Here is a 72089-nt window from a genome sequence, read left to right on the forward strand (position 1 = left end):
CTGTTCTGTAAGAAATGACCAACAGGATGATTTCAGAAAGGCCTGGAGAGACTTACACGAACTGATGCTGAGTGAAATGAGCAGGACCAGGAGATCATTATATACTTCAACAACAATACTAGATGATGACCAGTTCTGATGGATCAGGCCATCCTCAGCAACGAGATCAACCAAATCATTTTCTAATGGAGCAGTAATGAACTGAACTAGCTATGCCCAGAAAAAGAACTCTGGGAGATGACTAAAAACCATTACATTGAATTCCCAATCCCTATATTTATGCACACCTGCATTTTTGATTTCCTTCACAAGCTAATTGTACAATAATTCAGAGTCTGATTCTTTTTGTACAGTAAAATAATGTTTTGGTCATGTATACTTATTGTGTATCTAAGTTATATTTTAATATATTTAACATCTACTGGTCATCCTGCCATCTAGGGGAGGGGGTGGGGGGGTAAGAGGTGAAAAATTGGAACAAGAGGTTTGGCAATTGTTAATCCTGTAAAGTTAGCCATGTATATATCCTGTAAATAAAAGGCTATTAAATAAAAAAAAAAAAGAGAAATTACATTTTAAGAAATGTCATATGATAACTTATTTAATAATATACACTATAGAAAATATGTATATGTATATTAGGTTTTGAAAAATGATGACCATAATCCACAGAAGTTTTTTTGGCTCATTTCTTAATCCAGCTCAAGAATCATTACTCCCTCCCCACCCCAGTACTAAAAGTCCTACTCTTCTTTCCACTTATTACAGTCCCTTCTCTTCCACAACCATAGACAATTTGGTCATTTTTTGTTAGTGTCATTTACAGATACTCCCCTAGATGTCAAGATTTTAACAACAACCTCTTCATCCCAAAGTTAATGTAATCCTAGATTGTATTAATACAAGCAAAGCACCAGGATGGTGAAAGTAATGTTTTCTCTGGTTCCTTTGATATTGTCAGACCACATTTAGAGTATTGCGTTCAGTTTTGAACATCACATAGAAGGAGAGACATTTTTTTTCCAAACTGTTTTTGGTATTATTTCAAATATTCAGAAAATAGACAATTTTTCAACTTCAGCTACTTCCCTATTAGTTGGCATTATAGTAATTATTTTATTGCTGGTAGGGTGTTTTATCATTAGATTGTAATATCCTGGGAGATCAGTGCTATCTTCTTTTTTTTTTAATAATTATAACTTTTTATTGACAGAACTATGCCTGGGTAATTTTTTACATTATCCTTTGCACTCACTTCTGTTCTGACTTTTCTTCTCCTTCCCTCTACCCCTTCCCCCAGATAACAAGCAGTCCTATACTTGTTAAATATGGCACAGTACATCCTAGATACAATATATATGTGCAGAACCAAACAGTTCTCTTGTTGCACAGGAAGAATTGGATTCAGAAGGTAAAAATAATCCAGGAAGAAAAACAAAAATGCAAACAGTTTGCACTCATTTTCCAGTGTTCTTTCTTTGGGTGTAGCTGCTTCTGTATATCATTGATCAATTGGAACTGAATTAGATCTTCTCTTGAAGAAATCTGCTTCCATCAGAATACATCCTCAAACAGTATCATTGTTGAAGCATATAATGATCTCCTGGTTCTGCTCATTTCACTTAGCATCAATTCATGTCAGTCTCTCCAAACCTCTCTGTATTCATCTTGCTGGTCATTTCTTACAGAACAATAATATTCCATAACATTCATATACCACAATTTACCCAACCATTCTCCAATTGATGGGCATCCATTCATTTTCCAGTTTCTAGACACTTACAAACAGGGCTGCTCAAACATTTTGGCATATACAGGTCCCTTTCCCTTCTTTAGTATCTCTTTGGGGTATAAGCCCAGTAGTAGCACTGCTGGATCAAAGGGTATGCACAGTTTGATAACTTTTTGGGCATAATTCCAGATTGCTCTCCAGAATGATTGGATTCGTTCACAACTCCACCAACAATGCATCAGTGTCCCAGTTTTCCCGCATCCCCTGAAGGAGGGACATTGTTAAAAAGTATCATTTTCCAGAGAGGCGTAACTGGAGTTGTGAAGGACATAGGAATTCATGTCCTTACAGTATAAATTGAAGGAACTGGGTATGTACAGTTCAGAAAAGAGAAGACAGGAGGGATGCAGTTGCTTTCTTCAAGTATTTGAAAGCTGTCATTTTGCCAAAGTATTGGACATATTTTGCTTGACCCCAGAGAATAGAACTAGAAACACTGGGCAGATGTTTCATAGAGACAAATTTTGGTTCAGAACATAGAAGAAAATCGCCAGCATTTTGAATGATCCAAAAATGCTGCCTCAGGAGGTAGTGAATTCCCTCAAATAACATTTTTTTAGAGGAAGACTAAATGGTGACTTTTCTTCCAAGGAGAATACAAGATGCTGGAAGACAAGAATAGTTTCATTTTTGTCCCTGTCATAAGTACCTAGCACAATTCCTTGTACAGAGTAAGTATTTTATAAATGTTTTTTAAGCTGAAATTGTGGAGGAGAGATTCCTCTTCAGAGTTAGATAAGACAAGCTAGCCTATAAGGTCTTGTTCAACTCTCGTGTCATAAGTACATGGGAGGTTCCTTAAGACTAAGGTAATGTGCTTTTCCTTCACTGGAAGTGTTTAAGCAGATGATGAATATATATTTAGTGTTACTGGTGATATAAAAGTTGGATTATATAACATCTAAATTCTCTTTCTATTCTAAGATCCTATGATTCTAGATTTGGGAAATTAATGGGATCAAGGAGATTCACTTTAATTTGCAATGCTCTAGAAATTGGGGTTTCCACTTTAGGATTGTTCTAAAGGCAGAATCAATATGATAACGATGGTGGATAGTGAATTATAGCCCAAGGCTGGTGGGCGATATGTATTAATTAACCATAATTTGAACACTTTACTGAGTTTCTTTCAATTCAAATAATATACTCAGAAATCATCTCAACTCAATAACAAGCACTTATTAAACACTTTATATACTGTGTACTTAGCACTACTCTTAATAAAAAAAACAAATAAATCTTCTGTTCTTGACAGACATATAATTATGACATGTCTAAATCTAAAGATGGTAGGAGTCTGAGAGTTAGCAGTGGTTGGATTTGACATGAACAATAGGTAGCTTTTCTCTTCTATCTTCATTTTTTTAGGTCCTGCATAGGAAGAGTTATTGAAATGAGTTTTGGGGGTGGATGAATACCCTTGAGGTGCTGTGGCCCATTACTTCCTTTTAGACCATTTGCCTTTAACTCTCACTTGAGCTACTGTTCAGCAAAGTTAATAGCTACAAACTCTTTAGGGAAGGTTTGTTAAATCATGTCCAAGAAAATAAATATAATGAATGAACAATCTCTGGAGAAAGTCTTGACATTTAAAAAAAATGTAAATGAGTCTCATAAGTATCAGCTATGAAATAGGCAAAGTGCATTAGTACAAATGAGATATTTTTGCAGTGATTATAGGATCCATCTCCAGGGAACCACACCTGAACTCTTGAAAGCTTAACCAAAAACCAGTTGTGTATCCAGGAATCTAATATGACTTATTTGAATGTGTTCCACTAATAACTTTCCTCACACTGGGCTTACATTGCTTCGCATGCTTCCTCTTGTTGCTCAGTGGGCTTTGATAGAAGGATGCTGGAGCACGGCTTTGAACTCCTCTGAACCCAATTATAAGCAGCCATTTGGAAGTGCCATGGTGGGATGATGGTAGAACGGTGCTCTCTGAACTAGCACACAGAGAGTTCAAGACAGAGTTGACTGCAGTGGGCCTGGCAGCCCATTCATACACTGTGCAGCGTTGGCAGCGGCACTGCTGTCTGCTAGCCTAAAATTAGGATGGGGAATATGAAAGGGAAATTCAATTAGCCAACCAAAAATGTGCACAAGGGAAGTGGAGGGGCAGCCTTTAGCAGCTTCTGTTCTTTGATTTGCAGGAGAACCTCTCACTACAAAATGTACCTTTTGCAGCAGGTGAGCATTTTAAATGAAAACTCTTCCCTGGAGTAAAGAAAAGACCTTTTCCCCTCCTCCAAAGTATCTTCTCAGCTTCATATTATGGAGGTAAGTTCTCCAGGTGAGAAAGTATATTGGGAATCCCAGCCTTTTTTCTCTCAAAATCAGCCTGGGACCAATTAAGATGACCCTGATATAAAGGGGAAGAGACAAGCTATTGCTATTGTTCCCAGTTGGCGGTGGTTTGACACACTTTGCTTTGAGACAAAGAGCTTGGCCCCAAAGAGTGTGGTGAGCAGGGTAGAAAGAGGGCTTTTGTGACCAACCACTGTGAGGAGTTGTTTTTATTTATGTCATAAATCTGGTTTGTTTTATGGTGTGACTATAAAAGCCTAAAAAGGCATTTTAAATCTGGAATTTCTTACATGGGGATGTTTTATTGGGTAGAGGCAGACTGTGCCTGCTTGCCATTAATATCATGGATGAAGTATTTACATTTGCTTTCATCAAGGTTTCTTTCTGTCTCTGTTTCTCTCCCTGCTTCTTGACTTTGCTATCTCTGACTTTGTTTCTCTGTCACTTTGTGTCTCTTTCTATTTTTCTTTATCTTTCCATCTCTCATTTTCTCTGTCTTGCTATCTTATTCTTCTCTGTGTGTGTCTGACAGTATCTGTCAATTTCTTGTCTTTAAAAAAATAGTGAGAACTAACACTTATATCATACCTACTATGTGTCTTTGTCTCTCTGTCTCTGTCTCAATCAGTCAGCCTCCATTTCTCTTTCTCTACTTCTCTTTCAAAAAACTATAAACACAAAGCAAAAGAAGCAGATAGTAAAACTCCCAAATGTTCCTAGAAATCAAAATCCCCAGGTCTTTTGAAAGTAACAGTTTCCTGATGTTGAACTTGCTTGTTAGTAGACAGCTGGCAAATAAAATGTTTTTTTTTTTTTTTTTTTTAGCACTGGACCAAAGTGGCTTTCCCCAGTTTGAAAACAAATAAGATAAAAAGCTTGATCATCTCTTGGTTAAATGATAAAATTGCTTCTATACTGAGGCACTTTGCTACTTTGATATATGCATGAGTCTATTGGTTTGGGTACTTCTAGCAATACATATCACAAGCTTTCATATGCTCCAAATCAGGCAAGACTAAATAAGGATGGACAAATGTTTAATTGCTTTGGACTTGAAAGGAAATTAATGTGGTAGCACAAATTCTATGTGAGGCCTGTCATGAGAAAATTTAGATGAAAATTCAGGAGATATGGGCTCAGATTTTTAACACTCGAGACAACTGACAAAGGGCACCATCCCCTGGATGACAAATGCTTCTTACATGAATTGGTCACTTTCCTCATGCCTCATGCTTTTTTTTTTTTTTTTTTTTTTTTTTTTTTACCAGCCTATACATTCACGTGGTAAAATTGCAATAAACTTCCATTGTTGTGGTGACCTTCTTGTGTGTCTGTCTATCTTCTCCACATCCCAATACCTGAAGGAATGAGGGTCAGACTGCTCCCTCTTTTAGCATGAGTTCATCCAAGGTCAAATTGTCTTCTCCCCTGTCCTTTGCTTAGGGGTGTGTAGGAGCCAACTCTAGCTAACTGAAAAGCCTATTGTTAAATTTTCCATGTGATCAATTAAACCTTGCTTTATTTATTTTTTGTATACATCCTCTATTTGTTTATTTGTGAATGCATTATATCTCAGAAGGTAAGCTTCATGAAGACTTGACTGTGACATATGGTAGGCTCTTAATAACTGTTGACTGATCGAACCACTTTTGACTCCATGTGTATTTATATATTTATACAGATAGACATATATAAATGTCATATACATGTGCACAAATGCAAATATACATGCAACTATATAGGCATGTGTATATTCATAGGTAGACAGATATATGTAGAGATATTTGTCCTGTATTTCCCAAAAGTCTTAGGACAATTTTAAACTAAAGTTTATGTGAAGATTGACAGAGGAAGGGGGTACAAATGAAAATAGAGACAAAGCCCTAAATGCAAAAACATGAAGGGACACTTCTGCTCAAAATGTATGTCTCCACTGCAGATAAGAGGCCCCTGTATTTCCTTTTTAAGGATGATTGAGTGCAAATGTCAAAATATTCATTGGAATCTGAATGAAAATTGACATTGCTTAAGAAAAGAAAGTGTTCAAAGAAATGAAAATTTTAACAGGTAGCAAGAAATAGTACATTAATGGAAGAATAAAATAATGCCTTCTAGAGACTACTTCCAAATATTTTGAAGCATCATTTAGATTTCATATCATGAGTACCCCAAATACATAGAATCCCTTGACTGAGTAGATGGTCTCCAGTTAATATTTCCTTTTCAGAACTGATTAAACACACATACTGTGGGCATGCTTCATCCACTGGAAGCATTTTCCTTCATCCATGCAAACGAGGTCAAGCCCTAAACTTTCAGGAGTAAAGTAAGGAAATCAAGGACTAAAGTAAGGAAATCTTGAAAAAGAGAAGAGAAAAGGCTACTTAGTAGTGGGAAATCCTCTGAGATGATTTCCCCAAGAACAAGTGAAAATAACTAGGGATCATATTCCCAGTTCTCTTCTTACATAAGAAGATGGTAAAAATCATTGAAGCAGATTATGTCCACACCTTGCTCTTGCAGCTGCTAGAGGGACAGTGTTGATGTTGCTACAGCAACAGCACATTTTTCCTTGAATTCTCCAACTCACCGCAGATGTGGGAACTGGCTTAAAAGTTTTTTCAAGGGTTTCAAAGATTTATGATGCTTCCATGATTTCTGCAGTTTGCCTGACCAGTTGCTTGTGGTTGATAACAAATTTGAAGTACATAAAAAATCCTAAAACTTGACGGGTGAGGTAGCTGTCCATTATTTGGAAGAATAAAGATTTTAAGTATTGAGCACTATGATATTTATATAGAAATGTGTTCTAAAGCTTAAATGACATCTTTAATGATAATGATGTACTAAGTAGAATGTGAGTGTTCATGTATCATAATGGATAAAGACCCAGACTTAGGAGTCAAAAAGATCTAGATTCACAACCTATCTTTGACATATTCTGGCTAGATGACCCTGAGCAGTTCAATTCACTTCTGAGCATTTAAGATAATACTGTAAGTCTCTAGGTGGATGAGTTGATGATCTGCATTGATAGAAGTAGTTTTTTTTTTTTCACTTGGAGTTAATTCTCTACACTGGTGAAATCACAGGCCCAGTTTTACCCAAGAAAAAAAAAAGGCACCATTGCATATTGCATTCTGGACTAGTAAAGGGGAGATTTAAATAGAATAGTAAATGTCTTACTTAGCTTATTGGTGAAATTAGACAAGCCATTTAGTTGGATCATGCCTCAGTTAACTTCTTTTGCAATCAAATTCTATAACATTTGTGTATCTATTACCACAGGATTATTACCAAAGAGTTTACCATAAATAGATGATTCTCCTTTGGCCACAAGAATTCATGTTGTTAACTAAGAAATTATCATCTCTTAAGGCTCAAAGGTTTGGAACTAAGTTAATAGAACACAAGAGGAGCTGAGTTCAAGTCCAACTTTAGAAACTTATTACTTGTGTGATTCTTGCAAAATCACTCAATCCTGTTTGCCTCAGTTTCCTCATTTGTAAAATGAGGTGGAGAAGAAAATTGTAAACTGTTCTACTATCTTTCTGAGAAAACCCCAAACTGGGTCATGAATTCAGACATGACTGAAAATGACTTAACAGCAATAAAGCATGCATAAAGGGGTTGCAATTTCTATCCTGAGAGTAGATTCACATTGATGAAGTTGGTATCCATATGTAGAATGAAAAGAATAGGCAAAATCTAAGAAATAAACAAATCAGTGGAATAGAGTAGACATACAATTTACAATAGTAGATAAATATAGTAACCTTGTATTGTGTAAAGATCTAAGTTTGAGGGATAAGAATTCATTATTTGGTTAAAAACAACAACAACAACAACAACAATAACAACAAAACTAGAAAGCAGTAGAAGGAATTGAAAATAGATCAATATCTTATACCATCTACTAAGATAAAGCCAAAATGGATATATGAACTAGATACAGAGATTACAAGAAAATTTGAAGAATATGGAATATATACCTATCAGACTTATGGATAAACAAGAGACAAAGAGTAGTATGAAGTGTAAAATGGATAATTTAAACAAATAAAACAAATGTAGCCAAAATCAGAAGGAAAACAGAAAATTGGGGAAGTTTTTATAGACAGATTCTCAGATACCTTTTTAGTTGTGCTTCTTTCTTACTATAGATCATATATTCAATGAAAACAGGAACCACATCTTATATACCTTTTCATCACCCATAACATTCACCATGTTGCCTAACTTGAAATAGGATTTTAGTAAATAATAGTTGATTGACTGAGAGGCAGCAAGGCACAGCGGATAAAAAGCTGACTTTGAAGCCAGGAAGATGTGTTAAAGTCCAGACTCTGACATATACCTGCTATGTGATCCTGGGCAGGATATTTAACCTCTTAGTGTCACAGGCTATTCTCTTAGATTATAATTGCAAAAAAAAAGCCAACTAGCATTTGATACAGGAAAATTTTCCCCCACCTTGGAGGTCCTTGTATCAGTGAAATCCCAGTTCTAATACTTGTCCAAGCTCAATTGAATGTCCATCAGTAAATAACAAAATTTGAAATACCATAATGTTATTCAATCAAACTAATTTTGCTACTCGAAAAATGTATTATTATTCATACAGTGACATGAGCTTAACAAAATGAATACAAAGAAATAGGAGATGGAGATTTTGGAAAGGGAGAGGAAAGAAGGAGGTAGAGTTAGAGGGATAATAGAAGAGACAAGGGGAAGCAGAACATCCAAAGACGAAAGCAAAAGTTCTGTATTGTGAGGCCTTACACTATGGAGCTGCCCTAAGCTCCCTCAGAATTGATCACCAAGGGTTAAACTGACATCATACAATCAGCAGGAACACTTCCAACAGGGCCTGAGCAGACCCTCAAGTAGTAATTAATTCTTGCTGCTTTCCGCTCTCCAGCTTTCATCATTCTTAATGTTATCTAATTGTAAAATTATTCTTCAAATCTTCCCAGTATAAAAGGAAAAAATGCCCAGATCCAGCTTCTACCTTTCTTGGGGGCATGGATGCCTTGGAACCTTGGTAGAATAACCCAAGATGCTGCTAATTAAGTGCCTCTGAACACTTGAAAGCTCTTGATCCCATACTATTTTTTTTAACAACTGAACTATTTTGAGATCCTGTTTTTTTTTTTTTAAACTCTGACAAAATCCTAGTTATCTGCAACTAAATAGCTGACCATTACATCTAAAACATGGTACATTCTCCATAAATGACATGTCCCCCAAAACCTCACAATAACTACAATAGACACAATAATGCCTGCCTAGGCTTTAGAGAGTGGCAAAGAAAACAAGAAAAGGAAATAAGAACATTATAATTTTTCAAAATATATTAGGTATCAATATGAGAGCACTGCACTCATAATAGTAAATGCAACCTCCTTTTTAAAAGCTTTGCTGCATTAAAGTAAAGTGTGTGTTTGTTCTTTTGATTTATTTGTACTTTCTGTTAGTAAAATATCTTCTTTTTTTGAATATACCTTTCCCTGTCTCTTCCAAAGTAAATCTTTCAACAATAGCATTTCAACCCTGCTTTCAGAGCATATTCAACTTATTCCTTCCCCCCCAAACTCTGTAGCACAGCTTATTCATTCTAATTCAAAGTTCTTTATTTCATTTCATCTTATTCTCCATTTATATTGATATTTTCATTATCATTTCATTTAAATAGTTCTATTTATGTTGCAATTGTGACTGTTTTCCTTATTCTGCTTTTTAAACTCTGCATCAGTTCATGTACCATCCCACATTTCTCTGAATTTTTCACATTTGTTATTTCTTATAATAAAATATTCCATTACATTGATGTACCACAGTTTTCTTAATTCTTCCATAAATGAGGAATATTGCTTGGTTTCCAATTATTTATAACCATAAAAGTTACTATAATTAGATATATTCAGGCTCTTACTTTTATCTTTTGTTTCTTTGTGATATATACCTAGCAGTAAAATGTCTGGTCACAGGTTATGGATGTTTTAGTCATTTGGGGGAAGGGGTACAGTATTTTCCAGAATATCTAGACCATTTATAAGTCCACCAACAATTTTATTGATATCTTTATCTTCCTGTAGCTTTTCAAAAATAGACTGTTTCCTCCTTTTGTTATCTTTGCCAAATTCCTGGGCATAAGGTAAAGCCTAAATTACTTTTATTTACATTTTTTCTTAGTGATCTGGAATAGTCCTTCATATTTCCAATATTTAGAAATTCTTTTATAAGTATTTTTTAAATCTTTGAACCATTTTTCTTTTGAGAATTGGATCTTGGTCTTATATTTATATTTTTTCATGTATATATGAATATATGTTTATACATGTTTTCCTTCTTATTGATTTTTCTCATGCAAAAGTTTTTCAATTTCCTCTAATCAAAATTGTCTATTTTATCTTTTGTAATCTCCATCAGCCCTTGTTTGGCTAAGAATTCTCAAGAGAACTATTTTTAAAAGATCCACCCTGTACATCTTTCTTTATTAAGACTGGAGATATTTCCTCTTTTAAAAAAATCTGTACCTAAAAGAGACCAATTTGTGACCTGAAGCCTTTTTTGTGTGTGATTAAAACTTCAGTGGCCTTTTTTGAATTTGAGATTTGTATGTGACCATGGCATTGAAAATTCAAGATATGTGGGGATAATGACCATTATCCTCGCCTCAGCTAAAGAACAGAAAGCCCACTCTACTATCATTATAAGATAGCTTAGGATGGGGATGAGGAAATAACTCATTTGTTTTTAGTGGGATATAGAAAACTGAATTCCGACCATTCATATTCATGATAGATCTTTACTTTCTTACTGAAATAAAGCAGAAGTGATATTGATTAACACATTAAACAATTAATCTTTTTGTTTATGGTCTTGAATAACATTGAGTTCAGCTGTTAAGAAAGCAGGTGAAGAGTAACTATAGAACTCCCCATTGATTCCTTCCATTGGGTAAATGATAGTCATTCTTGGTACATAGTCTGCTGGGGGCTTTTGAGATCCTTCTGGTGGAAAGTTGCCTGCAGGAAGCATGAGTTATTATTTAGTTAAGCCTCAAAAACTATATGTTGCTCTTAGACAATTGTCCTTTAATAAATTCAGGTTAAAGCTTCCAACAAACAATTATCAGAAGACTGAGAAGGAAGATTGCCTGAGGTTTGCTATTTTGTTCAATAACCATATGGTTGCGTAATTTTTTTGGACTTGCCAAGAGTGAGATGCTTTGTGTGCTGCTGACTATTTATCAGAAACATTTAAGACTCCCTGTGGTGTTCACAGTTGGTACTTTTTAGTCAATGGCTTTGTGTTGGACTGTTCTTCTGAATGGCTATGAACTGTGAAAAGCAAATCCTGGGGATTGAGCCAAAGTCAGGCACCCTTCAGGTAACTTTTATTGGCACTTGCCTGAATTCTAGAGCAAAAAAAAATCAATGAAGATATTTTTAAAGTTGAGGTGATCGTATTTTGAGAGTATTCAAAATTTTGATAAAAACAAAAAAAAAATATGCCAAATGAGTAATCGTTAAATATTTTTTACAGTTTACAGAACTTCAAGGAAAGGGCTTATATTTAGATATCAAGATTATTCACATTATAACAAGCATTAGATATTAAAATTATTCAGATGATAACTAAAACTTAATACATATAATTACAACGACTATTTAAATATAAAGTTTATTTAAGCCTATGTGAACCTTATATTTAAGGTGTCATGATTACATGTACAAGTATCTCCATAGAGTAATTTTGGTGAAAAAAATGACATATATTGACAGATTTTTAGGTCTTTCCTTATCTTCATGCTTATCTCAGACTTTATATGCTCTACACAACAGTGGTCTCTGCCCCTCTGATTAGAAGGCTATAAGACAGAGTCAAAAAGTATTCCCCAAATCTACATATAAAGAAGGTTCAAAAACCCAAGGAACTCTTCATTTCTCATCAATTGTACACTTTAGATTCCATTCCACTATTATCATGCCATTCCCAGGAAAAACTCATCACTAAGAATCTCAACAACTTGTAAATTGCTTCTTCTATGGTACTTACACTTTATCAGAATTTTCAGTAGCCTGTGCCCTCTGATTGGACAGCTAGAAGGAGGAGCAAAAAATGTCTCCCAAACTTCTATTTAAAGAGGTCCCAGAGGAAAGGGACCTGTATGTACACGAATGTTTGTGGCAGCCCTCTTTGTAGTGGCTAGAAACTGGAAACTGAGTGGATGCCCATCAGTTGGAGAATGGCTGAATAAATTGTGGTACATGAATATTATAGAATATTATTGTTCTGTAAGAAATGACCAACAGGATGATTTCAGAAAGGCCTGGAGAGACTTACACGAACTGATGCTGAGTGAAATGAGCAGGACCAGGAGATCATTATATACTTCAACAACAATACTATATGATGACCAGTTCTGATGGACTTGGCCATCCTCAGCAATGAGATCAACCAAATCATTTCCAATGGAGCAGTAATGAACTGAACCAGCTACGCCCAGAGAAAGAACTCTGGGTGATGACTAAAAACCATTACATTGAATTCCCAATCCCTATATTTATGCACACCTGCATTTTTGATTTCCTTCACAAGCTAATTGTACAATATTTCAGAGTCTGATTCTTTTTGTACAGCAAAATAACGGTTTGGTCATGTATACTTATTGTGTATCTAATTTATATTTTAATATATTTAACATCTACTGGTCATCCTGCCATCTGGGGGAGGGGGTGGGGGGTAAGAGGTGAAAAATTGGAACAAGAGGTTTGGCAATTGTTAATGCTGTAAAGTTACCCATACATATAATCTGTAAATAAAAGGCTATTTAAAAAAAAGGAGGTCCCAGAGGTGTAGCAAGTGCAGTTTCATCTATCATTATCCCTATTCCCCTATCCTCTAGCCACTTGCTACATACTTGTTCTCTTCTCTTGCTTTTTGGCTTCTTTTGTGTGTGTGTGTGTGTGTGTGTGTGTGTATGTGTGTGTATTCCCCTATTAGATGGTAAGCTCCCTTAGGCCAGGGATTGTCTTTCCTTTTATTCATATCTTCAGCACTTAGAACAGTGCCTGGAAAATAATATAAATGTTCAGAAATATTTATTGTATTGTATTGCAACAGGCATTTGTTAAGTGCTAGGCAATGTGCTTGTCTCTGGGGGATACAAATACAAAAAAAAAATCACATCAATTCCTGTCTTCAAGAAGGTCACGTTCTTCTGGAGGAAAATGTCTTCAAGTAAGAGGTTGTATTGATCCTTAATATGAGTTCCATGAGGTGAAAGTAAGAGTGGAGAGTATTCCAAACATAGGATAGTAATAAAGGATTCAAATAAGATGACTACTTTACTGTGATAATACAGGAAGCATTGTTTTATTGCTGACTGTTTTTAGCATACGGTGTGAATTAATAGAATCTGATGTTGAAATTCATCTCACTGTGTCAGAGAAATCCCTCATTTCTCTTTCCTGCCTACAATCAGCTACCAGCAAAGGAAAAAAAGTAAATAAAATAATGACTTGTTCATCAACTTTAGATCAATCTAAAGATACTAATCTAAATTTTTGCATGGAAGACATATATTTTATATTCAGGCATTCAAAATTAAAATTGTCTTGAGCTATACCTTCAAGTGGACCATTATTTTATGAGCTCCCTGAAGACAAGAACTGTTTTTGCCTTTCTCCATATTTTTAGCATTTAGGACAGTACCTAACAGATTTGTTGTGCAGTTATTTAAGTAGTGTCCAATTCTTCAAAAGCCCATTTGGGATTTTCATGACAAAGATACTTATTTGTCATTCTCTTCTCTAGCTCATTTAATAGATGAGGAAACGGAGGCAAACGGGGTTAAATGATTTCACAGTATCTGTGTCTAGATTTGAACTATGAAAGATGAATTTTCTAACTTTAAGCCCAACACTCTATCTAATGTGCCATCTAGCTGTACCTGGAACATAGAAGGTGCTTAATAAATGCTTGTTAACTTGTTGAATACTTAGATGAAAAATCTCAGAGTTCAATAATGTCTCTGAAAGTAAAATGATTTTTTTCAGAGTGCCTAGTATTAGGGTGCTATCAATACTGTCTATATTCAAATACTATCACTATATATTTCTTTATTTTTTACAAGAACATTGTGCATGTTGCCATTTAGTCCATATTCTCTGTCATTCTCATCATTCTTGTCTGAAGCAAATATTACTTTTCTTGACTACTTCATTTATTTCAATTTGTGCCATATTGGACACAAAATAGGTCTGTTATTCCTATATTCTACAGTTCAGTTTCAATTTGTGGAATCCCCAAACCTTTCAAAGATTGAACCTTGGTCATCTCTGAATGAAAATAAAAATAACTTCCTTCAAGAAAAAGACTTTGCTCAAGCTATGAACTATTATGGGGATTTGAAAATTTGCTTGACAAAAATGGATTCAATTTAAACATTTAATAGCATTTATTATTTAGGGCAAATAGGTGGCATACTGGATAGAGTGTCAGGCCTGGAGTTCAAATACATCCTCAGATATTTACTAGCTGTGACCTTGGACAATTCACTTAAACCTGTTTGCTTCAGTTTCTTCATCTGTCAAATGAGCTGGTGAAGGAAATGGCAAACTCTCTCAAAACTTTTGCCAAGAAAACACCAAACAGGGTCCTGAAGAGTTCAGACATCATTGAAAAACTAAACAGCAGTGTTTATTACTTAAGAAAATAGAATCTTACCAATAAGGAATGGCTGAAGAACTTATGAGTATATCCATTTAATGGAATATTATTGTTCTATAAGAAATGATAAGCAGGCTGATTTCAGAAAAGCCTGGTAAGACTTATATGAACTGATGCTGAGTAAAGTGGGCAGAATCAGGAGAACATTGTATACAGTAACAGCAAGATTATGTGATAATCAAGTCTATTAGACACCTCTTCTCAGCAATACAGTGATCCAACATAATTCCAATAGACTTGGGATGGAAAATATCACCACTCTCCAGAGGAAGAACTATGAAGGCTGAATGTGTATCAAAGCATACTATTTTCACTTTTTATTTGCTTTTTATGTCTCATGTTTTTTCCCTTTTTTCTGATTTTTCTTTCACAATATGATAATTATAGAAATATGTATAAAATGATTGTACATGTATAACCTATATCAGATTGTTTGCTGTCTTGGCAGGGGGAGGTAAAGGAAGGAAAGAGAAAAAAATTGGAACACAAAAGTTTACAAAAATCGATATTGAAAATTATCTTTATATGTAATTGAAAAAAATAAAATACTATTGAGGAAAGAAAAGAACATTACTATAAGCATAGTGTGCAGTGGCTTAGAATCAGAAGGCATGAATTCACATTCTCACTCTAATTATTCCCACTTATGTCATCTTGGCAAGTCATATGAACCTTGATTTCCTCATCTGCAATATGATTATTGTATTTCTTGTGATATCTCAAAGAACTGAACTGAATTTCATATGAGAATACTTTGCAACTATAAAGCCTAATGTAGATGTGATTTGTTATCTTCTGACCCTTGAAACTTTTAATACCTTAAAATTAATAGTAATGCCTTGATGTTTATAAGGAATTGTAAAGTTTGCTAAGCAATTTATGTTGATTACCTCATTTGAGTTTCAGAACAATGCTGTGAAATAGTTACGTGAGATGTTATTATTCCCATTTTACAGATGATAAAGCAGAGGTTGAAAGGTAAGGGCAATTTGCTTATGGCTACACTAGTAATGACTATTAAATGCAGGGTTTAAAACCAGTTCTTCCTGACTCCCAGTTTACCACTTTCTAGAAAGTATGCAGTAGCTCACTATCTTTCAGTCTTTTTAAAATGGAAGTCATTTAGTGGAGAAATTGGATTTCAACAATGTATTTGTTTGGTTGTCAATTTCCCAGTGATATATATTATACAGTGACACTGTAAGAATTGAGGACACCTGACTATTTAGTCATTTTATCAAGAATGGTTGAATAATACAGATTCTCATACCAGCTTCAACTATGAGTCTTTTCATTTTTCTTACTTGATTTTGAGTACCAAAACATCAATCTTGCTCTATCTCTATCTATCGATCTATCATCTATTTATCTATCTATCTACCTATTATCATCTATGTTTCTACCTACTCTTATGTACATATCTACCTTTCTATCTATCATCTCTGTCTCTCTCTTTCTATTTATCTATCTAAATGTACTTACAGATGACTTTCTTGCCAACTACAAGGGGACCCTTCCCCACCTTGTAACAAATATATACAAATAGAGTTTGTTTGTTTGTTTTTCTTTGAAAAGTTATCTCTGAATCTCTGACATATGCATCTACAACTGCCTGAATAATGCAGATTATATTTTGTGACAAGGAACTATTGAATTCCTGATGGGAGATGAGACTTTTGGACTAGAGTCAAAATTGCTTGACTTCAACAAAGATTCAAACTTCGGAAGCCGTGCTCATTCTTTCTGCTAACTGAGCCAGATGGGGATCAGGAATAGCTGGACCACCAGTGACTATAGTAGCCCTAGAATCCTAGAAGTAGAAGGGTCTGAAAGGTCATCTAATCCAATCTCCCTCTCACAAAGTTGCTGACAATTTGCCACTTATGGACAGCTTCTTTTTCCCCCTTAAATGTCCTCTTTATTTTTCATTCATTTTTTATTTTAATTTTTTAAAGCTTTTTATTTTCAAAACACATGAATAGTCTTCAACGAAATTTACCCTTGTAAAACCTTGTATTCCAATTTTTTCCCTCCCTTCCCCCAATGAGTGCCCTAGACAACAAGTAATCCAATATATGTTAAACATGTGCAATTCTTATATACATATTTCCACAATTACATGCTGCACCAGAAAAGTCAGATCAAAAAGGAAAAAAAAAGAGAAGAAAAACAAAATGCAAGCAAGCAAACAAAAAAGAAAATATTGGTTGTGGTTCATACTCAGTCCCCATAGTCTCTCTCTGAGTACATATGTCTCTCTCCATCACAAGACTTGAATCATCTCACTGTTGAAAAGAGCCATGATGAACAGCTCTTTTAGAAAATTTTTATGTACAGTCTGAAATTTCTTATGTGTAGTCTAAAATTTGCTCTCCTCATTCCCCTAAGTTCTACTCATTTGTTTTAGTTCTGCTTTTTGAACAACACATAATAAATTTAATACCTTTTCCACATGACTACTCTTAAGCTATTGGAAGACAATTATCATATCTCCATTATCTTCTCTTTCTCAAGAAAAAAAAAGGAGTTTCTTCAACTCTTTCTCATATGACCCTGTGACATTATTTTCAGATCACTTATCTTAGTTTCTCTTTTCTGAAACTTCTTTAGTTTTTCAGTGATCCTTTTAAAATATGGCACCCAGAGGTGGATACAAAATTGCAAATATAGTATAACCGGTGCAGGATATAATAGCCTTGCTATTTCCCTTGATACGGACACTACATTATTAACACAGTCTTGAATTACATTCCTTTAATACTAATTTTGTTTTAATTTCTGTGTATGTGTGTATGTGTTGTATTTATAGGAGTTCTGCACTCTATTGGTTCATTTTAAGCTTAAGATCAATGAGAACCTCCTTGTCTTTTAATTTTTTTTTCTCCCATGAACTGCTGTCAAGATATATAAATGAACCAACTGAATTAATAATTGGGAGGAGCTAACAGGAAACCTTTGTAACTTAAAATGTATTCAAGGGCCAAGTATTATCCAGTTTTAGCAGTTTCAATGGAATGCATTTGGATCTGCTCTCTCATTAAAACCTCATGCTCACCTGCACTAAAGCACCAGTGATTGCAAACCTGGGAGGCAGAACAATGCCGATGTGATTATTTATCTTATAATTCCACTAAATGTGGGATTCAAGGATTGCTACAAATTCTGCCCACCTGCCCATAAAAGCAGGTGTTCTTGACTCTTTTTGTGTTTTGGATTCCTCTGGCAGTGTGGTAAAACTTGTGGAGGGTCCTCAGAATAATGTTTTTAAATGCATAAAATAAGATACAGAGGATTACAAAGGAAATCAATTATATTGAATAGTCATCACAATTTTTTTTAAGGTTTATGGAGCCTAGGTTCATGGATCCTGCCACAGAGCAGGTAGGTGAATGAGGCATTGATTTTTATGAAATTTTTTGAATGTCTGCAAGATGGTTGAGGTCCTTAAGTGTTTGGAACCCTGTTATTTACATCACTCCACAGCAGGCTAGTGTTTTGCCCATCAGGAAGAGTGGGACTAAGAATATACGAAAACAATACTTCCTTGGAGGACCTGAAATTTAAAAGCTGCCAGGTTCATGGCTGAGGATTAGTTGCAAAAGACCATAGTTTACCTTTTGATCCAAGAAGAGTAGGTTATAAGGTATCTTTTTTCAACGACCTTGGAAATATGCTGGGTATGTAATACTCCAAGGTGAAAGGATTTGAGGAATACTTCTATGCTCTCATATTTGTTGGAGAGGATGAAAAACTTCCCTGCTCTGGATTAAAAAAAAAATCCAGAAAGGAAAATCAAGGAAGAGATTGTGAGGATTAGTGATTCATTGTAGATAGGGAGGCTCTGTTCATGGAGATTGAGCTGGGATCTTCTGAAGAAACAAAAGTCCATAGTTAATGGGATATTAAGGCAGATCCATGGGCACTGACAAATGAAAAGAACTCTGCTATCACCCTCAGGGAGGAAGAAGCCCATGGTTAGAGTTGGAAACTCCCCACTGAGAGGTACAGAGGCAGCAATGTGTAGACCCGACATAGCTAACCAGGAGGTTTGCTGTTTTCTTGGAGCATGCATCTGAGATCTGACAGAGCCAATCAATAGAAATCCTAAAAAATTTAAGGGGCAGCACATAAGGGAGAACCACTGAGCCTATTTTAGAATTCACACAGAGAGCTTGTTGGATTAAATAAACATAACAAGTTTTTGATGAGCAATCAGAGGGAGAACTAATAGCTTTTATAGCCCCATGTATTGATTTTAAACACAGTTGCCTTCATTATTGTGAAAATAGAAGCAAAATGTAAAATTATGCATTTGGTAACATATAAGCATCTCCTTCCTTTCCATTGTGCATCACTGACTAAGTGATTGTGTATATATTCCCCAGTGATCTCACCTCTCTGCATCCCTGAGTAGAACCTGGCCCAGAGGGGCAATGTGTTCCTGGAAAAAGTGGATTTGCATGAATGCATTGGAGTGAGATTAATGCTGATGATTCCTTCAAGCCCTTTGGTTTACTTTGGATCTTGAACTAGATAGGCTACTGAGACACCTGAATTGTCAAGAGCTACAGCTACAGAATTTTATCCTTCTAATGTAGGAAAACAAAATGGAGGCCTCTCTTTTGACCAGCTGTTCTATAGCAAGAATACAGTTATTGTTGATTTCACTGGGCGTGTTTCTCTAGTGCCCTCCATATTGCTGGAAATACAGGTGCATAACAAATGTTCTTGGAGAGGCTGTTGATGTGGGGAGTAAAATAGGATCAGATCTCTCTTCTTGAAGAAGCAACATTTCAATACCATAGCATTTTGGGAGGGGAGGGGGGCGCAAAAGGATTTTGACTTCATCAATGTCACCTTGAAGTGGCATTTTCTCCTTGAAGAAGTTGGGATGGAATGTGGTTTTATTTTTGATTTCTCATTGCTCAAAGCACTCAAAGATGTTAGTTGCTTTGACTGAAGCTAATTAAAATTATGATTACAAATTCCCCATGTCTGTATTTCTTCATTGTTCTATTACATAGAACATAGATATATTTATACATGTAATTCATATGTATGTATAAATTGTAGTTATTATTCTGGCATTTTACTGGATTATCAAATTGATTGCAAATTCTTCAAATGCCTCACTCTTATGGAGGAACTTTTAGTATCATGATTTTCTTGGTATTATTCTTTTCTTCTTAAGCAGTTAAGGCCTACGATACAAATCTCTTCAAAGAAATGGAAAACAAAGGATTTTTTTTTTTTAAATAACAGATCCTCTTTATTAAGGATTAGAATAAATATTAATTATGCATATTCTAAATAAATCTTACAAAATAACATTTCAATTTAGAATAAGATCTTGAAGAAATCATAGATGTTTTTGAGCCAAACAAATATTTTTCACTATTTCCTGGATAAATGGCTTTCTGCCTTTATCTAGGACCAAACTTAACTGCTGCTTGCATCTAGAGGCATTCAGAGCTGTTCTGAGAATACAACATGTATACAAAATTTCTTTTTGTTCTTGTCATGTTGTTGGATTTTTCTTGTTGGTCTAATTAGGCCTATGGACTCTTCAAAATAATGATTTCAAAGATAGAAAATAAAATAGTTGGATTAAAAGGAAAGTCAATTATGTTGAAATTCAGTTGTCAAAATATTTAAAAAACAAACAAACAATTCATGGAACTTGGTTAATAACCTTTAGTGTTTTGGAATGCACAATAATAGACTTGAGTGTCAAGAGAAATCTGGATTAGAATTTCACCTCTGACATTTGCGTGACTAATCGGTGATTACAGTTTCTTATTCACAGTTTTCTCATTTGTATAATGGAGAAAATAATACCTGTGATACTTCATCCACAAGGAATTATGTGAAGCATGATATTTACTTTAAAACCTTATATAAATAATAGCTATCATATCATATCACAGTCATCATCTTGAACAGTATTCTTACTCTGACATGGCCTTGGTTGTTTACTTATTGGTTCTTATGTGATTTGTGAGCCTGAAGCATAAGAAACAAATGTGAAACTAGTTAGAAGTTGACCTTTCAATTACTCATTTTATCTAAATTGTCTCTTTTTCAACTGAAATGCAAAGAGAACTGAATTAATAGTTAGTTTTCTGACGCCTCCATTATATTATTGTATTTTCCTCTACCCAAAAGGACCAACAGAGAAATGTGGTACACTATAATCCCCATAACACACTTCCTCTAGGTCTCCTTTTTTTTTTTTTTTTTTTTTTTTTTTTTTTTTTTTTTTGGTTTCTACCTATTAAGTAGATGACAGATACCACATTAACTGTCTTCATTTTTTTTCAGCATAGGTCAATTTAATATAGAGTGGGATTTATATTTTTGTGCTTTTGCTGGAGAGCCTTTGCTATTAGTCATGATTGTCACTAGCTTAAGGTTTTTTTTTTAATATATTAAAATTCCTCCTTGATACATTCAAATATATTTATAATAGAACTCAAGTTTTCAAACAATTGCGTACAATGAGAAAATTTTCTGAAACCATTCATCCACCTCTCCATAATGCAATTAGAATTATACATGCCAAACATGTGGTTTAAAAATGTTGATTTTCTAAATATATGGTGATATGAATATATCAACAAGATGTCTAATTTTTATTTTTTGTTTTTTAATCTTAAATTAAATCTTAATAGAAATCCTTAAATTAAAGATCCTGTGTCTGCTGCTTGCTTTGGTGACATTAGATGGCAATTTTATAGTCATAAAATGGTTAGCTTAGGCTAGCATCATCACAAAATGTTAGAGCCAGAAGAGACTTTAGAGATACCTGGACCAATTCCTTAATTGTGCAGTTATAAGATCTATTGTTCTTGAGTTATGTTTTAGTCGTGTCCAACTTTTCATGGCAGTATTTGGGATTTTCTTGACAAAGATGGTTTGACATTTCCTTTCCAGCCCATTTTACAAATGAGAAAACTGAGGCAAACAGAATGAAGTGGTGGACCAGGATCACATAGCTAGTAAGTGTCTGAGGCTAGAATTTTTCAAGATGAGTCTTCCTGACTCCAAGTCTAACAGTCTATCCACTGAAGTCCTGTGAAATAAAAAGAATTAATTGGTTTATGTCAGCCCAGACTTGTAGGTAGAAAAAGTAGGACTAATAACTCCAAGTCTTATGCTTTCTTAGCCACACTTCAACAGTATCAATTGAAGAACAAGGATTGGAAATTAAGTTAGACCAGCTGGGTATGCTGGGTAGAACATAAAATATTACTTCCCTTTAATAATAATAATTAATAACAATATGTAGTAATGTATTAGTTTAACATTATATTAATGTAATATATCAACATATTTAATACAATGTTATAAAATATATTATTGTGTATTATTATTTTTTTTTTCATTGCTTTCCTTGTTACACTCTATCCTACATTTAAATTATTCTTGTCTCTATTTCTCATCCTCTATCACCTACCTCCCTGCATTTGAATTGACCTTCTTGTACATTTAGACTACACTTTCTTTATTTTCACTTAAGGGTGTGTGCTGGTAAATGTTTAACAATAGGGCTCCCCCTGGGGGAAAAAGTATGCATGCACTTTTAAGCTTAATCTGCCTTATTGACACTTTCTTTAAGTCTAGACAATCAGAAAAATAATAAATCAAGCCCTGATTTGTAATGATTGCTGATTTCTGAGTTGCAAATGCACACACTGAAAATTTAGCAATGACTCTCTGAAATTTATTAGTTAGCTCCAGCATATCCTTGCCTTCACCTCATAGACTTCACGATGTAACTAAAAACACCACCTTCCACACCTTGCCTTTTCTGATTCCCGTTATCTACCATCTGCCTATCCTATCTGCTAATTAATTATCTGTCATCCCTATTGATTTTATATTTAACTATTTTGGATTTATCTTGGATTTATTCCATATGTGCTTTTGGGTGTATATGTTATTTCTCATTTTAAAATGTTAGCTATTTGAAAGTTAGGGTTGTTTAATATACACACATATTTTTATCTTAAGCACATGTTTATTACATCCTTGTAAATTTACTGCTACAGGTAAGAAGTCACTCAAAAATTTTTCATTCCTTAACATGTATAGGGTCATAGACCCTTTTGTTAATATGAAGAATGCCATGAATCCTTTCTCAATTTGATGTTTTTAAAGAAAAAAAATACAGAGAATATCAAAGGAAAGCAATTATATTAATATATGCAGCTAGTTGTGCAGACAATAGAATACTGGATCTGAACTCAGGGAGACCAGAGACCAGATCTGGCCTCAAATATTAGCTTTTTGAACTTGAACAAGCCACTTAATCTCTATCTGCTTCAGTTTCTTCAGCTGTAACATGGGGATGATAATAACCTCTACCTTAGAGGATGATTGTGAGAATACAATAAGATAAAATTATCTGGTTCTTAGTAGGTACTTAATAAATACTTAATCCCTTGTTCTCCTCTCTTCCCTATCAAAATGATTGTCAAGAATTTTTTAAATTAAAAAATAGTTATAGATTTCAGACTAAGAACCTCTGGTTTAGACTGAGGGAGCATTTATGTAATAAAGCAGGAGTCGTGTGTGACTGGACAAACTAGAAGGTAAAAGGAAAAGGGAGAACTGGTGACACTGACTCAAGAACTATTTTGGGCAGAAAGGCAGGGCAATAAATGTGGCCTGACTATATGGGGATGGTATGATCAGTAAGATCATAAAAAAAAAAATATATTAGGATGTTGTACAGGTGGGTGAGTTTACATGGGAATACAACTGGAGCTGATGCTTGATCATCTGACAAGAGCATGTTGGATCTTAAAGCCCGGATGGTTTAAGCATCCTTTTGGGGTGTGGGTGGCTAAAGATTGGCAGGTGTGTACAGTTTCCTGGAACAAGACAGGGCTCTGCAGGTGCTTGTGGTTGACAATTGCAGCACAGACTGAGGGCTAGATCTTTTGTTGTGTTCTATCAGTTATAACAAATAGGAACAATTAGCTTTTTGCCTAAACAGCTGGTGCGGTCCCAGCCTTGTTAAAAAACAGCATTCTATTTCTCAGCCCAAAGCAATGTGAAAGTCCCAGTGATGTTAGTGCAACATAACCTTTTAGAGATCTTGGATTTCAACACTTTGGGACTTTGATGATAGGATGTCCCAAGCAGTTTGAACTTTTAGAAACTTATAAAGTATCAGGACATCTGTATTTCACCTTGAAAAGTTAGGTTACCTTAGCACCCTACCCAAAGTTCTTACTTAGAGTTTTTTTTCTCTTATTGCCCCTATTTTTTTGTCCTTGATTTCTTCTTATCCAACTTTTCTTTTTCAAAGTCAAAAGTCAAAACAGAAAAGAAATGGCATTTTTGTATTCCTGACTCTGAGTACATTATTGAGTCCTTCAGAGAAAGGTTCATAGATATTTAAAAGGCACTGAATAGGGATACTTTAATTATAAAATCACAAATTCAAGCATAGGTTTTGTTGTTTTTCAGTTGAAGTCATATGTAACTCTTTGTGACTCCATAGACCATAGCATGCCAGGCTCTTCTTTTTTTCACTATTTCCTGAAGTTCCTCTAAGCTCATGTTTGTTGCTTCTGTGACCATCCATCCCTCTCATTCTCTGCTGTCCCTTCTCCTTTTGCATTCAATCTTTCCCAACATCAAGGTCTTTTCCAATGAATCCTATCTCCTCATTATGTAACCAGTGTATTTAAGCCTCAGCTTCACTCTTTATCTTTCCTATGAATAGTCCAAATTTATTTTTTAAGAATTGATTAAGGGACTCTTAAAAATCCTCTCCAGCACCCCAATTCTAAAGCATCAATTTTGTAGCACTCAGCTTTCTGTACAGTCAAACATTCACACCCATACATTACTACTGGCAAAACCATAGCTTTGACTCTACACATCTTTGTTGGCAAAGTGGTATCTTTGCTTTTTAATAGACAGTCCAAATTTGCCATAGATTTCCTTCTTGGGAGTCAAAAAACACCTTGAGGATCATCTGCTACAATCTCTTCATTTGAGAAAATGGGAAAATGAGACCCAGAGAGGATAAGTGATGTTTTACTAAGGTTTGATAAGACAGTAAAATTAGGATTTGAACCCAATCCTCTGACTAAAAATCTAATGCTCATTCTGGTAGAAAGCTCTTTTGATGAGATCAGTGACTGATTTCTTTATTTGTCTACTCAGTGCTTAGTGCAATATGGGCATAGCAAACATTTAATAAATATTGACTTGAATTCCATTTCCACTGGTCACATGCTTTAATTTAATTACTGCATCTCTTATTTTGTCAATATATAACAGCCAGAATAATATAAGTCTGAGGATAAACAACGAAATGTGTCTTGACATGAATGAATTATCCATTTCAACTGAAGACTATGGGATGGGTATAAAGATAAACTGTGAATTTGGTCAAGACTGAAATGCAATTCAACAAACATTTATCAAGCGTATATAGTGTTCAAAGCCCTGTGTAAGCACGAGAGATGCAAAGGTTAAAAAAATGACAGTATTCTTGTCCTCAAAGAGATTGTATTCTAATGAATAGATGACACAAATGCAAATAATAACTGTATCCCTTTTGTTAGATGCAGTCATATAATCTGAAGAGTCTGGGTAAACTTTGAGGTCTTTTCAATTTTTGGTTCCCAGATGATCTGGGAAGTTCATGATGTAACATTGCAAGTATGCAGAACATGACTTATAAAAGAGGCGGGGAAAGGACAAAGAAGCTAAATGCACTTCTCAACAGAGTTCATGTAAAATATCAGTATCTAGTCATGGGCAATATTCTTTCTAAGACTGTATAGGTCAATCTCTCCCAAGGATCTACTGGGAAGAGCTTCTACCAGACATTGCTGTTCAACTAAGTATCTTTTACAGAAGCATTTTGCAACCCAAGAAAGACAATGCTTTCTCTTCATGTTTCCTATAAGGCATTCTGAAGTGTGCACCTCTTTGCCTATAACAAACTCTTGCCTGATCCTAGCACATGGCAATACTTGATTTTCCCTGTTGCCATTTCTTCCAACTTATGCTGTGTTATACTGCCTTCATCCTAAAATTGAGTTGGGAATGTGGAAGGAATAATTCTGAACTCTCTGGTCTTGTCTGGAAATACTTGGCATCCCTATGTCCATTTCCAATATGTAATGGAATAAGGAATTTTTTTTCTGATTTTCTTCCTTGGTCCTACCAATCTCTATATTCAAGGAAGTTTTTTTCAAGGAAGAAGATTACCACCCCTTTCATCTTCCAAGTGTGTTGTGACAGAACAAGCTTCACAGACAGATATCCTCCCTACCTCACTGCCTGGGCAGTGTGCTTCTTGCCTGCATCAGCAATTTTCTTGGGTCTAGAAGCTCAGCACAATTCCTTTAAAGCTCAATGGGGTCAACTGGGAAAATGTATTAAATTACTTTGAATTACTTCCTGTGATGTCTGGAGTATGAGACATTTGGAAGAATCTTAACTACAAATTCATAAGTTACATAACTGAAACATACATACACACACACACATTTTCAAACTCTTTGCTATCTGTTGAGTATATATATATATATATATATATATATATATATTCTTATTAAAGTTGGTCGAGTTTGGAAGAAAAGAGCAGCTTCATGAGCCTGTGGAAGTGGGATGATTTGGATATTCCTTCAAGCCATTTAAAGTAGAGTTTCTTTCACCCAGAGGAAAGATAGTTCCCCAAGGAGATGAGATGCTGCTTGCACATTTGTGCCTTAGAGTGGAATATAGCTTTCTCTGTCCCTGATCCAGCCTCATCCCTGAATTGCTGATCATCAAGATTGGGCTCTTTAGTATTTATCTACTTGTTAATTGAATGGCTAGCTCTGGATAATGGATAATTCTAATTTTCTATATTTAGAAAGTGTATAAATATCTAAATTAGATTTAGGCAATGCAAGCGGCAGTATTTGATTTGCAGAGGATATAATTAGGTTGCTCCTTTACCTTCACAGTCACAACCAGTTTTTAACTCATTAATCTGTAAAGGGTTTTGATAAACCTTTGAACTGAATAAGCTGTGTCAGCCACAACACAGTTGTATTCTCTTATTCAGAATACTAAATCTCACTGTTAAAGTTGATCTGTCTATAACCTCATTCAAGATCAGCAGAAGGTGTGAACCAATGACTTCAAGTCCTTAAAATATGCTACAAATGGGGGAGTAGACTGATTCTTTTCAGACAGAGTAGAAATTTCCAATGTCCACTTCTCTGAATGCTTTTATGCATCTCCAGATAAAAGAATACATTGCAAAACATAACACTACAGGTGTGCTTAATAACAACCAGACTTCTATTAATCACTGTTCTGTGTCAAGCTTCCACTGATAATAAAATGTTTACAGAAGGATAAACTGGAACTGAAGGAAATGAAAGTTAAGTCCTGAGAAAGTAGATGTGGGCCCATAATTTTTGTCCTTAAATTGCAGTCTTTCTTGTTTTTATCATTTCCAAAGACCTAGTTTATCTCTTATAGATTTGAACACAAATTCCTTTTGTGAACAAGGGGGTTTGCAATGCATTCCTATTCTCTGGAATGGCTGGGGTAGTAATATTACTAATATAACAATCAGATTTTTGGTCCTAAGACTTCTTGTGACCTTTTGCCAGGTTCAGCATGTGTGTGTATGTGTGTATCTATGTATGTGTGTATATACATGCATGTGTTTTATTGGGTGATTAATTATGTAAAAAGTAATCCAAATTGTCATTAATACAATATTCTCTAGTACCAGACCATAAAAAAAATCTTTGATCCAACAGCAAAAATAATTTTAGACATAAGACAACATGAGAGGGAATCTTTCTTTGCCCCCATACACAAATAGGTCCAACACCCTTACAGGTTTTAGAGAGATTGTAAACTAAACTCACTTTGTAAACTAAAATTAGGGGAATTGTAGACTAAACTCATTTCAAGGAGCTTTAAAGGAGAGTTTCTTGGGGGTATGCTAGAGATCTATGAAGAATCTTGCCTTGTCTCTGATGATGTCAATCTCCTTTCAAGATCTTGGACTCAAGGATGGCTTGGCTATTTTCTTTTATGATCTCAGCTCACACTGCAGCATGAAGCTTAAATCCTGTCTTTCTCCTCCAGTTGGCAGCTTTTCTTTATAATAATAATGATAATAAAAATAACAATGAAAATGATGGTGATAATGGCTTGAATTTACATAGTGTTTTAAGGTTTGCAAGATCATATTTCCTTATCTTTCCTAGGGGGAAATACAGGGGTTCCCTCCTACTCTGATTGGCATGAAACCTTTGACCTGTTCCATTTCCTTTTTAAAAAATATTTTTGATTTGCTTTAATCATCTGAGATCTTCTTCTGACCTTCCCAGCCCAAATTGCTACTCCCAATTGAAAACACAAAGGATAAAACCCATTCCAAACATGTATAGCCAATCAAAGCAAATTTCCACATTGCCTATGTCCAGAAAGTATTTGTCTCATTCTGCATTTTGAATTTTTACATCCTTCACAGCAGGAAGTAGGCAACTTGATTCTTAAATTTCTTACATTTTTATCTCCTTAATCTGTTTTTAAAGTCAGTTTTTTTTTTTTTTTTTTTTTTTTTGCTATGAGATAGTTTATATTTTTTTCCATTTTTCAGCCCTTTGGTTTTATTTTAATATTTTCTTTTATTAACTTCTATTTATATCCATTCTATTTTTTCAGGGGGCTTTGTTGCTTGGACAAAGTTTTGTATCTTTTAAACAGAGTTATTTATTATCTTTCCAAATTTTTCTTCTACAGCTCTCACTGCTTTTCCAGTTTTTTTTTCTTCAAGAGCTGTCATTTCACTTATAAAAAACATTTTAAATTTAGAAAGTCAAACTAATTTTATGTCTTCCAGGAATTCTAGTTAAATTTGAGATCAAGTTTCATTTTTCTCAGAGACAGTGCTTGTAGATGTTTTTGGAGTCATTGCCCTCTTCTGCTTTTTGTGTTGGGTTTCCCTGCTACCATAATAGTTAGATATAGTGGGGTGTTCTTTTTAATTGTACATGCTTTTTGCCTACTTCTTGACTTTGGATTTGATGTTAAGTCTGGATTCTGCCATATTTTTGTAAGGAAGGTCAGAACTAGTCTTATTGCTACTCTCTTGGTGTATTTCCAAAATATCAGAATCCTATAAGCTTTTAGTATTGTCACAGTGAGCTGTTCAAGGCAAATCGCTGCCCCCCACTCAACACCCAAGGTCTAAGCTCTGAATGTTTCTGATGTGGGTTTGAGGCTGAGAAGAGTAGCCAGTTGCTGGATTCAGCCCGTATCAGTCTGCTGGAAAATTCTGTTAGTTCAGAAGGACAGAACAGTCAGTTTCATTTTGATTGGATTCCTCTGCAGAATGGACTGAAAATCAGACCCTGTTCTGAGCTTAGGGTCTGAATCACACCATTGCTGCTACTGCCTTCTGAACTTCCCATACTCAGCCCAAAGACTCCTTTCTCTGGGATACCATTCTTTTCTGCTCTTCCTCTTTTTTTTACCCTAGGTTTGTGACCTGGAACTGGTAAGTTGATGACAAAGCTGCTATTTGATACCTGTTTCTCTTGCAGAGCCCTAAGAGGGATCTGAGATATTCTGTTGCCCTGGGTCACAGCTTTTCTGTGGGAACTGTAGAACCTCCAGAGTGGTGTGCTCCTGACCTGAACTAATTCAGTTTTCATAGACCTCTGTCTGTGTCTCCCTGTCTATTCCAAGCTTGATTGGACAAGTGACTTAGTGTGACTCTTTTTTAGATTTCTCCATTAAAATTCTAGTGCGTTTTCTAGATTTGTTTTGTGGATGGGAACTCGGTTGCACTTATTCCTGACAATCTGCCATCTTGGTACCATGAACCTGTTCCATTTCCAATCAGAAATTATATGACAGCTCATCAGTACATGTATAATGAGTACATATACATTGATTTTAGAAAGTTGAGATTTTATATGGTCAATAATTTAGGGGCATTTATAGAAATATTTCAGCCTTGGCTCTCTTAAAACCTCTACCCATCTCTCCCACTCCCACTCTTCACAATCCCACCACTGAGCAAAATCTATGCACCAGTTTGTAAGCAATTACATTTTTTTTTTTCCTCAGCCAGCATACACTGCTACACAAAAGAGCAAATCAATCTATGCTATGTTCATAGCATCATGTTCACTACTGTGGGAGACTGAGAAACTATATATCTAGGTACATATATATGTATATATATATGTATACATACATATGTGTACACATACATATATAGATATATGTATATATATAGGTATATATGTACAATTTATTATATATGTATGTGTGTATATAAACATGTATATATACATACCTACCCACATATGTGTATATGTGTGTGTACAGCACTATCCAACCCTCAAGGACTTTAAAGTCTAATTGACTAGGAAAGATACCTACTCACATGAGAAGATATTCTTAGAAAACAACATTATTGTATTGTATTAATTGCTTTTTCTCTTTGAAAATGTACTTGTATTTTTTAAAGAGGAGAAATTCTCTTTGAAAATATTAAAGAATTTTAAAATTATCTTAGGTGCCAAGGAAAATTAGAAAAAAAAAGCATATTTCATAATGACTAATAATATATAATACTATTGCCATATTTATAATATATAACACTATTAAAACAAAATACTGAATTAAATTTTAAGTGTAAAATTTAAATTGTACAGTTATATATTTGACTCAAGCTGACTACTAATTCAACTTGTTGATGATTAGAAGGAATTGATGATGAAAATACATGGGAGACATTGTAACAAGGCCATGTTAAGGTAAATCAGTGTCTAAACATGTCTTCCTTCAAATTTAAGCATTACTTTTAGTCTCAAGGACAAAATACCAGGAAGCATGACTTTTATCAAGTTTGCCAGTATGATTAATTAATTTTTTCTTTTGTGGATCAATTGCAAAGTGGCTAGAAAAAAATTGTTATTACTTATAAACTGACTGTACATATTTTTGCTTTATAGTAGGATTAGGGTGTTGGGGTAGGAGACATGGTCAAAGGTTTTTAAAAAACTGAGGTTGAAATGGTTTTGCAAATAACCTTAAATGATTGACTGCACAAATTCTGGGTATTTTAAAATCAAATCAATTCAATTTAACAATTCAATTTAATCTAGGAAGACAAAGATAGCCCCTATACCCAAGGAGCTTATATTTCACTGGATACAAACTGGATGCACACAAACAGATAAATACAGAATATATGTCAAATGAGGACAAAGTATTTTCCTAAAGGGGTATATGAGGATTGAAGAAGCACTTAGAGTAAAGGGAGCAAGAAATTTTCCTTGAAGAAAGTATTCTAAGAGGCAAAGGTGAGAAGGGATGAGTTCAAAGGAAGAGATAAATTGCCATGCATAAAGATATGAAAGTAGGACAGTTTCATTGAAATATGGTATATATATCCAATTGATATGAATTGTACCCCATTCCAAACCCCTTCATCAGGATAAATAATTATCCAATCTTCTTATTTTCTCTGAAACTATTGTTGACATACTTCCATAAACCCTCCATAAAGAATCTGATTTACCTGTCAATGCTTTACTACAGACTGTTCTCTTGGACTTTTAATATTTTGTAAAGATCAGTATGACCAAATACCTTTCATGTGATTCCTTGTTCTTTCCTTCACTTTATGCCATCCTCAGAGTATCATCAAATAAAGTTATTCAGCTATGATGGACTTTTCTACAATCCTAACATATGCATAAAAGAATTTCTGTGGTCAAAAAGCATTTTAAATTCTTTCTTAACCATACTGAGTGAAGTACCTTTTTGTCACCAAGAAATAATATACTGCATGCTCATGTTTTCTATGCATTCATTTCAATTCAATAAACATGTATTAAGTGGTTTATTAAATTGTTTGTACCAGAGACTATGCTAGCAGCTGGTGACAACAAAAATATACAAAGCTCTCTAGGAGCTTACATGCTATTGTGTGCTATAATTTCCCTATTACTATCAAGGACATCACCATCTTTCAGGTCACCTAGGCTTACAACCTCAGTATTTTTCTCTATTCTAAAATTGTATTCACCACATATATCCAATTTGCTGTCAAATTCTGTCATTTTAACCTTTATAACATCTTTCATTTATGTCTTCTTTGTACAGTCTCCACCTTTTACAAATCTTCATCGCCACTTGCCTGGATTATTGCAATGGTCTTCTAATTGGTCTGGTTGCCTCATCTCTCTCCACTCCAATTCATGCTCCCTTCAGTGTCAAGATGAAAATTTCCTAAAGAAAAGTTTGCCCAAGTAAATCCTCTTTCCTCAATATAATCCAACAACTCCAGAATAAAATATAAAATGTGTTATCATTTAGAAGCTTTCAGAAGGATGTATCTTTGGGCAGTTGGTGGAACAGCAGAATCAAAAAATCCAAATTCATATCTAACTTCAAGCATTTGACACTGACTAGCTGTGTGACCCTGATCTTGTCACTTAACCACAATTGCCTCACCACAGAAAAAGTAGTCCCTTCCTTCTTTTTCTAGTCTGTTATACTTTTTTCCCTTTCACAAATTCTCTGATCAGTATCTACAAGACAACTTGCCGTTCCTCACATAGGAATTGCTATGGAATGCTCTGCATCCTCAAATTTGACATATACTTTCCCGGGATTCTTTTGAACATCAATTCAAATCCCATTTTCTGTGGGAGCCCTTCCCAATCCCTTATGCTTCTGGTTCCGTCCTGCTAAAATTATCCCCCATTTATACCATATATAGTACATAGTTATTGCCTATTTCTATTTTTATTTGAATATGAGCTCTTTGAGGTCAGTGAAAATGTTTTTGCCTTTCTTTGAATTCCAGAGTTTACCACAGTGCCTGACCCATGTTAAGAGGACAAAAGTCTATTTGACTGTTGTTGACTAACTGAGCAATAAGTAAATATTTCAAGAGGAGGAGAATGCTAATAGCTCAGATTAAAAGGGGGAAATTAAGAATAATTTCATGTTAGAGTTGACCCTGAAACTTTGGAGGAAAATGGAGATTCTATGAGTAGATAGAAAGAGGAAATTAGTGGAGGGACTATTTTCCCAAAGGAAGAATAACAATAACAGAAGCCCCAGGTTTGTTTCTGAAAAAAAATCTGGCAGAAGTGAATACTAGGATGAAATTACTGTAGATGGATGGTCAAAATGTAGTTATGAGCAATAGACTCTTTCTAGTTCCTTGTGATGCTACTGCTGGATCCCCAGCCATTATGAAGCTTGGGATGTCATTTTCTTCTTACAAAAATCTCCCAACCTCCATCCTGTTCATTACCATTCATTACCAGCCTCAAGGAAAAAAAAGAGGAGTAAGTACTGCTATCCCTAGTTATATCAAAAAACAGGATGGTTATTTCTCACCAGACAGCCTGGGTCTATTTCTTGCTAATGCAATCTGAAAAAATCTCCATAATTTCCAATCCATAGTTGATATAAATATATAAAAGATGAATCACAATCACATCTTTTTTTTTTCTCTCTATTCGGCTCTGGGTTTTTTTTTTTTTTTTACAGTATCTGCATGTTAGTTCTAGGACGGGTGCCAGTTGTATCAATTAAACAGTAACTAATTCAAGTACATTTACAATCTGTGTTTGAAATGCCAGCCCCATACAGTAGTTACCAATTAAGCATGAGGCAGATTAATGGGATGCATTGTTCTCTTGGGTTAACTCCACCACATTGTCATTAAGCATGTAAACCCCAGTGAACCAAAGACTTCCATGTAAAGAGAAAAGAAAACACATGCTTACAAAATGAAGTTGGGTGTTGTATATCAAGCTGAATCATTTTAGGGTAAAAAAGATTCAACTTTTTTTTTTTTTGGCAAGGTGGAAGGAATCATTCTTTTAGTACCTTTCTCAACCTAGTGGCTTACTTATTTAACATATATCTGATCAGTGGAGAGCCAGAGACACAAACAGAGGAGAAAATAATTGAGAAGACTGATCAGACAGGAAAATGGTCCCTTTAACTTCAGAATTCTTGAAACAGATATTCTTTTTCATGTGGGTATAATTTATTATTAGCTTTAGGAAGCTTGAAAACCAAGCAAATTATCTACTATATATGTGTGTGAGAGAATAGGGCGGGTTTATAGTGCCAGAGTTTATCTCCAATCAAAAAAAGAAAGTATCTGGATCCTTTGTGGAATGATTTTTGTTCCTTCTTCAATTTACGGTCTGATGATTCTAAGACAGTATTTATTCTCTCTTCCTAAGATCCTTTAGATCTAATTGTTTTTCCTCTATCAAGGCAAATGGAAATATATTCCACAACAATAAAAGTAAAATATCCTGCACCTCCAACATTTGTGAGTTTTTGTGTTAATTTCTCTTCTTTGCCTTACTTATCTGAGCTCAGTGTTCAGGGGTAGACAAAAGAGTTTATATTGATGTTTAGCTCCTTATGAAAAAAGAGGAAAACGATACATGTTTTGCCTTCACTTATATTCTATAGAATTATTTGATGATTAAATTATGTGGTGAAATTAATGATTTGATAGAGCCAGAAGTAGCTCAGCATCCCTGCTATTTACCCAAACATTAAGGGTCATTTTAATTGCATGTACAATAGGGCAGGTTGAGCACACAGTGATTTCCTTGTGTTGTTTTACATCCTTACCTAGCAACTTCCTATCTTGAATTTTGCCTAAATGGCATATTTGGAATTAGCCTAAATAGTGAAGTTAGCCCAAGTCTCTCCTCCTTCCCTGTTTCTATTTAGCAAGAATCTGTGTGTGTGTGTGTGTGTGTGTATAGGAGTGTGAGTCCGTGGAGGAGGGCTGTTGTTTTTATAGTTGCCTCCTACTAATTTTAATCTCCACTGAGATTTCCCAATTTGACTGTCATTTCTTATTTCAGTGCTTTTAAGAAGTATTTTAATTCCCCAGGCAACCTAGAGTACATGACTTTCCTGCAAACAAGGCATTGAAAAGAGCCCTCTCTTCCTCTTTTCCTCCTCCTTCCTCTACCTCTCTCTCCTTACTGCCATTGGCTTATGGTAGAGGAACAGAGATGTTGGAATCAATATAAGAGTAAATAGCCACATGGTCTTTATTGTGAAGGCAAGGTTTCTACAGAAAATCCTTGTAATCAGAAAAGAGGGAAGATTAGATTAAACTGATTAAACTGAGAAAGTCAAAAAAGGACAACTTGAAAGATTAGCTCTAGGATGACTGAAAAAGTAATCCTCCGTGCATGTTAAGTAGAACAGTCCCTTTCTGCTATCAGCCCCTTCATCTAGTGACCTTCTGCTGCATTAGCACTGAGCTACCTGATCCAAGGCAAATAGTGACAACTGAAAAACTCGAATGCCAGCGATTACTACAAGTAATGCATGGGTGCTTTGTTATCATTAAGAAACTTGATTGTTTTCCTCAATGATACCAATAAAGTGAGAAGAGAAACTCATCACCTATGAGACATATCTCCTACATATGTATTTAGGTATACATATATATATATATATGTGTGTGTGTGTGTGTGTGTGTGTGTGTGATATTTATTTTATGAGAATATTATGTATTGCATTTAGGAGAAGAGACATTTGGGTCTAAGAAAATTTTGAGGGATGTCAGGTGATGTACTAGAATGGTAGACTCAGAGTCAAGAAAACCTGAATTTGAATCTGTGTGATCCTGGGGAAATGAGTTGATCTTTCTCTGATTTCCTCAAATAGGAATAATAATATCCTGAGTAGTGTTAATGGAAATAATGTATGTGAAATACTTAAGAAATTTTAAGATGCTCTTTGTGTCACTTATTATTAATAGAAGGTATTCAGATGAAGGAAGGAAAAAAGGAAGAAAGAAAAAAGGAGGGAGGAAGGGAAGAGGGAAGAAAGAAGAAAAGATAAAGGTAGAGAGGAAGACAAGGAGGAAAGAGGGATGAAGTGAGAAAGGAAAGAGTAAAAACTTTATTCAAATCTACACATGCAGAAGGAAGGAAGAAAGGAAGGAAGGAAAAGGAGGGAAGGAGGGATGAAGTGAGAAAGGAAAGAGCAAAAACTCTATTAAAATCCATGAATGCAAAGGGAAGGAGGGAAGAAAAAAGAGAGGGAGGAAGGAGAGGAGGGAAGAAATGATGGAGGAAAGAATAAAAACTCTATTAAACTCCACAGGTACAGATAGTTTTTGAAAGCAGCAGTCTGTGATGCCTTAAAAGGCTGGGGATGTTTTATCAATCCCATCAATAAAAATAAAAATGTAAAGTTAACAAATTTGAGAATTGATCTTGAACATAACTTTTTTTTTTCAAACTGAAAAACTATCTTCAAGCTTCACATAGCATCCTTTCAGCATTTTCTTCCAAACTTTCTCCAATCTGCCCTCTTCTCTCTCCCTCCCTTCCATCCCTTACATAGAGGTTTTTCGTTCTAACACTATTTTTGAGATGCAGTTCTGAAACATGGAATTCAAACTGGGCACTTGCTTTTCTTTTAACACTGACCCTTAAATAGAAATTCTGAGCATTTTTGAACACTCTGTGGTGGAGATTGTGCTGAGCCAAGTTAGAATTAGCCTCACTTACTGACCTACAAATAGGTTTGGCCTGACCTGACTTGTCTCTCTCCCTCTTAATGCTTTGGAAAATTCATATTTCCAAATTTGTTGAATTGAATTTATTTATTTTTGAGTAGTCACAGAGAGCAAAAGCCAAAGTAAATTCCAAGCTGCTTTCTGAAATCACTCTTACATATGGCCTGTCACCCAGAAAGTCAGACTTTTCTTTGTTGAACTCACTAAGAAGCAACTGCTTTAAATAGAATAAAAAAAAAAAAAATGTTTTGCGTTGTTGGTGATAGTGGAGGTTGGCCCAGTCAGAGATATACAAGATTTCCTCCTTAGACAACAAAACTAAAACAACTCAACAGACTAAACAGGTTTTGGGAAAATAGTTTTGAAAAACATGAAGGTCAAAACAGAGGACATCTGTTTAAAACTCTGGAATCTCTTGACTGTTGATTTCTATCTCACTACTGCTCTTTGTGGCGAGGGAGTATAGAGGCAGCTGTAGTTTACAATAGTGGTTCCCAGTGTTTTAAATTCCTCTCACACTCCTTTAAACAACTACAACAAAATTTGAATCCCCAGAGTAATTTAACATACACCAAGTAGTCTTTACAATTATTTACTTATTAAGGTGCCATTAAATAATTTTTATTGTGAACCCCTTGAACCATTGTGGAGAACTCTAAAAGGCTTTGTAAACTATTAAATAGGTAATACAGGAAGAAATTCTGAAGCTGGGGTTGGAAGCACTGCCTCTGTTGGCAAAAGACCTTAGATGATTCCTGATTCTGACAATTAATAGCTTTGTGATCCTGATCAAATTACTGAATTTAGTTCAATTCAATAGGCATTTATCAAATGCTTATTATGTATCTGTTTTTGGATTAGATGCTGGGAATAGGAGTAGAAAAATGAAATAGGCCCTTTCCTCTTGACACTTACATATATTTGGTGATGGGATAGGGTGGAGTTATGAGAGAGATGGTATAAGCATAGATGAGGAAATACAAGATTGTTTTAAAAGTTTAGGTAATATATTGGATTACTTGCTGTTTTCTCATAGCACAGTGAGAAGAAGAGAGGAGAAAAAGTTGGAACACAAGGTTTTGTAAAGGTGAATGTTTAAAACTATCTTTGCATGTATTTTGAAAATAAAAAGCTATTATTTAAAAAACAATTTAAGAGAGAACACTAACATTTGAGGGAATGAGGAAAGACCGTTTACAGGTGCTGAGCTTCCAGGGGGAAGAACAGTCCATGCATGGAGATAGTATGTGTGAAGAATAGAGATAGAGAATCGAATGTTATGCACAGAGAACAGCAATTTGGTTAGAAGTTATTCACTCCTTCAATAAATATTAACCATATACTATGTGATAAGCACTGTGCTAAATGCTAGGAATATAAAAAGATGCAAAAGTTCCTGACCTTGAGAAGTGTACAGTATAATGGGGAGGAAGACAACAGGTAAAAATATATATATTCAAAATAGTCTGTATATGGGATTAACTATAAATAATTAATACAGGGAAAGCACTGAAAGGGAAAGTTTCCTGTAGAAAGTGGAGATTAGTTGAAATCTAAAGTCAACACAAAAATCTTCCATAAAATCTTTGTGGACAAGATGAAAAAAATCAATGGTATGACAGTATAATCAAGTGTTCAAATGGCAGTACCAAAAGAGTATTGATAATTAGAAAAAATGCAAATAGAAGGGCGTTCTCTAGTGTGGTAGATTCCATAAAAATAAAAAAGTGTATGTTCCTAATATGTTTATATTTACTTGTAAATTATATCCATATAATACTATAGTAATAAATTATCTACATTATAATACATAAACAAATTGGAAATAATTAGATAAATTAAATATCATTTAAAATATTTATTGCTAAAATATTTATCATATTTTTATTGAGAACAAAGTGATTAAAAATTATATGTCACTATTTTGACATATTTCATTGAACACTGTGATGGAAAAAGTCAAAAGTTTGGATTATTTTGATATTTAGTTTTAATGGTTATCATAGCTGAGAAACAATACCTTGCAAAAATAAATAGATTCAAAATAGAAGAAGAACATTAGAAAGCTATGCTTCCTAAATCATGGTACCCATTTCTCCTATTCACTAATGATGAAAATAATTTTGTTGAAATTTCTCTATTAAATTGCTATCTTTTTTGCTGTCAGTAATACATGGGCATAGTAACTGGAGACAGTCCCAGATGCAAAGAGTAACTGTTTCAGGTAGAAAGAAAAGGGGACTATGGCAGAGCAGATGAGAAAAGAGATATATAGACTTTGGTTTCCTGGTGGTGGATGGCCTTCTTAATATGTTTCTAATCCATGCATATATATTTTTTATCCACAGGCCTCTGACATGCATAAGCCAAGTTTTAAAAAACACTGCTCTAGGAAGTAAAAATAGCATCCTGTCCTTGGTTCTGTTCTGTTAAACATTTTAATCAATGACTTGAAGAAAGGTATAAATGGTAGACATGAAATTTTCAGATGACATAAGGTAAAAAGGAATAGGCTATAGTGGTGGTTAAAATCTAAAACTGTGTACTTCAGTCTTTCTGGAATATTATAAATCCATGGTATCAATTATAGGCATAGCCAAAGAGGTGATATAAGAACATAAATAGCTAGCTTTTTCCATTAAGTAGAAAAGAACGTTTTTTGAAAGCTTTGGTTGTAAAATTAAATTTCTTAGTTTTAATGGATCAAGGAAAATAATAGAACAGTTCTCTATTTGGAGAAAACTTCTGAATAGGTTCAATATAGCAAAATCATCAATAAATTAAGAAAGCATAACTGTAATTCTTGGCTCATTACCAAAATTCTGAATTCATAAGGGCTTCTCAATACATATATATTTTTTAGTTTTTTTTAATCTTCCCAGCATTTTCCATTCAACATCAGCATTTTGGTTCATTTTTAGGTCACCATAAAAAAAAAGGAAAGATTTTATTCCACATGACAAAAAATGAGAAAGATCCGCACCCAAGTTTATAAATTGTTAAACCAATTTCCTTCCTTATCTAGTGGAACTTCACTTTTCCAAAGGCCCTATTTATTACCTTAAATAAACAATAATTTAAAAGAATATATTTGATAACATTACCCAAGAAAAAAAGAAAGAACTTGAGTTTGCTAGAAAATGGGATAAACTCCACCGATCAATCTCATGCCCTTTGAATCAATAAAATCAGATTAGACTTATTGTGATACTCTGTGGTTGGGGGTCTCTACCCAAGCAAAGAAGTTGGATCACAAAAGAGTTTATAACGTCCTTCAAAGCTGCTTAATTTGCATTACTTACAATACCAACAAAGATCAAGAACTGCATTTGCTTCTTCCTTTCTGGTCTCTATATCCCTAGAGTAAATATTGATCAGTTATATAAATATTCTTAGACAATAAGAACATACTTCTCATCAAAGGTTTTGATTCCTTGTAATGGAGACACAATAAAGTGGAGCAACTCCTCCTTTGGCCTGTATAAAAAAATCTGATTCGTAATAAAATGACAAATTATAAATTCTATGAGAGCACTCCATCATGTTTTATTTGTTAACTCCCAATATACTAAATTAGTGGTAGAGTAAGGAGTTTTATTATTATTTTATTTTAGTGGAATCAAATATCAACACTTATCCACATGTGATTGTTAGATCTTAGAAAGAACTCAGCATTTACCATGTCACTGTAGTGGATATATAACTGATACTGTATTTATATCCAGCTTGGGCCCATTGTAAACATTTTTGTTGGTGACAACTGACTTAAGTAATTAAGAATCACCTTCATTGACATGTTAATGAATGTATGATAGAAAATGAATGGCCTGTTGAAAGAGAAGAATTAATGAATATCTAAATAAATAAATGAATTAATGAATAAATTTTTTAAAAAATTTATTAAGAACTTGCTATGTGATAGTAGGTATTCCCTGTTCTTAGTGAGTCACACTGTAATTTGGGGGACCATACATAGTAGAAAATTCCCCAACAGGCAAAATAGAAAAATCCCATAATCCTAAAAGTTCAGAAGACAAATGGCAAAGGCAAAAAGTACTAAACTTAATCAGAGGGTTTGATGATAATGTCAGGTATTTGCAGGTTATAAAGACAAAGAAGATGGTAAGATGGAAAATCTAATAAGGCAACACCGGATAGATGTCATGGTCTCACTGAAATGAATAGAATTGGTAATTCCTAGATATCCAAGCCTTATGAGCAATGTAGTCTCTCAGATGGATTCTGTGTAGAACCATCTGGTAGGAGGGAGTAAAGTAGAAGTGAAGCAGGGACATGACTAAAGGCAGTGGGTGTTCTAACTACCTCATCATCCCAGATAAATTCTGAGAAGGACATGGAAGAGTGAGTGAAAAATAACAAGGAAAGGCACCATTAATGAACTGAAGTTTTAAAAAAAAATAGGATAAAGTTAAGGAAAAATGCAAAATAGTATACCCAGGAAATAAATTAATTTATGAATATATGATTAAGGACTAGTATCTCAGAGAGGAAAGTGACTGGACAAGTCACTTATTTTATCTGTAAAATAATAATAAACAATAACAAAACTTGATCATCCCTTCCCAGTCTGAAATTAAAATTTCATGAAGAAAGAAATAATGGAAATAATGTTGGATTTTGAGCCATAGCACCTGAGTTTGAATCTGAACTCTATGATTTATTTTGTGACCTTGGACTTCAACCCTTTGGGCTTCAATTTCCTTAATTGTAAAATGAACAGGTAATCTTAGATTATTTCTCAGGTGTCTTCCACTTCTAAATCTATGATCTTATCACCTAGCACACAATATAGTACTTTGAATATAATGAGAACATGTACTATATTGAGCAATTCATTTGAAAAAAATCTCATAGGTCTTAGTACATATCTTTAAGCCTGTGGTTCACTTTTTATTAATGTTTTGTCCTCCTGACTCCAGGGCCAGTCCTCTATCCATTGCATCATCTAGCTTCTCCTTTACTGGTGTTTGAAAAAATGTTTCACATGAATCTTATCAGAAGAATTTTTTTCCTTTGAAAGTTATTTGTAAACATTGATTGGACAGTTATCTATTGGGGAATAGTGATTGAAGTTATATATTTGTGTCATTTCCTTATATATCAGATGTTTATGAAAGATATTTAATACAATTTAAATAACACCTTCTTTTCTTGCTCAAACTGAATTAATTTTGTTCTTGCAAAAGATTTTTAAAAATTGTTGTCATACCTATTTTTTTTACTTTCCCTTTTCCATTTTGAATTCTCTCCCTAAACATTTTTGTGAAAAACACATCCATTTTCTAGTCTTCTCTAATTTTTTGTAATCTGACTTCTATTTATGTTTTTATCTATTTGGAAATTACTACAGCATATACTCTAAGACTTTGCTATAAATTTAATTTCTTCAAAATGGTCTTTCTTTTTAAAAATTCCTTGATCAGGTAATTAATTCAACATTGTCTATTTTGTCAATATATATTTTCAAAGATGAAATACTTCCTATGGGGAATCTTAATTGTATATAAATATTTTGGTGTACTGCCTCATTTTAATTATTCTCTTCTATATATTTATTATTTCCATAATTAACTCTTTAATCCATTCATTATTTATGATATTCTTATTTTCCATTTAAATTTATACTTTCTGCTTCTGTTTCCTACATTAATTTCTATTTTGAGCTTTATAAGTTATATATTTTAAAGATTTCTTTTATATTATAATTGCTCTCTGCCATAGCAATGTCTATTTTTATAATTGTGCTACATAAAAGATGACAAAAATGTATCTATATCTTACCTATATCTTATGTGTACTTATTATCTATCTACTTATCATTCAGTTTATCTATTTATCTACTTATCTCTCTTTATATACTTTAATATCCCCAAACAAGGGATATTAGCCCACATGTAAGAGATATTACAAATCTAAGTTTTCAAACAATTTGTTCTTTATTTTCACTTTTTGGTGATTTTGGTCTTATCCATTTCTGAGAGATTAACATTAATGTCTCCTATAATAACCATTTTGCTTAAGCCTTTTTGCAAGTTGGTTCCCTCCCCCCCACAATGAATTCAAATATTATATCATTTGACAAATGTAATTTAAATAATTACACTGTGCTATTGCTATGATGACTTTAGCATAATGTACCTTCCCTATTCATCTCTTTTGGCATGAAGAATTTTTAAAAGATCTTATCTGATAGAAATATTTCAACTCCTGATTTTTTTGAATCAACTCATACATAATACATTTTACTCCTACCCACATTTTCATTGTATGTGTATATGCATGTATTAAATATGAGTGATGAAGGCATCAAATTTGGGGAGGTAAGGGTTTCAAATTTTCTTTCTTTTAATAGTATTGGGAGTGGTAGAGAAATCCATTTATATATAAGATTATGATTGTTAGGTTTACATTTTCTTCCCTTTATTCCTTTGTTAGAGATTTGTATTTCCCACTCTCTTTTAAGTCAACACTAATTCAATTCCAGGATTTCTCATGGACTCTCTACTCTCATTACTCTTGTTTACTTGCTATAAATTGAGTTCCTTAAATTTAATTTGTTAGGCTCTACTTATTTCGTATTTATTCATTTATTTTCATTCCCTCTAACTCTGACCCTTTCATCTCCTCAACAATACAAAAACTTTTAATTGTAGTACCATTCATTTGTTGCATGTTCTTCTAAAGGTATTCATTTATTTTGTCTCCTTCCTTATTTCTATCTTCATCAAGGTTACCATTTATGGAGCGCATATTTAGATCTTCCTCATCTATTTTCTGTCCTATACTCATAATGGATAGGATATCTAAAAGACAAACATGTTACTCCTACTTTTTCTCATCTCTATATTTTTAGATTTTTTTTATTTAGCCTTTATTTTTCTCTGCTATGTTCTTATGTTTTTGTTTTATTTTGTGTGATTTTGTGTAGCTATAATCTGTATCCTTGTGGAAAATTCCATCTTTGAAGATGAGCAAAAACTAATCCTTAAAACTTATTCACTTGAGACACTGAGTGATAAAGTATATTGTCCACAGTCACATAGCTAATGGAAATTCACAAGAAATTTCCAACTCCAAAAGCCAGCCATGATATCTTTTCTGTAATCCTTAAAGGAATTATAGGATACGGATGTTTCCTGGCTTAGATTTTTTTTATGGCATATTCATAGACTGATTAAATTCAAAGATTCCATACCATTTCATATCTGGATATATTCTTGTTTCATAAGTAATATATAAGTTATATAAATGAGCCTCACATTGGAGGCTGCATAGATGAAATACTCTCCTTCCTATGATCAAATATGGGTATTGTCTGCTTTTGCTCTCTGAAGTCATAAAAATAGCTTGCTTTAGGAAAGGTTCCTATAAAAAAAATTGAGGTTGTTCAGTGACTTCCCTCTGGCTGGGTCCTAGAACATTTAGAGAGAACATTGAGTTTACTAATCTAAAATGAGAAAGGATTATCAGAGAATTGATCAACCCTGAAATGCACAATTCAACAGAGATCCAGGATATAACATTTCTTTAGGGCACAGCAGTTTTGAGATCAGTAGAGGAAATGCCTTATGGTTACTTTCTTGACATTGGGAGATGATGTAGTGTAATAGGAAAAGCAATGGATTTGGAGCTGAAAGACCTGGATTAGAAGTCAGAAGATCTAGCTTGAGGCCTGTTTTTGGTACTTATTAGCTATCTAATATGAGTTAAGCCACTGAACTTTTGTGACAGTTAGGCCTCTCAGAATCCTCATCTATAAAATGGAAAATGTGTGTATGTAAGTGTGCCATGTGCATCCATTCATGCATTTACACTTTAAAAGCCTGAAGACACTATATAAATGTAGACTGTTGTTTCTCCCCTTTCCTTTCTGTAAAAAGTAAAATGAGTGTATGTGTTCTAAGAATCAAAAGTATTCATTCTCTCTAATATTTTCAAACTATTTCATGACTTACTATTGCAGAGGACTAAATTATTACTGTGTTATCTGGACTGACTTATTAGACTGTAAGCTCCTTGAAAGGGGGAATTGTCCTTTGCCCCTTTATATCTCCATCACTTTCAACCAGACACAAATTAGACACAAAAAATATGGAACTAGATCAGACTCAGTAATCACTTAGAGTTGAATACTGTCATGACTTTAAAAAAAATATTATTAAATGAAAACTATGACTTCCTTGGTGTAGGGAGCTCCCAGTAAGAAAACTCTCTCTACTCATGTAGATCTACATTTGCTCTGCAATTTGTAATCTTAATTTCCTGGACCCTAAGGAGTTAAATAACTTGCCTAGAGTCAGTATATGTCAAAGTTGGAACCTAAACCTAAATCTTTCATTTTTGCTGATTCTGAGGCAAACTCTCTATTCATTCTACAATATTGTTTTTCAACTATCACCCTGAGATAAATATCTGTGTACATATATATATGCATTTGTATATGTGTATATATATGTATGTGTCTATATGTGTATGTTCACATATAAACATACAAACATATATGTATATACATACATATACATCATGATAGAGTAATCATTTGAAATATCTTGATTCCAATATTTTCAATTGAATTGAAGATGCTCCCTTCTTTTAAAATGGTTGGTTGTCCATAAAGTGCTTGACTAACCATTAATTTGGGTTAGCTAAATTCTCTACCTGGCCCTTCTGATGGTAGAAAAGAATCAAGGCACAGAGAATTAAAGGATTTGAAAATCACACAGCTGAGATGAATGAGATACTAGGAATAATAGAGGGTTTTTTAAAGCATCCCTCCCCATTCAGTTTCAAATCACTGTCATTCTCTCAAATATTTTTTATAACTTCTGATTTGGATTCTCTATTTTTTTATTTCATTATTTTCAGATGTAATCTCAAATTTTGTCTTCTCTTTTATACATAGGAAATTCTTAACTGGCTGGGGGAGGAGAATCCTTACTGTTGTGATTCCCCAAGTGGATCTGAGAAATCAATTATTGTAACTGAACTAACCTCTCAAGATAGTTAACACTACCCTCCTCACTAAGAACTTCTTCCTTGAAGCTACTTTTCCTCTTCTTTCGGTCTAATTATCCAGTTGGTGGAAGACACTTTTAGGAGAATGAAGAAATCAGAGGAAGTCACATTTACTTTTATATCTTAGATACAACCAATTTCTCCTTAGATATCTTTCTTCCAAAAAATACGAGGTCTTTTTGTTTTCTCCACATCATAACTCATTGCCAGTGGGAAGTAAATCCAGATTCTAGGCCACATACACATCCTCTTTTCTGCCTCTGCAGACTTCTGTTAAGCCCCTAAGGAATTCTCCTCTGGGTAAGAGTCCCTCTTTAATGAAGGAAAGATAACAGAGCAGGTCTGTGCAAGTTCCAAAAGTCAGAAAGAGGTGTGAATTTAGATGTGTACTCAGAAGTCTGAAGTTCACTCTTACCAGCTCAGTTGACTCTACAAAGAACAATAACAAACGTGGAGAACTAGCTTTAAGGGTTCTGCAAAGGAAAGATCTTAAATATAATTGAATAAAGAAGCTCTTCTCTACCCCACAAGTGTAAAAAAAGTACGTTTGTCTGTAAAACATTGTGGTGTTGTATTTCTATCCTAGCCCTAAAATGAGTGAATCTTTTTCATTTTTTTGTTTTCCTAACTTAGCAGTTAAATGTGATTGAGAATATGAAATTTTAGTTTTGTAATAAAATAAATCAAGTAATGATTTGTGATGAGAGCTATGGACAAGAAAGAGTATGAAGAATAAATTGATATAACGTAGAATTTCACTGTCTAAATGGATAGAATTGAGAGTATGGAGATATGGATTTGAATTCTGTATTAGATACATCTTAAGAAATTTAGGCTTAGTTTATGCTAAGCTTCACTTAGGGGATTGGGCTTCTTTATTTGAATTTTCTCTATGCCTTAGTGAGAAGTCCAGAGTAACTGAATGAGGATGGTTACTATGTGAGTATCCACAAAGATATTGTGGAGATTGAAGCAATGTTATTTAATAGTATATAACAAGGAATAGATGTGGCAGTGAAAAAGAGAAAGAGAAAGAAATGATTTCGACATTTTAAGCAATGGAAATTTGGAAAATGATGTTACTATTAGCAGGAATTGGGAAATTGAGAATTAACAAACAAAAAGAAATGAATGAAAAGGCATTTTTAGTACTTATTATGTATCAACCATTGTGTTAACTTGAGTCAGAAGGCAAATTTAGTGAGGAAGAAAGTAAGTTATGTTAACTTTGCTTTGCCACTGGGACATTCAAGGAGATTTGCCACCAGGTAGTTGGAAATGTAGGCCTGAGTGCAGGTGAGAACCTGGGGCTGGATTGTACCTTCAGAGAACTGATAATTGAACCCACTGGAAAAGATGGGAACTTAGAGAGTTAAGAGGGCCTGAGGTAGAACATTAGCAGAAATCAATTCTTAGAGCAAGAGGTCTTAACTTCAGGTATATGAACTGTTTTTTAAAGTAATTATATTTCAACAAACTGGTTTTCTTTGTGATCTTATATATTTTATTTTGTGCTCTTAAAAACTTTATCCTTAGAAGAGGTCTATAGGACTTCCTAGACTGCCCAAGAGATCTTGTAACACACAAAAATGGTTTGAATTGGATGAATTGAGGGGAAAAAGTCTCATGGTAGAATAATTAGTGTATATACATACATAATTATTAAACTTTGTTTAAAACATAGTGCTTCACAGATATGTGGTACTAATAAATGTAGTACTAATAAAAGTATTTGGGCTTACTGTATCACCCCAGGAAAATATAAGCTCCTTAATATCTGGGGTGATTAAGAAAAACTTCATATTTGCATTGTTAATGTGCAGTGCCTAGTTTATAGAAGGCACTTAATAAATGTAAAGTGCCTGGAATGTAGTCAGGAAAGCTCATCCTCCTAAGTTCAAATCTGACCTCAGTCACTTACTAATTCTGTGAATCTGGCAAATCATTTAACTGCTTCAATTTCCTTATCTGTCAGATGAGCTGGAGATGGTCAGTATCTTTACTGAGAAAACCCCAAATGGGGCCATGAAGAGTCAGACATGACTGAAACGACTGAATAACAACAAATTAACCAAAAACAATTTTTTATTGGTTGCCATGAACATAAATGCTTATTACACTGGATTGAGCCAAGATAATTACTCTTCTTCAGTTGAATGAACTTCTTCTGAGTCTCCTTTTTATATTCTCTTTCTTCCTTCTTTCCTTCCCTTCTATTTTAGTGCAGACCAACTGAAGAGAATTGGTTGCAACAGAAATTTCCAGCCCTGAAATCACATTTCAGCCTTCAGCTTTGTCATCATGTTCTGGAATCTCTATGAAACTTTTCCTCGTTGGTTTCTGAAGGGTAGGTGCCAGGATTCAGAATCCCAGAGCCAACGCTTTGGCTAAGCCCTGAGGAATAGGGCTCAAAGCAGCAAATTCAATATAGGATGCTGGGAAACTGCTGAGGATGCAGGACCAGGGCCTGGTAAATAAGACTATCAGCCAAAGAAACCTATCTATTCAGAAATTTCCCCCTGAAACAGCTGCAAACTTGGCAGAGCCCTGAAAATAAAGTCAGGAGAACGTTATAAGTCTGGAAATTTATGCTCAAAAACAATGCATATAATTTAGAAAAGCTTAATCTCTTTACTAGGTGCCATCATAATTTCAGTAGTTCTCATATCTGTTTTCAAATGTTGAAACCATAATTTTGAAGTAGCTGTAGTTTTATATTCTATCAGGAAGATCTCTATGAACCAGGTGTGTATGTGTGTGTGTGTGTGTGTGTGTGTGTGTGTGTGTGTGAGAGAGAGAGAAAGAGAGAGAGAGAGACAGAGACAGAGACAGAGAAAAGGAGAGAGAGAAAAAGAGAAAGAAGCTGAAGCGATACATCACTTTAGTATATATCTGTATATAATATGTATAATATATAGCTATATATTATGCCATATATATACATACATATATATGCCCATAATGTGTATATATATATATGTATACACTTATACACATACACATACACATGTGTATATGCACAATCCTTCCTTTGTATCATAAGAGATCATTATTTGATAAATTTGGAGAAACAACATTATGTTTGGATTGATCACTTCATGGAATTCAAAGTACATCTGGAGGAACATATATGGCAGAAAAAATGTTCAATTTGGGATTAGGAGGGACTAGAGTTCAAATATTTCTTTGAATAACTATTGGCAAGTTTCTTAGTCTCTTAAAGTCTCTGTCTCCTCATTTGCAAAATGGGGCTAAAGGAAATATTTATAGGATTTATCTATCAAGGCTTTTGAAAACAAATGGGTTATCTATGTTGGCACAATTTTGCATACTGAATAGACTTTCTGAACTACGCACTACACTACATGTGGATAAAATATATATTTGTCTCTAAAACTTCTCTATACTGTTGGGTTGTCTTCCTGGACTAAGAATGAGTTGAGCTGACTAAACAGCAGAAGAAATCTTACCTAGTACAATATTCCATCTTCAAACTAGCAAGTTGAAAAGGTCCATCTGTGAACCATCTCTGAACTAAATAAAGCAAAATGGATCCCATATCCTATTGGCTCTTATGAAATAGCCACAAAAAGATCAAGTTAGGGAGGGGCTTCTCATCTGCTAGCCTTCATCTCTATTCTGGTACTTTCAGGGCTTTTGTTGTAATTCTCATCAATATCTAACTGTGAATGTCTTTTCCAGTTCAATGCAGACCTACAGGAATCAAATTGTAAGAAGAGCAAAGTTCTTTATTCCTTATCATGAGCTTTATTCAGCCGTCTCCATGGGTGCTAACTGAAACTGTGGTTGGAAGTTCAGTTCCCTTGTGAACCTTTTAAGTTGACACAGCAACACATTTGGTTGCATGTCCATAGACTAACCTCCTAATATTTTCTGGCCATCTCACAAATGTACAGTATTGTTTATATAGCAGTTGACTTAGTGAGAGAGAGTGGATAGCTCATGAAAGCTGGTACCACTACTGGGGACAAAATAACTGAAAGCATATGTTCAAGTGATTTCTTGATATGAAGGACAGCACACTGCTCATTGGGGTGGAATTGTGGCCAACTGTGACTTGTAGTATGGCTATCTCTGAGTTCCATCAGATTGCAAATCATTTCACGGTATGCAAAAGATTGGAGAGTAATATAGCCTGGGTTCTTGGAGAATATTTCCATATAAGAGGCCCCTATTTTTGACTTGGTGAGTTTTATTATCCATATGCTCTTCTTGGAGCTGACAGAGCATCAGCAGCTGTTTGGAGAATATTAGAATAGTTCAGTTTTTAGAGGGGAATCTGTTTATCCTCTTATAATAACACTCTTTAATGAGGAACATGCTGACCTAGCTGGATTCCCCAAACCCTCCATTTCATTTACTAGTTTTATACATGTCTCTCTTTTACCTCTTTTAAATATGTAAAAAATAAATTTGATACACATTTTTTAAATGACAGCTACTTCTTTGGGGCTTGGAACATAAGACATGCTTAACATTAGATAATTCTAGCTCACAATGTAAAATATGCATAGATTTATCTTTGTTATCTGAAGATAGAAACAGGGGAAGTTAGCAAAATGTTTAACCTCAGAGTCATAACTATAATTTTTTTGCACCTTGGTTAAGTACCCCAGATCATGTGACCTCATTTGTAAGATTGGGCATTGGGTAAAAGAAAGTCTGAAATACTGGCATGAGAACATTGCCAAGAAGGTACACTAAGAGGAACAATGGGGCATGGGAGAATGGAATACAGGCTCACTTACAAAATCTGGTAGCTTGCTATTTTATTTTTTTCTCAATAGTTTATATTTCCAAATACATGTAAAGATAGTTCTCTTCATTTTTTTAGGACTTTGTGTTCCAAATTTTTCTTCCTTCCTCTCTAACTGCACCCTCTCCAAGACAACAAGCAATCTGATATATATTTAATACATGTAATTCTTTTAAACATATTTCCATATTTACCATGTTGTACAAGAAAAATCAGACCAAAAGGAAGAAAACCATAAGAAAGACAAAGCAAATAAACAAAAAAGAGGTGAGAAGACTATGCCCCGATTCACAATCAGTCTCCATAGTTCTCTCTCTGGATGCAGATGACATTTTAAAATTGTCTGAATCATCTCATTGCTGAGAAGAACCAAGTTCTTCACAGTTAATTCATCTTATTGATAATGTGTACAATATTCTCCTGATTCTGCTCATTTTCATTCAGCATCAGTTTATTTAAGTCTTTCTAGGCTTTTTTTGAAATTAGCCTGCTCATCATGTAGAGAACAATAATATTCCATCTTCATATACTACAACTTATTCAGCAACTTCCCAATTGATGAGCATCCATTACATTTTCAGTACTTGTTAAAAGAGCTGCTATAAAGATTTTTGCACATATGGATCCTTTTCCCTATTTTTTTATTTCTTTGGGATACAGACCCAGTAGTGACACTGCTGGATCAAAGGGTATGGACAGTTTTATAGCCCTTTAGGCATAGTTCCAAATAGCTCTCCATAATGGCTGAATCAATTCCCACGTATGAAACTATGTATTGGTGCTTTTCCCTTCCAACATTTATCATTATTTTTTCCTATCATCTTAGACCATCTGAGAGGTATGACAAGGTACCTCAGAATTATCTTAATTTGCATTTCTCTAATCAGTAGTTATTTAGAGCATTTTTCATATGACTATAAATGGCTTTAATTTCTGTATCTGAAAATTGTCTTTCATATCCTTTGACCATTTAGTGATGGGGAATGACTTCTATTCTTATAAATTTGAGTCAGTTCTCTATATATTTTAGAAAGTAGGCCTTTGTAAAAATAATCACTGTAAAAATGTTTTCCCAGCTTTTTGCTTCCCTTCTAATTTTGGCTGCATTGACTTTGTTTCTATAAAACCTTTTTAATTTAATGGAATCTAAATTATTCATTTTGCATTTTATACTGTTATCTAGTTTTTCTTTGGCCATAAATTCCTCCCTTCTCCACATATTTGACAGGTATACTATTCCTTGCTTTACTAATTTGCTTATAATACCACCCTTTATGGCTAAATCATGAAACTATTGCAACCTTATGTTGGTATAGGGTATTAGATATTGATCAATGCCTATTTTCTGCCGTATTATTTTCCAATTTCCCAGATTTTTTTTGTTAAATGGTGAGTTCTTTCCCAAGAAACTAGAATTTTAAGGTTTATCAAACAATAAATTACTGAAATCATTGACTATTGTGTCTTGTGTACCTAACCTATTCCATTTATCCAATATTCAATTTCTTAGCCAGCACCAAATGTTTTTGATGACTGCCACTTTATAACATAGTTTTAGGTCTGGTATGCTCGGCCATTTTCCTTTGTAATATTTTTCATTAATTATCTTTATATTCTTAACCTTTTATTCTTTCAGGATAATTTTGTTTATTATTTTTCTATCTATATAAGTAATTTTTAATAGTTTGGTTGGTATTGCCCTGTAGCTTACTATTTAAGCAATTATTAAAAAAAAAAACTAGCTCCTAAGATCTGTTATTTAAACATTGCTGTTGGGACCCTTAAAATTTAGCATCTTGAGGAAAAATTCTGTTTACCCTGTCATATTTCCTCCTTGACTGACCTTAGAGGCAATGGAGGAAAACGACTTCCTAAACTACATGTTTATAAGAACTCTGGGTCCTGAATATATCCTTCATGAATCTTAGTATTCTGCCATTCCACAATTTATCTTTTGTGTATGTGTAAGTATCTGCTTTTCTCTTATTTGTATACATGTTGTATTCTTCAAACAGAATGTAAGCTTCTTTAGAGAAGGACCATAGGATTATAGTACTAGAGTCTGAAAGTACTTTAGGATTCCTCTAGCTCCTCATTAATATGATCCCCCACATTTTACATATGAAGAAACCAAGGCCCAAAGTCATTGATTCTTTTATTAATTTATTTTTTTAATTTTTTAAAAAGTCATTGACTCTTGCCAAATTCCCCATCTCCAACATCTCTCATAGTGACTTTCACATAGCAACTGATTAATACGTGTTTTTTATTTGAATTCAATAGCACTTTATAAATTCAAATATTCTCAAGGGTAGAAATATGAATAGTAAACAAAATGTCATTTTTACTGGAGTAGTTGAATGTCTTAAGCTTAAAAAGTGGGCTTCTACATACATTCAATAATAATAATACAACAACACATACAATTATACTAATAATTAGCCACCATTATATTATGTTTCAAGGTATATCAAGCAGTTTACAATGTTATATCATTTCATCCTCACAACAGCTCAGTGAGGTAGGTGCTATTATTGTCCTTATTTTTATGGTCAAGGAAACTGAGGCAAACAGATTAAGTATCTCATGACTAGTATCTGAAACAGGATTTGAAATTCAGTTTTTCCCAACTCTAGATATAGTACTTAATCCTCTATACCACATAGCTGCTTTATAATTTGTCTTTTCTAAAGTATAGAATCATGTGATTCAAGAGTAAGGTTCAGTTTTTCTTTTCTTTGCCCTTTTTTTTAAAGCAAAATATTGCCATCAATGACTCCCTGAAATAATAATGGAACTAGTAAGAATTTTATAGTTCAAATTATAAATAAAAAAAAACTTTGTATTGATGTCTAGATTGGTTCTAAGATTTTGACTCTTTTTTCTTCTTTTTTAAAAGACCTTTGTGCAACAGACTTGAGAATTCAGAACACTGATAAGTAAGACAACAGCATTTTTAGATACTGAACATGACCCAAATCCTAAACCAACTCTAAACTGTTTTCAAAGTTGAAAAAACTTCTCCTTCACAAAGAATCTAGATAAAAAGAAGAAAAGGAGGAAAAATAGTATACATACAGAATATTAATTGTTCCTTGAATGTATCTGATTTTCTTTCCTATCAACAGGTTTTTCTAAACACACAACAATGTATATATACACACACACCCATATATATATACTTCCACATATATATATGCATATGCAAAATATATATGAAGATTTAAAAATGGATAAATTATGGGAAATTTAAAATCTAAGTAAAAAAAAAACAATGAGAATTCTTTATAAAGAACACCTCATTTTAACAAACCAAATATTTCTAATTTTACTTATCCACATATTTCATGTTCTCATGCTTTAAACTTTTCCTTTTGCAAAGATAAGTGGGTCAGCCTTTCAGAGACTGCAAGGCAGTCAAGTTGATCTGCTGAATTTGCTCGATTAGGTCAACCTGAAAAACTGGGAGAAGAGGACTAAATCACAATGAAATGATTTGGAACCAAGTATTATTTCACTTCTGGATCATATTGACATCTGTTGTAACATGCTATTAAAACCCCACATGGCACATGGAATAATACTGGGAAGGAACAATTCTATGAAATGCAAACTTTTTAGATTTTGGTCACGGATGGGTAGCATTTAAAATGAACCATCTGAAGTTCTATCCATGGAAAAAAGAATAAATCTATCAGAACACTGCAGACAATGTGGTTGGTCTCTTAATTTGATGGTTTCTTTCACCATAGTACATTAAGTTTATTCTCATTCACAGTTGTCATGTTTAAAACTGTTTGTGCAATGTGCTCAACATATGCCCACTATTATGTATGTCTCATGTATAACACGATTTGATAAAGGCAGACTCTCCTTTTCTTTCTGGAATCTGTTGTATGTTGACAAAATACATATAATTGGGTAGTTTGTGTGTGTGTGTGTTGTTTTTTTTAAAAAAAATCATTGTACTACCAAGTAAACTTATAATTATCTAGGATCAAGCATCAGGATTACTCAGATCATTTGCTTTTTTCCTGTTCTTGTTCCCTGACTGTCTTTTGGATATTTAACTTCTCATTAATAAGAACCAGGAGAATAGGTACATCTCCATAGGCTCAATGGCTAAAAGTAACCAGAGTGGGTCTAATTGGAATCAGTTTATAATAGAATATTCATAGCATGCATAGAAAACACCCTGCCCAGGTGCTCTTTGGCTTAGAAACATATTTATATAACACTTTAAGGTTTTAAAAGTATTTTTCTCACAACTTCACTGAAAAGTATATGCTGCTGTTATTATCATCCATGAAGAAACTGAGTTCAGAGAAATTAATTGACTTGACTATAGTAACATAGCTATAATAGTAAAGTTGATATTAAAAACAGGGCTTTTGACTCCAGAGTCAACATGCATTCCCCTTTTACCATGCAATCTACCATATTCTGTCTTTCTTTTGGCTTCGTTTTCACAGAAATTTTGGCTCTGTGGTGATTCTAATAATACTTGTCTCTGGCAGATACTATTCAGTTCAAAGATCTAAGTAATGGAATAGAAACTGGCATTGATGAACATAGGTGAAATCAATACAAAATTTCTGAACCAAATCGAATTTTTATTCAACTTAAGATGGGAAAAAAAAAACAGTTTGACATCAGACAGTAAGTGTGGAGCAAACAGAATCAAAAGAAAATAAAAATGGATCCATTTGAATAATTTTGTTGGGTTTTGTGTAATGATTTGGATAAGTGTTGAGAGAACAGCTAAAATTATTGGCTAAATTGGATTGGGAATTATATGCATACTTACCTTTTAAAAATTACCTGGGCTACTAAAGTATCCCATCACCACAGATAATTGAGAGGCAGTTTAATCTCTTTTATAGAGCATAAATGTGTGATATAGAGTAAGGCTTCACTTACTTGACTGGCCTTAGAGGGAGAAAACAAGCAAGTTACTTTAATGAGAAGTCTGAGGGAATCTACATTTTTAGAGAATGTAATTTTTATTATTTTAATATGTACTGAGTACTTAAGTGACAGAAAAGGGGAGGGGTTTTTTTAGGTCTTAAGTTTGTAAGCACTTAAGCAGGTGGATGAAAATAATTTGTGATGAGCACAGCCAATATGTTAATGCAAAAGCAGATGCCTCAATAGTGCATGGAAAAGAATTAGCTTGATGTTCTTTTTTCTTTTTTAAAATAGACTAACAATTTTTCTAATTTATATTAGTATTGACTCAGTGAACTAGCCACCACCTTAACTTGCTGCTTTTCTTTTTCTGTTGCTATATAGAAAGAATGAATAAAAACTTGAGAAAAGCAAAAATTTCACAGATCTTGATAAAAGGAGTCCCAATTAATGGTGTTCTTAATTAGCTGGGACAGCCCTACCATGAGGCCTTTCTCTTCCACCTGACCTCTTTTCTCCTTACAGAGGTACCTACCAACTTCATTCTTTTTTTTAGGGCTTTCCTCTTTTATTCCCATGGAACATCATCATTATCATCATCATCCAAAATTCACCTTAAGTTATTTTTTGCCCTAGATCTCAATTTAGAGTCAGTGACCTGGGTCTGAATCCCAGATCCGTCACTTTCTAGCTGTCTGACCTCAAGTGAGTTTTACAACTTCTTTGTGCCTCAGCTTCTTCCCATGTAAAATGAGAGAATTGGACAACATGGTGTCTAATTTTCCCTTTGGATCAAATCTACAATCCTAAATATGTATAATTTGTGTCATGTACCCATTTAGTAGTCTGTTAAAACCTATGAATAATGCATAAAATAAAATACAGAGAATTGAAAAAAGAGCCAGTTACATTGAAATCTATTGATTTATTTTTTCCCACCAAATTTATGGACCTTTTGAAGTTTATCCTTGAGTCTATCCTTTGGAGCTTTATAGTACTCAGATTCACAAACTTTAAGAGAAAATGATTTAAATGACTATCATGTAACAAACACCAACAACCAAAGCAATGGAAATAATAGGACATGAGTGATGCATAGTTCTAAGGAGTTTTGTTGAATGTCCATAGTGCTCATTTTTTGATAGCACCATTTTGATGGATCCATGAACTCATTGATATGGGCATTCCTCCCATCAGGGCTAAATTAGTATCCTGCATGCACTTTCTTATTTTGGATGATTCTGGTCCATATCCTCCCATGAATCTCTAAATGTATCCTCTAAAAGGGTAGATAGCAATCTCTCAAGATATCAGTCAATACAAGCTCCACTTAAATACTCTTTAATGCCTTATTGTGATAGACTATATGTCTGTCTAGGACTGGCTTAGAAAAGTTTGGAGATGGCAATACATCACTGAATTAGCATCAAGTGCCCATGAAATATTGGGCACTGGAGAGCCAAGGCAAAAGTCAAACAGTTCTGGCCCTTAAAAAGCTTCCATTCTAACTGGGGAGACAGCATATATATGCTTACATTTATAAAGAATATATGTGAAATGCAGGCAAGGTGGCTTTTGTAAGAAAAACAATTAGGAAGGGACAAATAAGGGAAGACTTCAACTAGAACATATAGGATAACTTAAAATGCATAGACTCTCAAAAGTGTGAGCATAGATTTCAAAACATCTCTGAATTTGGATGAGAGAAGAAAACACATCTTGTAATGACATTTAAGTGAAATTTAGCATTTCCATCAAATGTTTTAAAACATTATTCTATTTTATTTTTATTTTTTTTAAATGGCCTTTTATTTACAGGTTATATGTATAGGTAACTTTACAGCATTGGCAATTGCCCCTTGTTCCAATTATTTCCCTCCTTCCCCCCACCCCCTCCCCCAGATGGCAGGATGACCAGTAGATGTTAAATATATTAAAATATAAATTAGATACACAATAAGTATACATGACCAAACCGTCAAATGTTTTAAAACATTATTCTAATAAAGGAGTTCTAGGCTGTAATAGATAGATTGGGGCCTGGCCAAACTGGGCTTTCAATGCCAAACGTGGGAGATTTTATTTTAAGTCATCAGCCAACAAATGAATGAAAAAAGAACCTCATGTCATAAGAAGCATAGAACTATTCATCATTAGAGATAGCTAGGTTCTTACAAGTCAAATATTCTAGTCTTATTTTATAGCTTTGGAAATGGAAGCTTAGAAAGTTGAAAGATCTTACTGAAGGTCATAGAGTTACACTAGAATCCATGTCTCTGGATTTCTTATCTAGTGCACTTTTCACTACATAAAATTTCTTGAAAACATTCTGCCTTCTTTTTTTCAAATTAAATAATTCTAGGAATTTTATCTTTTACTCAAGCTGACATTGCCCTTGATTTGAACATATCTACTCATATTTTAGATTCCACAATTGATTTGTTATTCGCTGTGATCATGGAATATTCAGGCATAGAACCACATGCTCATTTCTCCTGTCCATATTTAGAATGTAGAAAACTTGGTGATCCACTGATGGTGTTCACATAGTTGCCCTAGAGGCATATATGACATGGGAGAGGTATTTTCTCTGACTGGTAGTTTGTGAAAGAGCAGTTGCCCTTTCTTAGAAGCCAACTGTTTTGCTGTGAGATTGTAGCAAAATGTCACCAAAAAAGCCTGTAGGCTCCCACGGTGTTCCCAAGAGAGTCACTCATTCCTTCCTGACATATCTGGAATTCAGACTCTAAGAAGTACCACTCTGAATCTGCACAAGGAGGAAAGAAAATATTTTTCTTCATTACTGTTATCATTTCACAGAGAATTTTCCTCCCTAGTTTACATGATCCTAATCTACAACTGGGTCAGCAAATTTGGTAACATAATCAGCATTTAGGGATATAATTCACAGAACTATATAAATACTAAATAATAAAATAGAAAAGTTTGGTTCTTGTCCTATCCTGCTCAGATAATTAGTAATATCTTGTGAGTGAGGAACTGGAATTATTATAACATCTGGATTTCTCAAACCTCTGGAGAGATAGGATAGAGACATAGACTGATAAGCATATTAGATTGTGTCTGAATTAGTATGAAACAACTGTATAATCTTCTTGTAGAGTGACCTACTCTGTACTGGACAACAAGAGCTATCACAATACATAAGGGTGCCTGATTCAGAGGATCCTGGGAATGGAAAAGCAACATGCCAAAAAAAATGACTCTCTTGTCTGTGTCCAACTACAACTCTCTTATTTTCCATGATGAGCTAAATGGCCAATTCCACTCTATATTGCCAAAAGAAAATTCCACTCAAAGACAACAGCTACTATAGTTACATATTTCCTGACCATAATAGCCAACCTCTAGTCTACTCAAATACTCCAGGTAAACACTGCCTTTACGTTTTATCTTTGCTCTCCTCACAAATAAATTTTTCTAGTTATCATGTCAACAGTTATAAATGTTAAATATCTTGTTTAGAGTTAACTCAAACCAATTCAACTAAAATTGATTAAACTACCTAAAATATGCAGGGTAATGTGCTATGCTTGGAGAAATAAAGACAAAAATGACACAATCCCTGCCCTTGTCTAGGTCAGTAGCTAAGTAAACCTACTGGATTTCCAGAAGTAAGGGGAGTTTTTTTGAATTATAAAAAGTTGTATGAGGGTAGAAGTAAGGAAAGTAGGGTCAAGGCCATCAACTTTAGGAACACTCAAATATTAAGAGATTAAGTCTTCAAAAAAGGAGGTAGAAAAGTAATAGAAAAGTAGGAGAGCCAAATTGACAGATACTATAGAGAGTTCAAGTAATTAAAAAAAACTTCACTAGATTTGATAATGAGGAGGTCACAAATGACCTTTCAGAGATCAGTTTGAATAGAATTAGTGGGGATGGATGTCATTTTGCAAAGATTCAGTGAGTTCAAATTAAACTTTCTAAATGTTGGACATTGAAAGTGAGAGAAAATAGAAATAATAGCTTCAAAGGGTGGGAGAGTTTAGAAATACCTGAACACATTGATAACTGTGAGGGAAGGAAGGAAAGATTGAATATACAGAGAATGATTGATGAAACAAGGCAATAGAGTAGGGAAGAAGAGGTGGAAGATAGGAAAGAAATTAGCTTTGGAGAGGTAAAAAACTACATTTTCCCTGAGACTAGTGAAAAAGAGGTTTAGAGAATGAAAAAGGAGGATTAAGGTACTCATATTTGATGGACTTAGTATTCTTAATAAGTTATATATATATATATATATATATATATATATATATATATGAAGAGAGACAGTCATATGTTGAGAGTGATCAAGGAAGGTCAAAGTGAAGGTCTTGATGATAGAAAAGAAGCATAACCATAATGTTCAACATGATCATCAATAATCAATTGATATAATGAATTCATAGTTCTTTGCTAGTGTTAAAGAATTATATAAAATTAAGTTATTGTTATTTTTGTTGATAAAAGATGAAAGAGTTCAACTGAAATGAGTTAGCACACAATTGTAGTTAGTAGTCATCATATTTTACCATAGAAATATTGTTACACATAGTTATTAGGTTATATAACAATTAGAGAACATAGTGTTTGATAATTTGAGCATAGAAGATAGATATTATGAATTGCTAAGAATTGAGGGCTATCAAGGCAAAAATAATTAAAGGTCAAGGAAGCAAAATATTTTAGATGCAGGTGAAGGTTTTCTTGAATTCAGTGACCCCAGAGTCCAAGCTGATATAAGAGAACCAAGAACAGGATTAATGGACATAAAAAACATAAATGGACATAGGGATGAAGATTTGTGATTTGGGCAAAAGGTTTGGGAGATAATAAAAGAGTGAAAGAAGGAAAAATAGAAGATAGTGAACAATCTGAGAAATTTCAGACTTCAGCATCATTGTGGTTGAGTTCTAAGTGATGATGATGTTTAAGTAGAAAACACAAATGGAGATAAGAGTAAAACAGGTCATAAAAATGGAATTTAAGGAACTATGAGATTAAAGTATTAGAAGCGTCATCAGCTAAGATAATGATGGGTTTGAGGATGATAATAAGGGAAAGCGTGAAGAAGACAGTGACTGAGGTGCAAAATCATAGAAGAATCTGGGAGAATATTTAAGAATTATACCATAGATGGGAAATTGATGCTTAAGCCAAAGGAGGAAGGTATGTTAAATGATAGCAGCAGAATAAGTTTCAGAGAGCAATAAGAACTATGTTGATCATATTATCAAGTCATTTTAAAAGAAGAAATATTTGAAAAAGGAGAAGCTACTACCAAAAAAGGCCACCTGAATTGTGCAATTCTTGGCAAAAAATCCTGGAACCTATTTATCCAAGGAAGCAGTATAAATGACTGAGAAGGAGAGTCATAAAAATGGAATATTATGCCTATGTATCTGTACATATGTATGCATGTTTATGAAACAGGGAATCCCAGGGATAAGATGAATTACAGCCTGGAACACATTGAAAATTGTGTAAAGAATGCTAGATTTCAAGTTAGGAGAGATCTCTTTGAAACCAGTTAATTGTGTGATTCTAGGGAAGTTATATAATCTCAATTTTCCTCATCTGGAAAATGGGGATCATAACATCTGTAAAACTTCCCTCACAAAGCTGTTATAAAAAGCCAAGGAGATGATGACTAAAAAGCATTGCAAAATCTTTAAGACACCATATAAAGATGAATTATCATCATCATCATCATCCCTATCATCATCTTCATCATTATTAAGCTGTTATCCTGATTTGGCTTAGCAACAAGTATTCTTATAAACTACAAAATTATTCAGGGCATTTCAAATTTTTTCAGAGCATTTCATTTTACTTTTGTGACCTTCCTTAAGCCTGTCATTGTCACTAAATCTGAAATATTTTTAGGCGAGAAATATTCTATGTATCATAGTAAAAACTAAATGCCATAAATTAAAGCTTCATACACATTTATTGTTCATCAAAACAGGTTACAACCCCCTTATTCACTTTTGCAAGCTTTGTGGCTATTGTACAAAGTTATAATTTTCCAGAACTAGGTATAAGCATTTCTTATAATGAATATATTTTATTTTAAGAGTTCAATTTTAACTGATATGACATACCTTTTAATTGAAGTAATGTTTTGTATTACTCCTCTGGATTAAACAGCTATTTCTAAATGTCAGTTAATAGGTTTCAGTGAAAGCGATTTATTAAATGTTGTGTACTCAGTTTAAATCTAACTGGGTAACTAAACATTAAAGTAACAGGGAAAAAAATCTATATTGGTCTAATTTGAATTATATGTTCTTCTCGCCAAGCATAATTGCTATTGACTGCCTAAAGCAGCATTCTTTAAGTCATGAATAATCATAAAAAATTACAATTGGCACAAGAGGAAACTCATCAAAAAGAAGAAAAAAAATCAAACCCACAACCTCACAGCCACACACACCACCCCCTCCTTCAAAAAAGAAACAAAACCCCACGCAAAACAAGTCTACTCTATTAACTGAAAGAATGGACTAGCTCCACGCTAATCAACAGAAGCACATTCTTTATGCTGATAATATTTCATTTCAGGTTTGACATTTCACTGCAGAATGAAGCTCACTTGTTATTGAATGGATATTGTGAAGACAGAAGCTCCAATACCCTTCCCACCTCCTTTCATTAAATGAGTCCTCATGTCACTGCTATGTACACACACTTTTTTTTTTTCCCAAAGCCTCAGAAAATGGCATTAATCTCATAAGGTGAATATTGTAAAGGAGGAAGAGGTCAGGGTTAAATTCAAGAAGCCTCATGCTTAAGGGACATCTATAACTATTTTGCAAAACATGGCCACTAAATTACCCTGAACATGATTGTGCAGGCTTTAGCAACTGGATTCTCTAAGGGTCTACATTTATTCTTCTATTCTCCATAATATGAGAGGAAAACAGAAAATACAAGGCACTGGAAAAACTCTATGATTAGCTGCGTAACCCAGGGGCTAACCTTGAAATCTATTTCCTTCTAGTTTTGTCCACTTTGGAAATGAAATACCATGAATACAGAAATACAGTGGTTTTTCTTATCATATAACAAAACATACTAAAGTTGTTTCATTTTTGTAAGTACTAGTTGAAATAACAAAAAAGGAACCAATCACACCAATCAAGGAAAGAAGGGAAGCAAACCTCCAACCTGGAAAATACTCTGAATTTAATTTATCCCCATTGATTAAGTCCCTCAGAAACATATTTCTTTCATAGAATCTTAAATTCATATAGTTGGAGTTGGAAAGGATGCACATTCTTTCAATAATCATTTATTATTGTGGTTTACTATTTCTATAATGCTTTAAGGATTTCAAAGCACTTTAAATATATTATCCTATTGCATTCTCTCAACAGCCTTGTGAGGGAGGTGTTATTATTAGTTTCATTTTGTTGATAAGGAAATTCAGAGTAAAAGTGGTGAACTGGTGTGCCCAGGACCTATAGCTAGTAAATATCTGAATCAAAATTTGAATTCAGGTTTCTAAGTCCAATACACTAGTCACCATATAACCTAAGGGCCTACTGTGTGGAAGGCATTGTTAGGAGGAGGAGATTGAAACATAACTAAGAAAATGATCCTAACCTTCACAGATCGTGTCATCAAACAAGAAGTATTTGTTCTACATTTATTATATTAAATACAGTACAGAATACAAATGTGATATGCACTTAGGGGATACAAAACATTATGCATGATTTATGAAAGGAAAGTTCATTGCTGAATAGAAGGGATCAGAGGAGACTTCATAGAAATGGCATTTGATCCACTCCTTAAAAGAGGGGTAGAATTTCAGGTCATAGAAATGTTAGACTGAGAGCATTTTAGGTATACAGAAGAGGTCAGAATAGGCAAGGAGGTGGGATAGTGCTAAGTGTGTCCAAGTTGCTGCTGAAAAGGCTCCAGATGCCATAATAAATCTAAACTTGTGTAGAAACCCAATCTAATAAGTCTAAATGCTGGTGAAATGATTCAGATAGAATCTTTTTCAACATCAAGATTTTATGTTGCGCCCAGATTATTGGAAAAGAATGTTAATAAGATCTCTCTGATTGACAGATTAGGTGGTCCAGTAGATAGTTAGGTCTAAGTCAGTTTATTTGCATTTATTTTCTCCTTGTATCAATTTTGCATGGTATTCTTCTGATCTCCTTCACTATCATGGAAGCTTCTTTTAAAAGAGGAATTGCTTCATTTATTGTATTTTTATCTCCAGAGCAGAATGCCTATCTGTTAGTCAATCTGTAGCATTATGAGCTTGTACTAGATGGACCTCAAGATTTCCTTCCAGTTCTAAAGCCCCATGACCAAGAATCCACTAAAATTTCATCCCTTTAACAAGTGATTTATGATCCTGCTTGTAAGTGGCACACAGGAATATTTGAGTAGGAAATTTTGCTCTTCTTCATATTCAGTGAAAATAGAATGAAGTAAAACAAAGAAGCCAAAGTATAAAAGTTTTAGCTTAATAGGAGAATCTGGCCAATGTTTACCAAGTAGTCAATTCCCTTTCTTTCTTGGTCTTTATAAGTATGTACTTCTTCAATGAAAGAATAGTTAAATTGAATAGACTGGATTAAAATAAAAAACACACGCAAAAAAATTTACAAATTATAGTCCAAAGGCCACATCTGCATTGCTGCCTTTTATTTTTTAAGCTCAAAGCTTAAAATGTTTTTATTTTATTTTTTACACTTAAAGATGCAATAAAAGTTTATTTTAAAATGGAAAAAGAATTTTTAGCTCTTGGTCAATATTAAATAAGACAGATTTTGCCAATGGGTTGAACCCTTAGACTAGAAGATAGTTTAACATCTCTTTCAGATCTATTATTCTACTCTTTAATTATTAGCTCTCGGAATATTATTATATCTAGGCCACTTCTAGTTATGTTTTACATGATTTTCTACACATCTTCTTGCCAGACTCTTGATCTCTGTAAATTAGTCTCCTTATCTTTCTTTCCTTCTCTTGACCCCTCTATGTTTTTAGTTTTGAAACCACAATCAAATCAATATTGAAATTGCAGCTGGAAAGCATGTGTCAGTGTATTGTCCTATGACTAGTCCCCACCCTTGAAATGTTCCAAACTAAAATGCTTTTTTCTATCTACCATTCTCCTAGATATGTTTTCTTCCACTAAGCTGAAAATTAAGACAACTGTGAGATATCACTACACACCTTTCAGATTGGCTAGGATGACAGCAAAAGATAATGATGAATGTTGGAGGGGATGTGGGAAAATTGGGACACTGATACATTGTTGGTGGAGTTGTGAATGGATCCAACCATTCTGGAGCGCAAACTGGAACTACTCTTGAAAAGTTATCAAACTGTGCATACCCTTTGATCCAGCAGTGTTTCTCGTGGGCTTATATCCCAAAGAGATCTTAAAGAAAGGAAAGGGACCTACATGTGCGAAATTGTTTGTGGCCTATTTGTAGTGGCAAGAAACTGGAAGCTGAGTGGATGCCCATCAATTGGAGAATGGCTGAATAAGTTATGGCATATGAATGTTATGGAATATTATGTTCCCAAAGAAATGATCAACAGAATGATTTCAGAGAAGTCTGGAGAGACTTACATGAACTGATACGAAGTGAAATGAGCAGAACCAGGAGATCATTATACACAGCAGCAACAAAATTATACAGTGATCAGTTCTGATGGACATGACTCTTTCCAACAATGAGATGATTCAAACCAATTCCAATTGTTCAGTGGTGAAAAGAGCCATCTACACCCAGAGAGAGGACCATGGAAACTGGGAGTGGACCACAAAAGGCATTTTCATGCTTTCTATTAATGTTTGCTTGCATTTTGTTTTCTTTCCCAATTTTTTCCCTTGTTGGTCCTATTTTTCTTGTGTAGCAAGATAACTGTATAAATATGTATACGTATATTTTATTTAACATATATTTTAACATATTTGACAAGTATTGGACTACCTGCCATCTAGGGGAGGGGGTGAGGGGAAGGAAAGGATAATTTGGAACAAAAGGCTTTGCAAGGGTCAATGTTGAAAAATTACTCATGCATATGTTTTGTCAATAAAAAGCTTTAATAACAATAAAAAAAGAAAATAAGCTGCATGAGTGCACAGACCATTTTTGCTTTTTTAATTTAAATACCAGTGCTTAGCACAAAACTTGCCACATAGTAAGCACTTAATATATGCTTTATCATTTTTTCATTGAACACAGCTCGATACTAGCCATTGTTTTAAATTCAAGATTGCTTTTCTTCTAAATATTCTGTGTTTTCTAATCTTCTGATTTAACATAATTCAAATTACAAGTTATTTTCCAAGGTAAGAGGAGAATACCATGGAAAGAATGTTTTCCTTTTGACAATTCTCAATCGTGCATTTCAAAGGGTTCATAGTAATAGATGTCTCAGGTGAAGAATTCTGTTAATTTGTGTGACATAAGAATGCACTTAGATGTATAAGGGGTTAGGAACCTTTCTGGTATGCTTGGAACAAATGAGGAAGAGAGTGGTTCAGTAACATATTTTTCTCTTTTGTTACAAAATGGCTTGGGAATTTTCCAGTAGTTCAATTCATCTTTCAGTCAATATAAGTAGTCCTCTGCATCTGGCAGCACTCTAACCAAACTCTGAAACATGGCAAAGATTTCTACCCCATTGTCTAACTTTCTAACCTTGTGAAAATTGTTATTCTTTCAAAATCAATATTTGGAGGTATTCAATGTTATATTTTCCTATTTGAAAATGATAAATCAGGTAAAAATGAAAAATGATATTAAAACAGTAAGATATAATTTTTAACGAGATATTAAAATGAGGGGCAGCATGTCCTAATGGATATAGAGAGTTGATCTCAAAGTTAAGAAGACCTAAGTTCAGGTCTTTCCTCTCACACATGCTTTCATGTCACCTAATTTTTCAGTGATTAGACCTAGTGTCATTAAGACAGTAAATTGCAGAAGCCTTGAAAACCAACTTTGGTAGTTGTTTCTTTGCAGAGACTTCCCTATAAGAATGGTTCTCAAACTTTTGCTCTCAGTATCTTCATACTATTAAAATTATTGAGGATTTGTCCAAAGAGTTTTGTTTATGTGGATTATATTTATACACATCTAACATGTTAGAAATAAAAAGTAATTTTGAATTTGCAGATCCTCTGAAAAAGTTTTAGAGAACTCCATGATTCTCTGGATCATACTTTGAGAACTCTATATGAATGAAATCACAAGTTTGGACAAACAATAATGATAACAGCAAAAATGCCTTAGCTAAAAGTGCCAACTGGGGAATTTGCAGACCTAATCAGAATTCTTTGTCTTTGGCTTCATTTTTTCTGCTCCCAACTTCTTGAGTGGAAAAAAGCTTGATTTTCTGTCCTAAAGTTCAGTAGTTCTCTCTAGGAGTCAGAAGGCCTAATTTAAGGTTGAAGTGGCTAGAAATGAATGTAGTGGGATCAGGGGTAGATAGTAATAGTGACTGATCAACATGTTATATGATATAATGGAAAAAAATACTGATTTTCAATTTAAAATCCTGGGTTTGAATCTCACCATTGCTATTTGCTGGCTGTTTACAAATTATTTAACCTCTATAGGCCTCAGTTGCCTCATATCAAATAAATCAGTCATCCATTCACCCGCTTCCATCTAAAGAAACCAGAAAAATACTCTAGCTATGACCGTTGTATTAAAGGGGAATACCTCTATTAAATCAATGGATCAAAGACATTCTACTAATATATATCCCACCCTATCCTATAACTTTTATATGAAGTATCAGATAAGTTTGGAATTCAATATTTGAATGTTAGGCAGTGAGTAGTTATAGTAAGACTATGAGAAGAGATTATTTACAGAGGAGGAGAAAACCAAAGGATGGCCTTATGAGCTTCAGAGCACTGGGAGTTTGGACTTCTCATTAGTGCTTAGTTGAATCCTAGGAAAAGCTGGAACAGGCAGCAAGGTCTATAGGGTATAAGATACCCAGAGACAAATTAGACACACTGAGAAAAGGCGGCTATATGACTCTACAAGAGATCATACCTAAAGGCAACTTCATAAGGACTCCAACACAGGTACCTCTAGAAGCTATGAACCATCCCTTTGCCATATACACTGTAAGCTTGAGTTCCCTTTCTCCTGGTCTGCTTAGGCAATGATAAAAAAGTTTTTTTTGTATTAACTGTTATTCTGCCATTTTAATAACTATCTCTTTCTAAAATGTAATTGTCTAGCTGTTTAATTTTTCAGGAATCAATATATTGGGAATAATTTTGGGCTAATTCATATTTTAGTTTTCTCTAAGCTTGCTGACTTTAGGGAATCAATAACCTCTCTTTAAAAATCAGCCTGGAATTATGAGAATTGAGCTTGATAGAATTATTATTTTACTATGCATGACTAAAGCATCATACATTTAAAGCTGGAAGTTACCTTAGAGATCATCCAGTCAAATCTCCTTATATTATGTCTAAGTTAATTAGCTATAAAATTAGCTACAGTGGCTAAATGATTTGGGCCAAGGTCATTCAGGTAGCAAGTGTTGGAGGTAAGATTGAACCCAGGCCCTTTGATTGTAGCTCTTTCCCCTGTATCATGCTGCCTTCCTAGTAGAAAAGGGGTGGAGTTGGAGGAGGACTAGATGCAACGCTAGATGAAACACATATTTAAAATGCAAATGTTTCAATATTGAGATCCTGAGAATATAAAAACTTGGGATATTATTCAGATTGTTATTCAAAATATTCTACCCAGTACAACTATGAGATTTGGGATTCATTCTCTTCCAGCTAAAAAAGGGTTAAAGAGGAGCACAGTAAGGTTTGCTAATGGAAGCTCCACATGGGTTATGTAGGAACTTAAAGTACATTAATAATAAAAGCTCTGCTTTAAAAACTGACCTTGTATTTGAAAGATATGCACTTGTATCATTACCAATTAATGTGTTAGGTAACATAGCTCATACTTGGAAAGCAACAAGGAGGAGTACTGTAAATGATATTCACACATCTTAATTAGTGTCATTAATAGTTCTTTCCCCATCTTTCATGAAAGCAGTGACATTACATTGCAAGCACCTTGTTATAAGCCAACCTAGGAACTAAGATTTGAAGCCAAGTCTTAAAAGTGGTTATAAGTTATGGTGTCTACATGACTAGAATGTTTCTCCAGGGCCTCCTTCCAACTACAGGGACCTTTGGAAGCAATCAGCTTTTGGATCCAGAGCTGAAGGTAATGGTGACTCATAGGCAGCATTAGTTGCCTTGTGAAATCATGCTGTGTAAATATAAAGGACCCATTTGAAATGGAATTCATTCTTACAGGGTCTCTCTTATTGTTCAGTGATCTGAGTGTTACTGGTAGCAAAGGGTCAACATCATGTTTCATAAGACATGAATTAGGTAACTACAATGAAATAACTGAGGGGTTTTGGCAAATAGCTTCTGGGAGTTACAGAAAGTACAGAATTATTATCAACTCATATCAAAATCAGAACGAAATTTGTATAAATTTGAGGCAATGAAGAAATTCTCTTTGCTAATGCAGTGAGTCGGGTCCAATGTTCTAGAGTGATCACACTTTCAAAATTACATAGAATATGGTGAGGGGAGGTTTGGAACAAATTGTGTTTTCCATTCCTCTTTAGATCTAGCTCCTTTTATACAAGGCTCTAAATACACTTAGATTTTTATATAAGACTCTAAATACTTTTAGAATTCAGGCTTATTTCCCCCACAATGCTGTTTTTCCTTTGTTTGAATTCTCTCCATAGTCCATAGTATGCCCATGAGTCTTCAAGCTTGTTTGATAGTCATGTCTTAAACTCAGCAGGCATTTTAGGACTCTATATATTACCTAAGAAATAACTGGAAAGGGACATAGAAAACAAACATTCACTTTGAAAGTATGTAGAAGGAATAATTGGGGAATCATTTCTATTGAAAATACAAAGAACATATTTTCTGGAGATTTTGATCTTGACTCCATCGAGGAAATGCTTCATAAGCCAAAATCAACAGCACTTCAATTTAACAAATATTTCTTATACATTTACTCTATGCAAGGCATTATGCTAGGAGCTTTGCATGTAAAGTCAAATGAATCAATTCCTGACTTCAAAGAGCCTACATTCTATGAGGGAATGCAACATATACATAGAAAAGGAGATATTATATATGTAAGAAGTATTGATGTTAATAGGGAGTGTCTGTGTAGTGATCAGAACCCTAGATGGAATTAAGAAGATCTGCGTGCATTCTATTTCTGATACTTACTAGTGTTTAAGTCAGTGGTTCTCAAACTTTTGTTCTCAGTATCTTCATGTTGTTAAAAAAAAAAAAAACTATTGAGGATCTGTTCAAAGAGTTTTTGTTCACACGGATTATATTTATAGCTATTTACTATATTAGAAATAAAAGTAATTTTGAATTTGTAGACCCCCTGAAAGGGTTTCAGAGACCCCAACAATTCTTTGGACTACACTTTGAGGACCACTGGAGTCATTTAACCACTCAACCTCATATTTACTTTGTGAATGTTAGCTAACATACTTTGAACTTGGGAAACAACAATAAGTAAAATATTAATTTAATTATATTTTTATGAAGCAGCTATTTGGCACAGTGGGTAAAATGCTAGACTTGCCTAGAGTCCAAAATACCTGAATTCAAATACAGACTCAGAGTTACTAGCTGTTTAAACTTGAGCAAGATATTTAACTTCTGCTTTACCTCAATTTCTTTAAATGTAGGATGAGGTTTATAATAGCACCTATCATAGAGTTTGTGTGAGAGAACAACTGTACTTATCCTAGTGTGATTAATCAATGCTTGTTCCCTCCCTCCAACATTATTTATATGCCTTTCATAAACTCTCTCTAGATTTATTTATGATTATATTCCAAAGTGATTTTGGCTTATGCTATTTTGTATTTTTCTTTCTTTTCTTTAGGAAATTATTACAAATGTAAACTTGAACAAAATATGACTTGAGATAGAAACAGTTAATGTTGGAGAGCCATAAGACAAACATTGTTGGCAGCGCTATGAATTAGTATAACCATTCTTCTGAGAATTGTGAAAATAAAGTGATTAAAATATTTATGCCCTTTGCTCCAGAGATCTCACTACTTAGGCAAAATATTTATTTTGTTGTATTGGGGGGTGGGGTAGTCAGCAAAGGTCTAAAAAAAAATAGGTGTACATAGCTTGAAAAGTGGCTAAACAAATTGTATTTCATGTTGGGCATGTATGTGATGGAATAAGTGACATAATGGATTAAATAGTTGATTTAGAATCAATAAGAACTGAGTATAAATCTAACCTCAGACATTATTAGCTCTATGATTCTGGGTAACATATAACCTCTATCTAGTTCAGGTTTTTTATTTGTAAAATGGTCATCTTAATGGCTTCTATCAGTGCTATTGTGAGGAAAAAATGAGATAAGGTATGTAAAGGGCTTAAAAAGCCAAAAAGTGCTAAGTAAATATTAGCCAACAGTAGTAGTAGTAGTAGTAGTAGTAGTAGTAGTAGTAGTCATAGTAGTAGTAGTTGTAGTAGTGATAGTAGTAGTAATAGTAATAGTAGCAGTAATAGCAATAGTAGTAATAATAGCAGTAGTAGTAGTAATAGTAATAGTTGTAGTAGCAGTAATAGTAGTAGTAGTAGTAGTAGTAATAGCTGTAGTAGCAGTAAGAGTAATACTAGTAGTAATAGCAGTAGTAGTAGTAGTAGTAGTAGTGGTGATAGTAGTCATAGTAATAGCAGTAGTATTATTGTATCTTAAGTGATGACAAATTTGAGGAATATAGACAATATAGACAAGTATAATATATACAGAAGCACAATGAAAGTAGGAACACAATATCTACAATGTATAACAAGGTAAATAGATAGGACACCAACCATCAATGATCAAAATTAAGTGCTACAAGGAACAAACTTGGTCCCAGAACAAGAAATGTAAGAAAATATCTTTCTCTAATCCTTTTCAGAGGTAGGGGTCCATGGCTATGGAATATTGCATAGTATGAAGATGTGGATTGGTTTAGCTGAATTATTTTTCTCTTGTTTTTTTATTCTTTAGTATAAGGACTGCTATTTGGGAAAGAGGATGGAAAAGGAGACAGTGAGAAATGTAATTCATGTTAGAACAAAAAGGTAACAATGAAATATATTTCTAAAAAAGAATTTTTTTAATGATTCAGAATTTGAGTACATCACTACAGATCTTTCTCACTCTCAGAGAAAGTTTAAGTCCTTAAGCACAACAGCCCCAAGAGTAACATCTCTTTCTTGACTGTTGTTGGTCTTGCCTTCTGGCCAACCACTGCAGCCAGCATCTAGGGAATCCAACTTAATGGTAGTTGAGCAACTACCTCCTTAGTAGCCATGGCTATTACAGCCCTGAAAAAGAAAGTCCTCAACACTAAAATCTTTGACATGGTCAAATAGTTCCACAATAGAAATGAATATGATTTTATTAGTAGAAATATTATTGAAGAAGCATTGCCTCCTGATTTTTCCACTGCACCTAAGGACCATGATTCCATTTGATTGGTAGCTAATAACTCCTGTATAAACTGTTTTCTCCATTAGAGAGCTATCTTGAGAACGGGATCTGTTTTCTCTTTGTGTCTCCAGCACTCAAAACTGTCTATAGGAAGTGTTTTTACTTTCATTCATCTTCTTCAAACAATAGATATCAAGACCACATATTCCATAAGGAAGCTTAATATTGACTTTAAACCTCTTTTATATAGGCTTGGAGTTTATTTCTAAATGATTTTTAAATTTGATTTTTAGTTTATATGTGAGGACATGTTTTATTCTTAAAATTTTAATATATTCAGCTTAATTTGCTATGTTATTTATTCTTATTTCTTACTAATGTAATTCTCCAGTGATCATTACTCTGCCT

The sequence above is a fragment of the Sarcophilus harrisii genome, chromosome 4 (genome assembly GCF_902635505.1).
Source record: "Sarcophilus harrisii chromosome 4, mSarHar1.11, whole genome shotgun sequence".
In the NCBI taxonomy this organism is placed as follows: Eukaryota; Metazoa; Chordata; class Mammalia; order Dasyuromorphia; family Dasyuridae; genus Sarcophilus; species Sarcophilus harrisii.